The sequence below is a fragment of the Aotus nancymaae genome, unplaced genomic scaffold, assembly GCF_030222135.1.
Source record: "Aotus nancymaae isolate 86718 unplaced genomic scaffold, 86718_ANA_hifiasm-v0.15.2.pri h1tg000036l, whole genome shotgun sequence".
Classification (NCBI taxonomy): domain Eukaryota; kingdom Metazoa; phylum Chordata; class Mammalia; order Primates; family Aotidae; genus Aotus; species Aotus nancymaae.
Window position 1 is genome coordinate 59,863,857 of NW_026988450.1, and position 72,089 is coordinate 59,935,945.

A 72,089-nucleotide genomic window follows, 5' to 3' on the forward strand; every position below is an offset into this window, starting at 1 on the left:
TTATATAGTTATTAAATATTAAAAGGTGTTTTGAATTTTGTATTTCTATCTTAAAGTTAGAATTAATGACGTTTTGTCTCTAATTCAAAAACAGGACTACTAAACAATTATTGAAAATAGTATATTATTTGTTTTCAGATTTACATTACCCATTTCTTGGTTGTTAAAAGCTGTTATCTGAACTGAAAATGCTCTGAGTCTTTGGCATTAGGTGCAATTTATTTGATTTCAGCTAGTCTTCAAATTACAGTCCTAAGTATCTTAGCTCTATTTAATTATACTTCAAGTACAAAAGGAGACTATTCAGCTGTCTAAGTTACAAAAAAGATTTCATGAAATTTCTACCTAATAAAGTAGCCATCACAAAGGCACAACATAAAAGGAACATTTTAAAGCAAAAGGACACCAGTCAAGTATATTGACATATTAACATATTGTATATTTGCTTTTTAAATTGAGTGTCAACTGTTGCTCCATGTAATCCTACCTAATTATGATTTTCAAGGTTTCATCAAATGTTACAATCATAAACCACTTCAGTCACTTACATTTAACTTTTTTCCAAATGATTTAACATGGAGTCATTTATTATGATTATCATGTTACCAATAACCTTACTAACAATTTCAGTTGAATGCATAGTTTGTACCTTAATCCTTGTGTATACTCTTGAAGTAGTCTTTATTATTACTGTTTTACACATAACATTGAAACACAGTGATATACCTAATGTGACAGACCGAGAATTGACCACTAATCTATCTCCATACCTGTGCCCAATTGTCATGAGAAGAAATTAATTTACTAATAATTTTCTGGAAAATGCTTTGTTTATTATTTTATGACTTTTATGACTTTATTTCCTTCAAATTAAATTAAATGGCATTTTTTTGGCAAGCTACCTTATAAGTTAAAGTCATTCCGTTTCTTCACTTTTTCTTAAAAATTGAAAAAGAAGGCAACATTGTAGATCTTTCACTACCTGATTTCAATACTTAATATAGACACAGTCTGCCTTAGTTCATTGGTGTTGCTATAAAGAAATACTTGAAGCTGTGTAATATTAAAAAAATGTTTATTTGGCTCATGGTTCTGCAAGTTAAACAAGAATCATGACACTAGCAACTATTTCTGATGAGGACTTCAGGAAGTTTTCACTCATGGTGGAAGGAGAAAGAGAGCAGAGATTATATGGCAAGAGAGGAAGAAAGAGGGAAGGAAGTGCCAGTCTCTTTTTAACAATCAGTTCTCACAGGAACTGACAGAATGAGAACTCACTTGTTAAGAGGAGGAAGAGAAAGGCACAAAGCCATTCATGAAGGATCCACCTCTAAACCCAAATACCTCCCACTAAGCCACACCTGTAACATTAGCAATGAATTTTCACATGAGATGTGGAGGAGGCATATATCCAAACTATATCATTGCCTAAAAAGAAAACCAAAACAAAACCCCCAAATCTCAGGAGTTTGAGGCCATCCTGGGAAAAATAGTGAGACCGTGTCTAAAATATAAATGTGTAAAAAGAAAAAAAAAAGACACATACATTAATTTGTATATAAAAATTATAATAATCAGAAACAGACATACACATATAAGTCAACTGTTTTATAAAAATACAAAAGGCAATTCAATGGAGAAATGATAGAGTATTCAAAAATGATGCTGAAAGAGTTAGACATCTCTGTGTAAAACGGTAGTACTACATAGACTTTACCATTTACAAGAAGTTAACTCAAAATGGAACATAGATCTAAGATAAACAGTAAAACTGTGTACTTCTAGGACCTAACACAGAAGAATGTCTATGTAGCTTGGATGTGGTAATAAATTTTGAATTACAACATTGAAAGCATAATTCACGAAAAGAAAGATAAGTTAGACTCCATTAAAATTCTACTTGTGCTCAATGAGAAACACTGTAAAGAGAATGAAAAAAGTCATATATTGGTAGTAAATATTTGCAAAATACATATTTGATGAAGAACTTCTATCCAAAATACATAAAATACTTTTGAAAATCATAAATAAAACAATAAACTAACTTAAAAATGGACTATCATCTGACCAAATACCTCACCAAAAAGCTTTACATATGGCAAATAAACATACAAAAGGACAACATCTCTTGTCATGAAGAAAATACATAATAAAACAAGAATGAAGTATCATTACACAATTATTTCAATGACTAAAATCTTGCAAACTAGCAATACCAAATGCTGACAAGAATAAGAGCAACAGGGAATTCTCCTGTATGGTACAGCCCCTTTGGAAAATAATTTGTCAGTTTCTTACACAGCTGAATATCATCTTACCATAAGATCCAGCAACTGTGCTCTTAAGTATTTAGCCAACTTTTAAAACCATACGTGCATACAAAATCTTGCACGTGACTATTTATCGTGGTTTTATTTAAAATCTAACCCAAACAGAAAGTAAGCAGTGTCTCCAAAAAACCTGTCAATAAGTGAATGTGTATACAAACACTGGTTCATCCATACAATAGGATACAATCCAAGAATAGAAAGGAATGTGCTGTCAACCCATATAAAGACAGAGATGAATCCTAAATGCATATAGGAAGGTAACAGAAACTCTGAAAAGGCTACATACTATAACATGCCATTTATAGGACATTCTAGAAAAGAAAAACTACAGAGACAGTAAGAAGTCAGTGGTTACTAGGGTTTGGAAAGAGAGAGTTTAAATAAACTAAGCAAAAGGAATACTACAGGGTTGTGAAACTACCCCTTGTGATGTTATAATTGTGGAAAATGACACTATACATTTATTAATACCAATTGAAATTTCTGACACAACAGTAAATAACAACATGAATCGTAAAACCTAACATATGAAGATTTTTTTAAATAAAATTAGGAGGTGGGAACTTCTCGGGATGAAATGTAAAATATGATAAAATAATTTAACTGTTTTACAAACAAATTCACTGAAGTGTGATATGGGGAGATGTTAACCTGAGCAACTTTGATGAGTGGCATATGAAAAAATACAGTGAAAGGAACTATTCATAAGCACTATATTCTATAAAGTTGTTTCTTATAGGGAAATGAGTTAACAATTCTGGAGCCAATATACAAGAATACAAAAAGTGAACAATTGAGTAAATGGATGGCAGATGGCAGAAACCGGGTTTCTTACAGTTTCAATGTTAGACTACAGATAAGCATTGGGAGAAGACTGGGATGACCTACGTGGTAATGAATTAGCTCAATAATGATACAGTGGTTACATGCAGGAAAACGTATAGTTCTGTATCTAATAGAGGTTGATATACACATACATACAAATCTTTGCATTGCCAGCTTAGGCCTAGGAACAATGATACCCAGATACAACACACATACCTAGTGTTTAGAATTTGGTTTTAAATGCCATCCTCTTCTAATAGCAACTAGGACCCCACGAAGAAAAGGGTGATCTTAGGAATGCGGCAAGAAATACTCAAGGAGGAGCCTGAAATATCTAGTATCTGAAAGCATAGAAGTGCTCAAATGAAAACAAAATGATGGACATACATCCAAGTGACACAGGAGCCAAGTAAAAAAGCTCCTAAATGACAAAACCTTGAAAAATTTGAACAACAGAAAAATTTTGTCATTAAAGATAAATTAAAATATATTTATAGATTACATTTCCAATGTATATATAAATGCTGAGAAGATATTCAGTGAAAAAAAAGAGAAAGTAATAATCAAATAAGTATTTTTTTCATAGTATACTCTCTTAAAAATTCAAGCACACATTTCTTACGTATTTTCAAATATTTCATACTATGTAAAATTTATTTATTTTTATAACCCAAGTTTCCTCAAATATATTTGACCACAGAATTTTTTTTACATAAAATCTATCGGTTCTCTTGTAAACACTGTTTATTTAAACAGGAGACAGTCAGATTTGAAAACACCGTGATAGACGATAAATGTCTGAAACAACGTACTTTAAGTTATTTAAAAAGCTGGATTACAAGAAAAATATATGTTAAGTTTATGAAAAGAGTCCAATGACCACAAAAAAATATTGAGAACTCGGATAAGAAAAAAATACTTAAATGTTTACAGCCAAAACCAACCAATAAAACAACAATCAATAAAAAATAAGTAAACTAAATTCCAAGTGCCTGCAAAGGAACCAAACTCATACTGCATCCAGAATTATTATGCGTATCATTAAATTTAGAAGACAAGAGAGCAATCCATATTTACAGTTTTAGGGAAAAAAAAGCCAGCTTTTATATTAGATAAAGGGAGTACATGTTTAGGATTGTTACATGGGTATATTGGCCCCAAGTGGTGAGCATTGTAACGAATAAGTAGTTTTTCAAACCAAGTTTCTCTTCCTCCCTTTCTTCTCTAGTAGTCTGCAGTGACTATCATTCCCATGTTTATGTTCATGTGTGCTCAATGTTTAGTTTTGGCTTATAAATGAGAACATGAGGTATTTTATTTCGCCTTCTTGTGTTAATTCATTGGGATGATGGCATCTAGCTTCATCCATGTTGCTGCAAAGGAAATGATTTTATGCTTTATATGGCTGTGTAGCATTCCATGGTGTATATGTACCACTTTTCCCTTATTTAATCCACCATTGATGGGCACTTAATTAGATTCCGTGCCTTTACTATTGTGAACAGCATGGCGATGAACATGTGAGTGCATGTGTCTTTTTTGGTGTAATGATCTATATTTCTTTGGCTATATACCCAGTAATGGGAATGCTAAATCTAATGGTAGCCCTTTTAGTTTATCTGAGAAATTTCCAAACTACTTTCCACAGTGGCTGAACTAATTCACATTACCACAAGCAGTGTATCAGCATCCCCTTTTCTCTGCAGCCTCGCCAGCTTTTTAATAACAGCTATTCTGACTGGTGCAAGATGATATTTCGTTATGCTTTGATTTGTGTTTCTCCAGTGATTAGTGATGTATAGCATTTCTTAATGTTTGTTGGCTACTTAGCAATCTACAGATTCAGTGCTATTTCAATCAAGCTGCTAATGTCATTTTTCCCAGATTTAGAAAATAAACAATTCTAAAATTCATATGGAAGCAACAAGGAGCACAAATACCCAAAACAAACCTAAGCCAAAAGAACAAAGCTGTAGTCATCATACAATCCAACTTCAAACTATGCTATGAGGCTACAATAATAAAACAGCATGGTACTGGTACTAAAACAGATACATAGACCAAGGGAATAGAATAGAAAACTCAGCAATAAAGTCGCACACCTACAACCATCTGATCTTCAACAAGGTTGACAAAAACAAGCAATGGGGAAAGGAATCCCTGTTCAATAAATGGTGCTGAGATAGCTGGCTAGGCATACACAGAAGGTTGAAACTAGCCTCTGACTTTTCACCATATACAAAAATTAATTCAAGATGGCTTAAATGTAAGCCCTCAAACAGTAAAAACCCTAGAAGAAAACCTGGGAAGAATATTTTGGAATTTGGCCAAAATTGTTTAAATCTAGCAATACAGGGTTCTGTGAGACTCAGCAAGTGCCTTTCATTTCCAGGACTAAGCATATGTTTCAATTCTTATTTCTCAGGCATCAGAAGGCACATAGCACTTCTTTCTACATCTCTCTAGTCAAAAATATCTTTTCCCAAATTTATGTTTTTATACTTTTTCAAATACAATGTATTAGAACTTGTAGAAAAAAATAGTTTAAGGAAAATATACTCATTAAAGAGCTGTTAAGTGTGTATGTATAGAATTACAAATGATGACAAGAAATGTAGCTTTCCTATTGTCATATAACCCACACCACACACGTTTTAGTGCCAGGCAGTTTTCAGTGTATTTAATTTTTGTTTTTTTGTGTGCAAAAATAATGTTTCCTATAATAAATTGAGTAATTGTAGAAAAGAAACATAATGGGCAAACTTCAAAATATCATAAATAATCCATTGAAATTGTTTTTATCCTATGTGTTTATAGCCAACAAGTTTCATCATAATACATTTAAAACAAGAAGAATTGCTCAGTGAATTAATCATAGTATCAACCATATTATCTCAATTTTAGTCTCATTGACTTTTTATAGTATTTGAACACATTGACTGTGGATCTACATTTTGTCAGACACTGTGTAGAACAAATACTTAAATAAAAAGTATATGAAACTGTCTCTTTCTTCAGAGGCTCTCAGAGGTAATAAACATAACAGATAAAAATTAAAATACAATATGTGAAGTAACATGTTACAAATATGTTCAGATTTTACTAGGGCAAGGGAAATCACTACCATGAAATCTCCCAATAAAATGCATTCAGATATAATAGAATCTTTCTTGGCTCCTGTTTTTAGTAGGAGGCTCATTCAGACAATGCTTCTGATGACATTATGGCAGAGTTTTACCAGGCAATTTGTTATTTTATCAAATCAAGGAGTCATATCAGTAGATGTTACACTTTGGCCTATGTCTTATATGATGAATGGGGCTTCAACAAGTGGAAGCAGATGAAAGGGCACTTAAATATGAGGAAAATAAAAGAGGCAGGAAAAATAATTGTGTGTTCATTGGCTAGCATGTGGTTTTCTCTGTGTAAAGCATAGCTTTGGTTACAGAAAGAACAGGACATAAGGCTGTATATAGATAGAGCCAGATTGTGAATGGCCTTATTTGCTGTAATGAGTTTGCTTGCCACTGTGAAGCTACTGAAGAATTTTTACAAAAATAGACACATATTGAGGAAAGAGGCAGTATAGAAAATGGAATGATTGCAAGTAGGGAAATATGCTCTTCTCCTGCTATTTTAGCAGTCCATGTAAGATAATGAACAACTAAAATAACAGTGAAAATGAACCAGAGGTCAGGATGTTGAGAGACACTGGAAATATAATGAAATATAATGAAAAGACTGGATCTGGATTAAATGTTGACTGCTGAGGAGGTAAAAGTACATTAAAATATGGTAGAAAATACAGGAGAACAAATACTTTCATGGTACATGATAATCAAATGGCATTTGAGAGAAGTTAACATGAGTTGGAAGATATGCACTAAGTTTTTAGGAATATGATTTAGAACTGCTGATCTACATATTTGAGTATCCAGAGTAAAGTGAGCAGTTGAAACCAAGTCATAAGAGTATCAGACATCATCCAGGAAAAGAGTACTTTTTTGAAAAGCAGACAAAACTTTAGGAAATATCATTTTTGTCATAATTTGTTTCTTCTAAGAATAATTTCCTATATGTAATTTAACGTCTTTGCTCTTAATAATCTTAGCTACTGCATAATTACTGTATCTTCACCATTTTAATTGCAATACAGAAGTTTGCAGTTTCCAATGCATCTGTTTGCTGAAAGAGTCATCAGTGAGATATGAATTTCTTTGTTACCACTTAAAAGGAGAAGGAGAATTAGACTATTTGACAATTACTGCCCCTTTCAAATTTAAAACAAGCACTTATCAAAATATTGACTTTGGTTATATTCATCTTCACATTTGATAATGTCATAAAACCTCACAGATAATATTGACTTTCCTTTTAAATAATGTAATTTACATCTATTTTTTAAGTGTAAATTTTAAGAAAAAAACATAATGGTTAAGCATTCATTCTCCAGTAAGTTAGGGAAAATCTAACAATTTTATTATAGATACAAGATCTTATTTTCCTGATACAATAAGTCTCACAGTAGATGTTGCTTATGTTGGTTTCATGGTTCAATTACCTTTACATTCATGTCTGTGATTCTTCTGTTATTTCTTACAAGGTTGCTGGATGGCTATTATGGCTATAGTCATCTGTTCACTTTAAAGAAAGGAACAAGGAAGAACTGAGAAAGGCTGCTTCAGTCACCTTTGTCTCCTTTTATAAGAATATTAACTTGAAAATTTAATTTTAATTAGCCAACTTCTGTTCACTTCTCATTGACTGGTTTCCATGCAAATCAAGGAAACTGAAAAAGTGGGCTTTTGGTTTTTTAGTTTGCATGGCAGGCAAAAACTAGAAAAAGGATTGGGAAAGGTTTTGTGTAAAAATTAAGTGTCTTCAATAGCAATACAAAACATGCAAATTTTCTACTAAATTGAAACTCTAAATTCAAATTTTGTTCCAAGTAAGTTTTACAAATTTGACTTCTACAAAGTATATGTCGGGGGCTGGTGAGAACAGCACGTCTGCCGGGGTCTTTTGACCTGCAAGAGGGTCCCAATACCTGGAAGAGAGAGTGCGCGGAAGAAAAGAAAAGACAGAACAGGCTGGAGTCTGGAGGGCTGGCCAGGCAATTCCCAATTAGCAATGCCTAAAACCAGCAACTTTATTGTACAAAGAGTTAGTATATATATCTTTTTCTACCTCTTTTACAGGAACATTCTTTGCCTCACCTCATTTACATAAGCATTCTTAGTCCCATCTCAATTATCAGAACAGATGCCATTATCTTAATAAAGGGAAGAGAGAGCCATCCGGCTACAAGCTTAGGCAGCAGCGGAAAACACACAATGGGTACAATCAAGTCATGCAGGTGGGTCTCATTATTAGGGTGAGGAAACCTATAGTTAAAATGTTCATGATCTATGCAAGTCATCAGAGAGGCGATAGACTCATTAACTTTGCAAATAGCAGTCACAGGAACAAGCACGGGACCCATCAATAGAGGGTAAACAAAGTCATAAAACTAGCCCAGAGCAGGTACTTCAAGAAACAATGCCTAGTAAAACCACACAGCCTTCACCCAGCCTTTAGGTCAGTGGACCAGAAATAGACTTCTGCAAACTCAAACTTCTATTAAATCTCTCTTTCACTGATCTCGACTGCCTCCAGGGGGTGGGAAACGTGTCCGGGCTCAAGCTCCATTATGGCGGGGACGCTGAGTGGTCTCGATGTTGGAGCGATCCCCACAAGTATATACATAACATAAATTATATAATTATTAATTACTATAATATATTAATTACTGTTACTTTTATAGTATTCCTTCTTTAGCTTTTTAGAGATATAAATATTTTACTTGCTTTTAAACTGTCATTTTCATCCTCTATGCTAATATATATCTTTTGATGCATATTTAATCTTAAACAGTCAATAACATAGACTTCATTTGAAATATTGTATAGTACAGTGAAAAGTATGCTGGGAAATAAATCAGATAATTCATATGTGAATTCTTGACTTTTTACTTACTAGATGTATAACCCTTAGCAAGTTAATAAAGCTTTTTGTAATCATTTATATAAACAGGATAGGATATCAATGTCTCTGCCTAATTCAAACTTGCTATAAAATTAGAGAAAATGCATGTGAAACTAACATGGAAGGAAATAAAAAATGTTTGATACTAATATTTGGGGAGAAGATAATGTCTTTAATATTTTAAAGTTATTAGTGAAAATGCACTAATTTTTAGAGGACAGACTATTCTTCTATAGTAGAGTTACGTGACTTTAAGATAAAGCATCTTCCCATATTACTGGTTAGCACACTCCTACTGGCAATAACAATCTCAGGCACCTAAATAGACTCAGAATGAATGTTAAAATTCTTAGTAAGAATAGTAGAAATAAAATGTACAACATAGTCCAAAAACAGCACTGCTAGAGTAATCCTGTAATTTTTATGCTAGTAATATATTATGTTACATCTTGGGTTCTAAGAAAATTTAGGCTGGAGGGAGTTATATTAAAATCTGATGTAGCTTATTATACATTTTGCCTAGGATTGTCACAATTTTTAGTTTCTCTTATCAGAATCAAAGTAGACTATTAAATAAATAAATATATTTTAATCTTGTAAATTTTAATGCAACTTTTGTTAAACTTTTTGACATCATAAAAGGGTAGGATGTGCTTTTAAAGCATAACATACTTTTGAAAGAGGATTTGCATTCTTACTGGGTTATAAATTCATTAGACCCTGTAAACTAAAGTACCCTAGTACTACAAGGTTCATTTATGAAAAGCTCATAATAATAATAACATGTAATCTATGAAAGCTCAGATGGAACAATCTAAGACTCTTTTCAACTACTGTGTCAGGAAATTTCTTCTCAAACCATTGAATTTTAGTTTAAAATGTATCTTTTTGTCTTATTAATACCTTTGAGCAATTAAGATAATTATATATATAGGAGTCTTCATAATAAAGAAAATACAGACAATGTTGCTAAGTAATAAATTATCTATCATTTAGCCAGTAAGTAAGGGTTCCGTTTAAAAAATAGTATTGTTCTCTTTTGTAGCAAATATCACCTTTTAAATCCCTCAGAAGGCAGCAAGCTGGAAATCCACATATCATCTCTCAATATGTCTAAAAATAGCAACTTTTCCTTCAACAGGAAAATGTATCAATACTTCTATGTAACAGCACATGGTAGGCAATTGGCTTACATTAGGGCCATGTCACATAAAAAATAAATACTGTACCTTTAAGTACCAGAACCACATTCAGGAGAAGAGAAGCTCACGAAGAGAGGCATCTGCTACTGCTATTTAAGTGCGTTTCTCTGAAGAGGTGAGATAACCCTTGGCCTTTTTGCCTTGCGTTTTAGTGGTAGGATAAAACTCTAATCCCAATTAATCCTTTTAGGAAGAGATTTATATAACAAAGAAAGGCAAATGCTTGAAAATTACCTAAGAGTTGTAGTGGTGTAAATGTGTCAACATTACCAGGAGACAAATTTTGAAAACGGAAGTCTATGTATTCTGGCCTATCTTTGTATAAAATGCATCACGTTTTATACAGACTTTCACATTACTTTTTACAGCTTGTACTAGTACCACAAAGACTCTCCAATGTTTATTATGTAATAACTAATATGTATCTATGTATAACTTGATGAAATGTACTTATTAAAATTGGATATGCTATAGATATTCAGGTAATTAACACATATCATAAGCTCTTGGAATCATATCATAATACTTTTTCCCTCCAAAAGGAGAAATTATATAAAGTACTCGATTTCCATTTGTACTACAGACAGTTACTTAAAATTTACTTCAGGAACTTTGATTTTAGATGTTCAATGAGAATAGTGAACTTGTTTCCCTGGTGTCTGAGGCTATAGCTCAAAGTAATATTAATAAATGTAAAATGTATTTGAAGTCTGACTTTATTTTAACATTAATGTAATTACCTTAAATAATATATCTGGATAATTAAATATTAACATATTTTCCTATATTTTCAGGAAAATTTATACTCCTGGAAAAGGGGGCAGGTAGTTTTCTATTCTATGGGCACACATTTTCATTTTCAAAATGCATAAATTCAAATGGACATTGAATAACGAAAGGCCAATCTTTTCTATGAAAGGCCCATAGTGGATAATGGAAAAAAGATGGAAAGTTCATGTGAGATCCTGTTGAAAATTGTACTTTTCCAATGATTCAAAGTACACTGAAAAGAGGAAAGCAAGAATACTTTTTCTTTTGTGACAGTGTCTCACTCTTTCTCCCAGGTTGGAGTGCAGTGATGCAATCACAGCTGACTGCAGCCTTGACCTTCCAACCTCAAGTGATCTTTTCTCCCACCTCTGACTCTCAAGCAGTTAAGATTAAAGGTGCGCACCCACCATATCCAGCTAATTTTAGTAGAGACAGGTTTTCTCCATGTTGCCCAGGATGACCGCAAACTCTTAAACTCTTGGGCTCAAGCAATCCATCTGCCTTGGCCTCCCAAAGTTCTGGAATTACAGGCATGAGCCACCATGTTCAGCCCAGACTATCCATTTTTAGAAAGTTATATATTTTGAAACTGGACATTATACCTATGTTAATAAAGTGATGTGACTCAAATGATTGGGTTCATGTTAGAGATGAAGGTATGGTGAAGTGTAGAAACCCAGTAAGGAGTTTACTATAATGTTAGCTATTATAATAGTTATTTGTAATTAGGAGACAGTTATTGCGTTAGACATTAGTTAATACCATTGTTTTAAAGTAACTTTTCTGAGATTGCAAAATTTAGAGAGCAAGGATTATAATTTATAGCACTTTTCTCAAGATTTTTGTGATCTTGTATAGTAGAAAAATACAAAAAAAGTACTTTTTCTGGATTATTATTTTTAGTAAGAAAATGAACAGTAGTTGAGAAAAGAAAAATAGCACTAGCTGTCTTTCTTGGAGACAAACGGATATACAGTACAATACTTTATTTGTCTTAATCTTAGAAGGGATGTTGCATTATGAAACATATCTTTGAACTCCTGAAATCTTCACAAATGGGGAAAACCACTTTTTACAGATTTTATCACTCCATGTGAACGTAGGTCTTACAATAACATCCATTGTAATAGGATGTTAACTTGTAGTTAACTCATTCTGATTAGTATTATATCATTCATATATCACCTGTGTGATGCTCTGTGGAGTATCAATATGCTAAAGGTTCCCACAGAATATAATATGAAACAGATAAGAAGTTATTGTACCCTTGGGCTAGAGAGTAACTGTGCACTGCTGTCCTACTATATTTTCTACAGATAAGTGATTTTTAATTTTTTTTCTTGTCATGGAGATATATACTTTGCCACCCTGTTTGCTATAATGTTTGTACTATTCTTTATTCCCGCCAGCAATGTATGAGAGCTCTAGTTTCCACACTTCTCTAATACTTGATTTTTGCCATTAGTTTTAATAACCATTGTAGTGAGTGTGTAGATGTGTCTAATTATGTGTGTGTGTGTTTGTGTATATGTATGTTTGGTGTACCTAATGACCAATAATGGTGAGTGTCTTTTAATGGGTTTATGTCACATTTATTTCTGAGATGTCTAGTCTGTTCCTTTGTTTTATATGTCTATCCTAATGCCAATATCATGGCGTCTTGATTATTTAGCTTCACTGGAATTTTTGAAACCTGAAAGTGTAAGTTCTTATTTTTCAATATTTTTTCTTTTCAAGTTAGTCTAAATCCTTTGCTTTTCTTTATATATATTTTTTAATCAGGTAGTCAATTTCTATAAAAATGCTATTGGGATGTTTATAGGAATTTCATTCAATCTCTATGTCAATTTAAAGAGAACTGCCATCTTAAAATTAAGACTTCCAACCTATGAACATTGTATTTTTCTCCATGTGTTTGCCTCTTGTTTAATACATCTAGGCAATGTGTTATAATTTGCAGTGCTGCAGGTCTCCATTTAAAAAAATGTTTAAAAGTGTTTTATAATTATTGATGTTTTATATTGAATTACTTTATTAATTTATGGGTTGTTTCTTGTGAAGACATAGAAATTCAATGGATTGTGCACACTGGTAGTGTATTCTGTAACTCTACCAACCTTATGTTATGACAAAACTTGGGATTGTACCATCCCCCATCCCAAACTGGCAAGGTGCCAAGAGACAAAGCGATGACTCAGACAAGTCCAGTTTGGTGAGTTGATTAATACTTACATAAGGGAGACTTCTGGCAAGCAGCAGGGCAGCTTTAAAGAATCCTGCTACTTTTCATCTTTAAGTTGCTTTCAAGCTAATATTCTGGCTTTACCCTTATTAACGGACTTTTAAGACCAGTTGACACATACAGATATTGACATTATAAAATAATTAAACTTTCAGGAAATGACTAATGAGAAATATATCCTTCTGAAAAGGTTGTCTATAACTTCTTCTTTTAACTTTTTATTTCATATTTATGCCCCAGCAAATTATTCTTGTGATTTCCAAAAACAGTAAGAGACTAGACTGCATATTTTATTGTTATTCTTTTGATTAGACTGTCCTTTCTACTTATATGGCTTTTTCCTTCATCTTCATTTCATTCAGCTAATGCCAACTCATTTTTAATGCTTGTGTCCTGTATAATCCACCTCAGAAAAACTGTACTGACACCTATAACCATTATGCCAATCACCAACCATATTATGTCTAACTCACTGTTCTGTTAGTATTGGATACATAACCTATCATGGAAGTAATGATGTCAATTTATAATACATTTATATTTGTTCCTTCCATTTGAGAGCAAGAAATGTTTACTAATCATAAAATTAATTTTTGTTGACTAAACAACAGGTGAATTAATGAAAAAGTGTTGGCAATATTATGGAATCTGATATAAAATAGTTCAAAAGTAAGTTTTGTTTAGAAAAAGATAGTGTAAAGGATGCTAAGAAATTTGTAGAGTTGATGAACTATATTGTTGTTTGGATTTGGGAACATCAATGAAATACAACATGAGTAACTGAGGGGTGCACAAATAGACAATTGTTTTGAGAATCCCAGTTGTGAATCAAAGTTCTCTCAACCATTATAAAGGCACAGGTCAGTTGACAGTTAAGAGGCTTAATCAAAAGATGAAAGGACAATATTATAGATGAAAATACTCCAGGAAAATGTTACTCACTGTATCATTTCTTGATATAATAAAAAGAGAATAATATTAAATAATTTGAAAAAGTTATTTAATTAATTTCAATAAAGAGCATGGCCAGTTTGTTCCACTTAATGTAGAAGATAATGTATACAGAGCGAAGATGATAAAATCTGGTGGATTTATAATAAAATAATAAAAAGACATAGGTCAGTAAAACAAAATGTGCTCTACTGAAAGTGTAGATACCCTACAAAAAAAGTTAGCCCTGACCACCTCTGAGTTCCTTTTGGACATTTACTAGAGTGGTTGTACATTACTAGACAAAATAATGTATTTTCCATTTGTTTATTTACACAGGTAGTTACCATTGGTTTACAAAAATTTATCTGAGATAAATAATAAAGCATATTTAGAAAATGATGGTTTTGTATAGATATATTCAATGTACTTTTTTATAGGTTCTCTTCTGCTTGGCTTTTTAAACTTTCTATTGGTTTACCATTTCATTTTCTTTTCATTTTTACTTTTTTTTTTTTTTTTGCTTCATTTGCTCATAAAAAGGTAAATACCATTGCATTTTAGAGTAGCATATTTTCAGGCCACCAGTGATTTGTTGCTATCTTTCCAGAAAGTCCTATGAAGTAGTAAAGAAGGGTGATAAGAAGTTGTGCTTCAAAAACACTTTGAAATCATTCTATTTTATTTTAAATGTATGGTAATAAAATTTTGTTTCACATTATGTAAGTGGTGAATATGGTTACTTGATGAAAGTATATGCTTTTCTATTGACTGTAATTTTTTTGTTGAGAATGTAAATTGCTCTTTTATATAAGAACAACATAATTTTTCCCTCTATACAATAGCACATTTTTCTCTTACTTAGTACTAAATTCAATCTGTCTTGCAAAATACTCAATTGTTTAAATATCTTATTCACCTTTATAAACCCTCTAGACACTAGCACAGTCTTGCACATATTTAGAAAGCTGAAAAATGCTTATTTGAATGAAGCGAAAGGCCAAAAAACAGTGAAAACTCTGTCAGTGATAATCATTGCCTATGCAATACAGAATTTTTTTTTCATAGAGAATTGACAGTTTTAGCTTTAGATTTTAAGTGTATTTAAACCATTTTCTCAGAAAAATCTTTGCTCTATTCTGAACTTGTAATTTATTTCTAAGTATGTTTTGCTTGCATTCCACTAAACCCCTGGCTTATATACACCTTTTTGCTTGCTTTCTTTTCTTTCTTTCTTTTTTTTTTTTTTTTGTAAAGCAGCCCTCTGTTGAAAAAAGGGAATGGCCTATGTCTTGACTCCATCTAAACCGTGGCATTTCACACACAATGTCACTCTTCTTACAGAGCTTCTGATCTAATTAGATTTCACTTGAAACTTGTTCATGCATAAATTCAACTATTAATCTTATTTGGCATTAGTATGAAGGATACACTATTAAAAGGTAATATTCACAGTGAAATTCATATTAAGATCAAATCTTTTTTCACTTTCATTATTTCAAGCATATGTTTAGGTGATATTTTACTTAAAACTTACCAATGAAATAATTAGTTTTAATTAGATCTAACAGTCAAAACAAGCATATGTGATCATTTTTAATATTTTATATATATTTTCTTTTAAATTTCTTTTTTATTTTAAGTTCAAGGGTACATGTGGAGGAAGTGCAGGTTTGTTACATAGGTAAACATTTGCCATGGTGGTTTGCTTTACCTATCAACCCATCACCTACACATTAAGCCAGCATTCATTAGGTATTTTTCCTGATGCTCTCCCCTAGCCCACCCTACCTCAACAGGCACCAGTGTGTGTTGTTCCCTTCCCTCTGTCCATATGTTCTCATTGTTCAGCTCCCACTTATACGTGAGAACATAAAATGTTTGATTTTCTGTTTCTGTGTTAGTTTACTGAGGATAAGGGTTTGCAGCTTCATCTATGTCCCAAACCACTATCATGGCTGCATAGTATTCCAGTAACACTACTACATTAAAAATATTATTGCTGCATAGTATACCAATAACACTGTTATATTAAAACTATCATGGCTGCATGGTATTCTGTAATATTTCTAATATAACAATGTTACTGGAGATTAAAATGATGAAAAACAAAGCCATTTGCCTAAAAATGTTTAAATGTAGGACAAAACTCACAGCTTTATGTTTGATCTTATTAAATGTTAAGATTTAACTTATTTTACTTTGAGTTAAATTGCATTTTGTAATGTTAGCTGTAATTAACATTTGTAATATTAGTTCAATATTTTATAACTGAGTATCTACATGGTTCAATGTTTAGTTTTTCATAAACACAGTTTTCATATCTAAAGATAATAACTTTGATGAATAAAAATCTTTAAATCTGAACTATTAATGCACATATTAAGTAACATATTAACAAATTAATATAAAGTGTGCTATATATTCTTTAATGTAAAGTAACTTGAAGGCTTTGATATATTAAGTCATATGATTCATGCCACATATAATGATTTTAAGCTTAGATTCTTTAGAAATAATAGCTATTAAAATGTTTTACAAAAACCACTAAGCTAAGAAAAACTGTGTTCTAAAATCTATTTTTTAAAACACATTCAACACTTATAAATATTAATGTATATAATATTTATATAAAACAAATATCTTGTTTTAAATGAAATTTCATACCTATTAAATGTATTGTCAAAAATTAATTTTTTTTTCAAAAATGTTTTATTTTGGCCATGCGATGTGTAATCCCAGCACTTTAGGAAGTCGAGGCAGGTGGATCACAAGGTCAAGAGATTGAGGCCATCTTGGCCAACATGGTGAAACCCCGTCTCTACTAAAAATACAAAAATTAGCTGGGTGTGGTGGTGTGCTCTCATAGTCCCAGTTTCTCAGGAGGCTGAGGTAGGAGAATTGCTTGAACCCAGGAGGTGAAGTTTGTAGTGAGCTGAGATCGCACCACTGAACTCCATCCTAGTGATAGAGTGAGACTCTGTCTCAAAAACAAAACAAAACAAAACAAAAGAAGCAAAACAAAACAAAAGAAGCAAAACAAAACAAAAAATATTTTACCTTTATATGTTAGACTTTGCAGAGGAACTTATACATTCTTACAATAAGCCTTAAAATAGAAGTTATTACATTTTCTTTAGTGATCGTATCTAGTTTAGAAAATTTGATGTTCACTTTTTCTTTACATAAAAACATTATTTTTTGAAAACATGACACATTGAATATAGTTTAAAATATACAAATTGTATAATATATCATTAACTAATTCCAAGTATTGAAAGGAGGGATTAATCAACATGTTGGGAGGCAGTTCCCCATGGATTTATTGTGCACCTGCATGAAGGCCTTCTGAATTTGAATATTTGAATATTAAATGTGGCTTGGAAGCTGGAGATAGTGTATACAGAGATACCTCAAAATAATAAAGACAGTTCTTTCTGCTTCACCTTCAGTGTAATAATGTAACCAGGTAAAAAAGAGGTCTGATCTTTATTCAAGCTCCTGGAAGGTAACTTGTAAACTCTCCAAGTGTCCTTAGTGACAGGAGTATCTTTGTTATTTATAGTGGGCTCCTGGGAAGACACCCGATAGTTTGTGCTAAACTGATGGTTCTGGTGGTACCAAGTAGTCACATCCAGTAGTCTTGGGTGGAATATGGCCACAGTAGAATAAACAACCATGTAATTAGGAATATGAGGCTTTGGGTCACAAGATATTGCCTCACCTCTGGAGAGAGAGGCCTGGAGATTTCATTAATCACACTGACAATGAATCAACCAATCATGTTTATATGGAGAAGCCTTAATAAAAATACGTGACACTAAAGCTTTGGTGAGATTTGCAGGTTGGCAATATCTCTATTCCATTGTCATATGTAATGTCAGAAGGTTAACATGTTCTGAGGATGTGGATAATTCCCATTCAGAACCCTCCAAAACTCTTCCCTCTGTTTTTTTCCCTTGACTGATTTTAAGGCATAATTTCTCTGTAATAAACATAAATCTATGCATAATAAGTTTCTGTGAGTTCTGTATATCTATTTTAGCAAATTAGCAAACCTGAGGGTGTTTTTGGAAACCTATGAACTTATGGTTGATAACAGAATTCTTGGGCAGGTAAGAATTGTGTTGTGCAATTAAAAATTTTAAAGAGTGTAGATTTTTTGTTAAATGTTTTCATCACATAAAAGTAAAACAAACTACAAAAGTAAAACAAACTACAAAATAGGCACATTCAAAACTTACAGATATGTTTACTACCTTAATTGTGGTGATGGTTCAACAAGTGAATACTGATTTGTTCATACTCAAATTGCATACATCAAATCTATGCAGCTTTCTGTATATCAATTATAACTCAACAAAGCTGTTAATTAAAACAAAAAGATACTCTTTAGTTTGAGTAAGCAAAATACCAAAATACATGAAAATAAATGGTCTCTTTCTTGACCTGGGAGCTAATGCCAAAGATTTGCTAATTGTGTGAGGATCTATAGAGTGGGGTCCTTGTAGAGTGAGATTTTTCTATATAGGTATATTTCAATAGATTATATGTGTGTATACAAAAAAGTTGCTAATTTTTTGTGATGATATAAATAAAGATAGGCAGATTTAGATAATTTTATTTTGTCATAATTGAGTAGGAACAATTAACTATGAAGAACAATACTCTGTTTGCTATTGTTTCCAGGATCCTGAAAGATCTTCTAGAGCCTTACTCAGAGAATATATGCCTATGGTTCATCCTGGACTTCAGTGAGAGTCTTGGTTTCACTATGTTCTTGTATGATATTACAATATCCCAATTTTATAAGGTAATTTGTTCTGAAATACACACACATGAAAGTAAATGAAAACATTTTAATAAATTATTCATGTGAATGTCTTTTTGCCAAAAACGACAAGTTTACAAATACTGATAACATCTACAAATACTGATAGCAGCTATCAATATTCATTTGCCCCAATTATACAAAACTTATGAGTGAAACAAGAGGAAAGCTGAGCTCATAAAATATCTTCTTTCTAGTTTAAAAATATCGTTTGCAGAAAAATATAAATCATGTTGTTTAAAATGGCTAGAACCTTTCAAACTTCTCTTTAGTAGACACTCTCACCATAGATTTCCTTAGAATTTTAACTTGGTGCTTCACTGAAAATCACAATCTCTTTTTGGGTTTTGATAAGAAATTAATGGAATGTAATGGGAAAATGAATTTTGAAGTAAGGGGGATTACTTTGGGACTACAATTGTTTATAATAGAACTTTAAAATTCATTTTCTTAAAATGATAGCAAATATGTTTAGAATTCACTAAACAACAAGGTGTCTGATTCAAATTTTGCTTGCCCAATAAATCTTTAGATTTAACAGTATGATTTACTCATAATTTCATTTTTGTAGTTCATGTTTTTATTGTGTTATAAAAAGAGTAAATACATGAAGATGAAGTATATATTTCCTAGATGGCTTTGGTTTAACTTATTCATTTAGAAATGAAAATTTCATAGGTATATGAGCTAAAGATTAAACTTAAATTGGGCATAAAAGCAGCCTCTTTCCTGAGGTTTAATATCAATGAAATTTTATCACAGACATTTACAGGAATTTTAAAATATAATTCATCTTATTTGTGAGCTGGTACTTGGATGCCATTTTCTTGGATTACTTTCTGATGGGGCAGGAAAAAAAAAAGACTTGATTTTCAATCATGTGGGGAAAATTTATATTATGACAATTTAGATCAAAATATTATCCTTTTTTCCCTAGCTTTTCAAAGGTACCTTACAGCTTATATATGCTTGGTTTACTATCTATAGTTATAGATTCACTTGTCATAAAATTTTTAAAGATTGATGATAGTACAAAAATTTAAATAATTTTACTTTTCTCTTTTTGCCTTTCATTTGATTTTAACAACATTTTAGAAAGATAGGAATAAAAAAAGATATCTTAAGCAAGTTAGGGTTGAAATAGAATGAAAATGTTGAAGGAAAAAGCACAGGGGGCCAGATTTTCTTTATAAATAATACATAGGCAGGGGCTTATTTAGCACTTTGTGGGGCTTGTGTGAACTTGTTCTATCCACTGAGAAAACTATTTCTTGAGTACAACAAAATAGTAAGGTAAGACTAAAGGATAAAAAGAAACTTCTAAAAATGATTTTCTTACTTTTGGAAAGCAGTTTGTCCAATGGGAATTTCCTAACATATGTAATAATCTTTTTACGTTTTAGAATCGTCCTTCATAAAGTTAAAGCATTCAAGACAAAAAGTGGCCAATAAATTAAGTTTTTATTGAAATGAACAAACCAAAAAATCTCCAAAAGTGATTAAATGAATTAATTTTAGATAAAATTATGGCTTACAGAGGCTAAGGCTATGCTAAAAAAACTGAACAGACCCTAGAAACATGCCACAGTTAATTCTGGACTATCATTATGAAAGTACATGCAAGTTTCTAGCTCTGATTCTAATGGAGCAATAATTTTTCACATGGGTTGGTAGTAAAAAGTATGTAACTCAAGGCAGAAATCTAGTTATCTAACCAAGAGCGACGAAAATATATAAGCATGGCTTCCATTTTCATGCAGAGAGCAACTTCATCTTTTTACAAAGTTTCAGATAATAACTATGTAAAATTATATGGATAGACATGAAGGTGTCCTGCCCATTTTCACTTTCAATGAATGACTGACTTGTCAGCTCCAGAGAGTTAAGTGATGTTTTTCCTGGGTAGTCCACAGCCTGGCACTGAGTAACGTGGTTATATGAAGCCCTGATCATTTCAACTTGACAACACAGAATATTTGAATGGGCAATATTCACTTCAGAGCCTTCTACCGGAATGGTCAGCGTTTCCATGTCATGCACTGCTGTCTGCCTTATTTCATCGCAGTCCTGTTCCTTTCTCCTTTCAATTGGTATAAATTCTAAAAAACAAACAAAAAAACAACAAAAAAAAACACTTTATCCCAACTATATCTCAGTGTCTCATTACAGAGAAGCCAATCCATATCAAATTGCCTAGGTTAACTGTCAAAATTTAAACAAACTCATATTCCATTGTTCACTACTGTCAAAAACAGGAGATTTATCTAGAAAGTGTGAAGTATTCACAAATACTATTTATTAAGACATTATGAAATGTTAAAAGATAAAAATAATATTTCTATATATTAACAATAACAATCCAAAAATTAAAATTAAGAAGCTCATTTCATTTACAATAGTATTGAAAAGAATAACATTCTTTGGATTTTTTTTTTTCAGAGATAAGAGTCTTGCTTTGTTAGCTAGGCTACAGTTCAGTAATGTGATCATAGCTCACTGCAGCCTCATACATCTGGGCTCAAGGGATCCTCCTACCTTAGTCTGCTGAGTAGCTTGGACTTCGTGTATGTGCCACCATACTCAGGTAATTTGTTTTTATTTTTCTAGAGACAGGAGTCTCACTAGTTGCCAGCTAGTCTCCAACCCCTAGTTTCAAGCCATCCTCTCACCTCAGCCTTCCAAGTAGGTAGGATCATAGACACAAGCCACCGTGCCCTGGCCTGAAATAAATTTAATGAAAGAAGTATAAATCTTGTACACTGAATGTTACACAATAATGCTGGAAAAAAATAAGATCTAATTAAATGAAATGACATTCCCTCTTAATTTGAATACTCAACAATATAAAAATAGCAATTCTATGCAAATGGCAATATAGAGTCAAGGTAATCCCTATAAAAATACCATCGTATGTTTTTAGGTAAATTGGCAAGTCCTTGCTAAAAATTTACAATAAATGCAAAGAACGCAGAGTAGAAAAAATCTTGAAAAAAGAATATAAAGTTTTTAGACTCATTCTTCCTGATCTCAAAATTTACTATGGTTCTAAGTAATCAAGGAAGTATAATACTAGCATGTAAATTAATGGAACTGAATTAATAATTTAGAAATAAACCCTTACATTTATAGATAATTGATTTTTGACAAAGGTAGCATAAGAATTTATCACCATAATGGAGAAAGTATAGCTTTCACAACAAATAGCAATTATAAAATTGCATGTTCACATATGAAAGGTGAATTAAGACCTGTGCCACATGCCATACAAACAATCATCTTCAAATAAATTATAAACATATGTAAATACAAAAACTATAAGACTCCCAAAGATAATGTAATAGAAAATATTCATAAACATGCTTTGGCAAACATTTCCTATAACAACCATCAACAGCACAATCCATGAAAAGAAAAGATAAATTAGACTTCATCAAAATTAAAAATACCTATACTACAACAGTCACCATTAAAATAATGGCAAAGATAATCCACAAATTGGAAAAAATATATTCATGAATCTTATATCTGTGAAAACTCCTGTCTTCAGAATTTATAAAGAACCTGTACAGCTCATTAATAAAAGGACAATTCAGTTTAGCAATGGATAACATATTTGAATAGACATTTCATCCAAGAATATAATTGTGAATAAGCATATCAAAATATGTGCAACATCATTGCTCCTAAGGGTGATATCAATTAAAACTATAGTTTTATCTACTTGATTAGAATGGCTACAATCACATTAGCAAGTATATTTAGTGTTGACAAGACTGTAAAGAAATGGGTGCACTTATGCGTAGTTTATGATAATGTAAAGTGCTGCAGCTCCTGTGGCAAACTTACTGAAGTTTTGTGAGAATTTAAACATTAATAAGTTCCAGTAATTTCTTTTCTAGTTATCTAATGAAGAGCAACAAAAATATATAAAGACCTGCACACAAATTCCTATGTTATTATTCATAATAGCCAAAACTACACAAATAACCATCATTAGTTATAAAATGTAGTATGCCTAGACAATGGAATTCTATATAACAATAAAAAGTGATAAAGTATTCATACACACATCAACATAAATAAACTCAAAAAATTATGCTAAGTGAAAAAAATTGAGATTAGTATTCAATTGATGTTTTAAAATGTTAGGAGATTAAGCTAGATGTTGGACTATACAAAGCTTTGGAATGCAGGAACAAATTACTAGCCGCATGTTCTAATGGGGATCCTGGGACTAGGTGTTTATTAGGTTAATTCAACCTGTCTGTGCTAAAGAGATGCTTAGGATTTTGGGGAGAGGTTAGGAGGAAGGGATGGGATTCAATCTGCACCTGGAAATCTTGGCTATAATATATAATTATGAAAATAAACAATTTATATAGTTTCTTAAAAACTCAGTTTTATCAGGAGAAAAAAAGTGAATAAGACCATTCGATTTACTTTATCATTTGTATGTAGGATAAAATATGAAAACATGTAAGGATACCTTTAGGAAATTTTGAAAAGTATATAATGACAGCTACTCATTTTTATATCATGTCTTTGCCAATTACACAAAATTCGTATGTTCTATCTCAAATTTATGATGAGTAGAATTTAAATATAAACATGAATAAATAAAATCATAATCGGTTAGATATATATTTTAACTTTAGATTTATATGTGCTGAATTGTATTTATATATTGTATTATGCTTTTTAGATTTAATTGTGACTTTATTTAATGTGTATTATTTCAGTAAACATTTAATGAGCACCTACTGAGCATTATGATGGGTACTTGTAATAAGATAGTCAATGTAAAACAGAAATAAATCCTATATACATTAACTTTCTGTACATGAAGATTGAAACTAATGTGATTACAGCATAATATGAGTACTGCTAGAATACAATTTTAATGAGAACACATGAAAACAATTGAGAAATGCTCTTGATCCAGCTTTGGTAAACAATGGGATGACAAGGGTGAGTTCTGTCAAATATGAAGCATGAGGGAGATTCTAAAACAAAGGACCCAAAAGTATGAAATAAATACAGATACAGTGTATAGAAAGTTTTATGATTTATATTGAAAATATTATGATTGTAGTGTAAAATAAAATATTCAGGGATAGTCAATTGGAAAGAAAACTGCAATAAAATCATAAATACTCTTTTAATTCCATGATAAATATTTAGACTATATGTGCATGTTAGAAATATCACTAACTTTAGCAACCATCCAGTAGACTAATACTGACCATAAATTATTAAACTAAGATTCAGATACGTTGAGACATTCAAATATACATTTTTACCCAAACTGTAACTTATATTTCTTTTTCCTATTTCTAGATTTTGTAGAACATTCAATTATTTCTGATTAACTTTTTTATTCTATAAATGTACATGTGCATGGTCTTCATTATTTGGTAAGGTTTGTTTCTTTGTCCCTGCTCAAATCTCACCTCAAATTATAATCCTCATAATCCCCATGTGTCAAGAGTGGGACCAAGTGGAGGTGATTGGATCACAGAGGCAATTTCCTCCATGCTGTTCTCAAGACAGTGATTGAATTCTCGGATGATCTGATGGTTTTATAAGTGTCTAGCATTTCCCCTACTTGCACTCACTCTGTTCTGCTGCCCTGGAAAGAAGGTACCTGCTTTTTCTTTGCCTTCTGCTATGATTGTATGTTTTTATCAGGCTCCTCAGCAATGTGGAACTGTGAGTCAATCAAACCTCTCTTCTTTATAAATTATCCAGTCTCAGGTATTTCTTCATAGCAGTGTGAGAACGAACTGATACATTATTATTATTTACTTAGGTTTAGATTTAAGTTAGTCAATGATGTATGTCCATATGAAAGCTTAATATAAAACCTTAGGTTTTCTATAAAGTATTCCAACATTTAAATCACCATTTTTTTTTACTGAAACATTATTTTATATCTATGTAATTTAGGAAAGTAATTGCAAACCTAATAGAAAATTAAAATATTTGTGTGGAAATATATAATTATTTGTTTCTGGATTAATAATAGTGAATACAAAATTACTTTTTATGACCTAAGAATAACACTAAGAATTTATCACCATGTAAATTCTTTTGACATTTTCTACAGATGATTTGACTTGCACAATATTAGCTCATCAATGAGTGACAGTCAGTGAGTCATAAAACACTTTAACTCAAACACAGTCAATGGAGTGCTCATAAAGTTTCTCTTTTTAATCAAATAATATGTGTATTCACGTTTTTCAAATTTAAGTCAATACTAACTTAGTGACATAGAAAAAATATGTTGGCTTTATTCCGAAATGCATTTTGTGACTCTGAATTTCAGTATGTAGTTAATGTGTGCCTATTGTCCTTTGATTTTTACAGTTGATTCCAATTCTAAAAATACATTCTTCTCATGTTTCTGCATTTCCTGCAGCTCGAAGGTATAACATAACAGGTGAGCATGTTGATTTAAGTAGTAAATATTCCCTTTACTATATACCTTTCTCTGGCAATTATACAAGCAGAAAATAATTGCTGTTTTGATACACACAATACCAGTTCTTTACAGCTGTCTACATGTAACAACAGTTTGACTTGTAAAATCTGTCTTGAACATTTACTGGCACTGCATTATTTGTTTGGCATGTCTTTTTCTAAATGATTCATGTGATGATTTATAAAAGTCAATTTGTAGTAAATCAATATTTTAATTTAAAACATAAAATCACAATGTTTTATCAGCTAATTCTGTTTTCTTAGGAGCTGTTAATATGAACCAAAAGTGATACTAAGGACAAAATTTTATTTAAACTAATGTAGATACTCTACATCCCACTTATATTTCCCAAATGTATATTTGAACATATCTCAAAATAGTAAAGGCTGTTTATGACAAACCTACAGCCAATATCATACTGAATGGGAAAAAATTGGAAGCAATCCCTTTGAATTCTGGCACTAGACAAGGATGCTCTCTCTCACCATTCCTAGTCAATATAGTATGTGAAATTCTAGCCAAAGCAATCAGGCAAGAAAAAGAAATAAAGGGTATTCAATTAGGAAAGGAGGAAGTCAAATCATTGTCATGTTTTTTAGTCTCATTTATATTTCTATAAAATGTAAAAATTAGTGATATATATTTTACTTCCTTATAAGTGAGTTTTTTTGAATACTATTTTTAATATCTCTAAAATGTATAACAATTTCACAGAATTTTTCTCATGCTATTTATAGGTATGTGATTTGATAAAAATACAGATCTTAGATTTTCCTAATTACACAGCTTGCCTGTATTTTACAACTATTTCATATAAGTGCATGTGTGTGTGTGTGTGTGTGTGTGTGTATCACCTCTCTGATCTTCTTATTCCTGGCTTGTTCTCACCTTTCAGATTTCTATATATGTGGCATAAATATAAGTTTTACAAAGATACTTTCTTTTTTCTTAGAGAGACCCTAAGAGATTTGTCTTTTGATTGTCTTCATCAAAGAACCTAAATTATTTGTTTCATGAAATTAATGATGATTTTTATTTATTTAAATAATGTATTTCTTCAAATGCTTTAAATAATTCTTTTTTTCCTCATTATAGTGTGTGCTCAAGGACAGCAAGGACACCATCTGTCATGTTCTCTGTTGCACTCTATCAATGAGCACAGTATGTGGTACATCTGTACATTGGTACAATAAATATTGGGTGATTTAATAATTAATGAGAAGAAAAGTACCCGAAATATATTGAGATTAAGGCTCTGAGAATGGGGAAATTTTGCCCTTCTGCTTCTATATCCGCAATCAACTTGTCTAAAGTTTTAGATGTCTTTAGAAGAGATCCTCCTCTAATATATGGAAAACATGTGTGTGTGTGTGTGTGTGTGTGTGTGTGTGTGTGTGTTTGTATGTGTGTATAAGGAAAAAAGAAATAGAATAGTATATTTAAATAATTATTAGGTAGTATAAATTGCCTTTCTAAAGACTCCTGCTTCACCAAAGATTACTTGTGAGGTCCTGGAAGGAATGTGAGCCCTGTGGAGGGAAGGTGAGCCTCCAGAACTGTAAAAGAATAAATAAACAAACTAAGTTTTTGCATTTGACCCTATAAATAAAGACAAAAACAATACTTTCAGGGATGCAATGCTTTCATTGATTCAAATGTAACGCTGTTTAAGGCCTGATATATCTTTGGTGCCCAAAAATTTTGTTAAATCTTTTCTAAATGAAGATGTGTTATATGAAAATATTATTGGAAGAAGCCTTTCTCCTGATGAATTTATCTGATTTGTACTTCTTCTTTTTTTTTTTTTTTTTTTTTTTGTAAAATTCTCCCTCCATTTGTAGGCAGGCTTTATTTTCTTCTCTTTTATTTTTTGCAATAATTCTGCAACTTTTTGTACTCAAATATAAATTCATGCCTCAGCTCCTTTATTTGTGTACATCCTTTGTATCATATGCTATATTTTGTATTATGTGGTGAAATAGAAAAAGAGAATTATTTACCTTTAACAAAGTTTAAGACTGTAGTAAGGAATTTAACATTGCTTTGTGTGTGAGAAAGAATTAGAGACACCTGAAACTGACATATCTAAAATTGCATATTTTAGAGTGCTTGAAAAAATTTAATTAGTAATTCTGATCCTGTCTTTGTTAAAAATATTGGTATTTGGTTTAAAAGATATTTTATAATGTTATTTATTCTGAATACTAGTTTTATGTGTCTCTATTTCCTTAAATATAGTGATGCAATTGCCTCACTCATGTCACATTAGTCTAAGGAAGAAAGGAAATTGGGGACGGAGGGAGAAAGGGAGAAAAGAGAAAGAAAAATTTCAGATAAAATAAATATATAAATAGTTGTTGTAGTGGGTTCAATCATGGCCTCTAAAAGATACAGTCACGTCATCCTATAATCTGTAAATATGACCTTATTTGGAAAAAGTCTTTGAAGACATAATTAATTGAGGATCATGAGATGAGGATTAGCTGCATGAGACCTAAATCCAATGACAAGTGTTGTTATATCAGACATGCAGAAAAGACACACACAAGGAGAGGAGGAGGAGGCTACATGAAAATTCAGACAGAGTCTGGGACACTAGAAACCTTGAGAATTTAGACGTGTGGAACCACTCTTCCCTAGGGCCTGTGGAGGGAATGGGAGACTCTAGAAATGTAAAACAATACATTCCTTTTAATTTTAAGCCACCAAGTTTGTGGTAATCTGTTAAAGCAGCTAGAGGAAACTAATACAGTAGTATAGATGCATTAAGTACTATCTGACATACAATATAAAGAAATCAATTTTGCTGAAGAGTTGAGATATACATAGTAGTTATGAAAACCAGAGGCCTCCAAGATCAATCTTCAAGGATCATTTTAAGCAATGATGTTGACTCAGCTCACAATGTGGCAAAAAAATCTAAGGTTTGGGAACTGGTCAGATTTTGGAAATATTTTGGAAATAGAGGTGTAAGTAGTAGATGACAGAGTATTGTAACACATAAGGTTGTCTTAGTCCATTTATCTTGATAAACAAAATACCGGAGACCAGGTTATTTATGAATAATGTAAATTTATTTCTCACAGTTATGGAATTTGGAAAGTCCATGATCAAGGTGCCCACATTTAGTCTGGTAAGGACCTTCTTGCTGTATCCTCACACGGCAGAAGGCAGAAAGGCAAGCTAGCCAAATAATGTGCAAAGCCCCTCTCACAAGAGCCTTAATTCCATTCACAAAAGGAATCCTCACAGGCCAATCACCTTTTAAAGGCCCTATGTCTTAATACTGTCAAAATGACAACACCTGAATTTTAAAGGAAACATATTCAAGCCATAGCAGAGGTGAAAATATTTACCAAGAATGATTCCAATTATTTGGGTTTGCACACTACCAAAAGAATTGCAATTGATGAGAAATAGAAACTTGCATTAGAAGTTCAGTTTTGGACACACTAAGTTTAAAATTTCAGTTGACACCTAAGTAACGTTGAAATTGGTAGTTGGGTACGAATCTAATAATCACAGAGGAAGATTTGGTATCAATATTTTTTATGACTAAAATAAATTGATATTTATAGTTATAAAAATATTCACATTACCAAGATGGTATAATGTGTTAATATATTGCATAAGGTAGGAAACATTCATTGGTGCAAAAAGGTAAGATATGAACAAATTGTGTCCATATAAATAATGTTGACCCAATAATACTAGAACAACTCATTTTTCAAACTTCTATTAGTATTTACATTGATTTTGTCTTGTAAAATTTAATTTAAAAATATATAATATAAAAAGCTAGTATTTCTTAATGTAGGCTAAAAAATTTATCTGTTTAAAAACAATTATTGCAAATAGAAATTAATATTATTGAAATTCTCATAATATATTATAGATTTTATAATTTTACTGCAGGCACATGTTCACAATTTTAATAATAGTTACATAATAAAACAAAATAGACTCATGTACTGTGATGCAGGCTCTTTACAAAATTATAAATTCTGCCATATCATATTGTGGAAATCAATAATTATAGTACATGATTCCTAATGTGTTTATTTTATCATTTTTGCCAAATGAATAAAAATTAAAACTGAATATTCATTACAGTTTTTTTTCAATATAATGAAATTAGCTTTATATTATGGCAATGTGTTATTTTGTTGCATCTGTAACTTTTTTTTTTTCTCTTTTCTTTTTTCTGAGACGGAGTTTCGCTCTTGTTTCCCAGGCTAGAGTGCAATGGCGCAATCTCGACTCACTGCAACCTCCGCCTCCTGGGTTCAGGCAATTCTCCTTCATCAGCCTCCTGAGTAGCTGGGATTACAGGCACGCGCCACCATGCCCAGCTAATTTTTTGTATTTTTAGTAGAGACGGGGTTTCACCATGTTGACCAGGATGGTCTTGATCTCTTGACCTCGTGATCCACCCACCTCGGCCTCCCAGAGTGCTGGGATTACAGGCGTGAGCCACCGCGCCCGGCCTGCATGTGTAAATTTTTAAGAAATGTTTTAAGTTCATATATACATTAAGTCCATACTTTGCTATGTTTTCTAGTTTTAATTATAGGTCTGTTTTAGTCATATTATTTAAACTGCATCAAAATTAATATTAAAACAAATTATAATATTAATATAAAATATTATAATTATTATACTTAACAAAATATTTGAGAATATAAGGTTCTCACTACCAGAGCAACTTTTCAGAGTCAGGATGGATTCCTACCCAAAATTTGGTTTAGATATTGAGACTGATGCTACACACACACACACACACACACACACACACGCGTGCGCACACACCTTAAGAGGAGGTAAAAAATTTAATAACATTTTGAAGTTTTGTGAATAAAATAATGCAGATTTCCCAAGCTATTACAAAATGCACCTCAGGAGAGAGACCAGGAAAAGAAGATTGGATGACTAGCTTATGGTTTTTATGGAGCTGTGTGAAGTTAGGTTCTTATGTGGTTTGACCTCAGTGGCAAAGGAGTGAGCACCCAGGCTTTTGTATTAGCTTGCCTTGAGGTGGGTCAGAACTGAAAGAAGAAGAGGTGAAACTTAAAGGATGACAGGCAAATATGCATAAAAACATAAAGTCAGAACCATTATTACACTTACTCTAAAGAAGAATGATTTCTAAAATTGATTTTAGAATGAGAATGTTTGTAGTTTTGCCAAAAGATAAATAAAATTCTAAGACCAAAACTGTGGACTAATCTTCAGCATTTCTTTAATAACTGTAATTAATGGTACGTGGTTTCCTTAGGGCAATTAATTATAAAATTGATAATTTTAAAGAGAGAGATAACATGTATATTTCCAAGTAATAAAACACTATTCTACATCTATGTCTGTCTACTTCTGCCTACAAATACATTTATCTACATAGAAATTGAGATCTAGGATACAGATATAGATAATTCCCCTCCTTTTACTTCATCTTTATAAAATCTTATTTTTACCCTATTTTTTTTGTTATCTTGCTTGTTTTCAAGCATAAATTCTGTGTGGCTTACTCACATACACACATACATACAGTGCTTTTAATATTAATGCAATTCACTGGTAATTTGTAGGTTAATGTTGCTACTCACTGAATTCTGCAAGTCTCAGGAACCTATGTAAAATATAGCATAATTTTAAAAAATCAAAGACATATTTAAACTCATGATAGATAAGAATTTAGCTCTTGGTTTTCATGTAGCAGAAGTGTTTTTCATCTGTCACCAGATCCTATGAAATTCATTAGACAATGGCAGTATGTGTGTATATCTATATTTGATATCTTTGGTTGGAAATTTCACACTGGAGAAAGTTTGACAATGATAGAACATGTCTACCAAAACCAATTTGTTTACTGGTAATTGGGTACACTCCCCTTACATTATTGAAGTTGTGTGCTTGAATAAAAGCCTTTTTTCCCCTACATTTAAGCCTTTCTTTGATAGTTTCTTGCTGAGAAAACGACAGTAATGTCATCAATTTAGTGTTATGACTAAAGCACTGGGAAGGCATTTAAATGCAGGTTGATAGAAGCATCTTGTTAAAAATACTTTATTATATTTCATTATAGAATTATAAATCCTGTGTCCATTTAAATTGATTATGTGACGATGTGCTGGGTACAATATTATTTTAAAAGGCAATATTTAAAACTTTATCAGTTAATGTATTAATCACCCTTATTCTGACATGTTATATTTAAAAGCTGATCATAAAGATGTGATGCTAAAAGTGTGTATAAATTAAGCCAAAGCATATTACTAACATATATTTTATGTATTTTACATTGCTTTTAAACCTAGTGAGTTTTTTGGAGTATCTTTCGTTTGTTTTCTCACTATGTAAAGGTCCAGGTTTGTGTCTAATAAGTAAATTGCCTGCTTTATTTTCAAAACTTCTGATTTTATGTATAGTTAGATATTTATAGGAGGCAGAGGTAGGTGGATCACCTGAGGTAAGGAGTTTGAGAGCATCCTGCTCAACGAGGACAAAAAAAAACCATCTTTACCCAAAATACAAAAAATATCTGAGCCTGGTGGTGGGCGCCTGTAGTCTCAGCTACATGGGAGGATAAGGCAGGAGAATTGCTTGAACCCAGGAGGTCAAGTTTGCAGTAAGCTGAGATCTTGCCACTGTACTCCAGCCTGGGCTACAGAGCGAGACTCCATCTCAGAAAAAGGAAAAAAAAAAGAGGTATTTAGAATGGTAATATCACCAGTGCTCTCTCCTCTTTAGTTTTGAGTATTTGAAAATTTTCAGAATTTCAGACGTCTAGTACATCCTTTTATCTTTGACAATTAAGCCCAGGGAAACTCAGTAATTGTTTGCTTTATAGTACAGAGCTCCTAACATGAGCCTTTTGACGCTAACACAAGGATATTCTTTTCTCCTATGCAACTTTGAAATGGGAAGAGATTGAAGTAGATACTTACTTGCTTAGTGTGATTTAAAGGCTTCTAAAAGTTTCCATTTGCCAATAATACCGTCCCCCCTCTAGCCTGGGGAGTATACTTGAAAATAGAAAACTCTCACAATGGACAAAAATACTAAAGAGTAACTCATTATTATATATTGTCATGTGTATATATCTAAGAGTATTAATTAGTGAAGTAAGTAATCAGAGTATGTTGATGTTAATAGTTTACTAGGTCTTCAAACATATTTTAAATAAATTAACACCTAAATAATTGTCAATTAATTTCCTAGCTGTTCTTTTCTCATAACACGAAACCATTCAGAAAGCTGTACTTTTATATTAATAGTAATCAACATTTTGCCTTTATATAGATGCTATTTCATTTATTTCTACAATATACTCAAAAATAAGAAAATACTTGATCTTCTTAATAGAGCTCCACAATTTTGTGGACTGCTTCAAAAGAATTTTGAAAATAAAAATATTTAGCTATATAAAATGTGCAGTGGTTAATAGATTATCAGAATACATGTAAATATATAGACGGTCATGAAACAAATTATATTAGTATATGAAAAACAAAAGATTTACTAGTACCTGCAATGTAGGAAAAAGAAAATCAAACTTCCCTTTGAAAATAGCCTTATTTAAACTGCAGTTCTCTGTTTGGACATATATTACAAAGTACTTTAAATAATTATGTTGGTTTAGGGCATTGCCTACAAGACAAGTAAAATTTTCTCATTATTGAAATGAATAAAGTGAAGATCAAGAAAAACTACTTTTGCATTACGGATAGAAGAAGCAGAACTGGCCCTTTGATTTCAGTCGCCATGTAATTTATTGATAGAGTATTGTGATGTGAAGATCTAAAGTCTGAAATGGTTGAAAGAGAAACAGTCTTAAAATGGAGAAGTAAACACTGGTAAGGTCATGCAGGGTCTTTGATGTACACATGTTTTGAAACACTGCATTCTTCATAAATCACAAAATGAATGCCTGGCATGACAAATAAATATACTTGATAGGTAGATTAGAGGAAGTAGAAGTCAATAGATGGTTTTAGCAGTGGAGTAACATAATCAAATTTGCTAAGTAAAAAGCTAACTTTGGAAAATGAATAAGACAAGACTATTCAATGTTTAGTTTGGGAGGGTATTATTCTAATTTAAATCAGACCCGATAAATGTCCATTTAGAAGTGTAGATAAGGAATTTCACTGATGCAATTCATATTTATTTTCATGGTATTACTTTATATCCTTTAGCAATTTTCAACAGCATTTTTCAGTTTTTATCTTTCTTCTCTAATTTAGTAAAGCTCAGGTTCCTTCTGCGTCTGTGCTGCATTCACATGCTCTCAGTATGCAGTCTAGCTCCCAAAACTCTATACTTAATTAAAGGCCTCAACAGGCAACAAGCTTGGTTGGTTACCTTAGTCATACAAATGAGTATTGAAGAGTTAGCTGCATCCAGAAATATTACAATATAAGTTAGTAACATTGTAACATCATGTGACATCTAGAAAGCTCACAAAAGATTAATCGAGTCTTTTAAATTGCAGGTAGGGTACTATAAATGACCTCAAGAAATACATGATAATCCCAATACATGATCTGGGATCAAAGGCCTGGAAGAAAGAGTGGCTCCCCTTGCTACTTCAATTGGAGAACTTCATGGATGACTTTTGCAGAACATTTTTCATAAGTGTTTTTTTTTGGGGGGGGTTCAGAAAATTTTTCAAATAGTTATATTTAAAAGAGATAGAAATGTGTTTAGCTATTTTGAAATACATTACAATATAGAAGAAATCTTCTGATGAAGCTTTCCAGTGAAATCTAAAATTGTAAAATAAATACAGTAATATTTTATAATTTTAGTTATTTTAGACTTTTAGTTTGTTATCTATAATGTATCTTGTAATCTAACATACAAGAGCTCATATCAGGAGAAAATACACGAAAATAATGTTTTATTCCTTTGACATGTCCTACTTGGCTAAAAGAAAGTAAATGGTATCTTTAGTAAGATGAATAATTGGATTGTCCTAAGCCTGAAAAAGGTAGTAATTTAGTATTAATTATACAGCTATTTCCCCCTGGTATCATTCTTTCTAGTCCTTCTTTCTTGTTTTTAAAAACATGGTTTAAAAAGTTTTCTATTTCAAAATGTCACTCCTATAAGTAAATCAAGTACATTTAAGCAAGTCAAAAAGAAAATGCAAATCAAAATGACAACAAAACATCATAATCACTAGGATGTGTATAATGAAAAAGTGAGACAAGCTGTGGAGACAATGTGGATTAATTGGAACCCTCATGCGCTGATGGTAGGAATGTAAAATTTTGCAGCCATTTGGGAAAAGAATTTGTCAGTTACTCGACAAATTAAACACAGAATCTCTTCCTAGGTATATATTCAAGGGAAAGAAAAGCACATAGGTGCCAAAACAACTTTTACATGGATGTTGATATGAACATTTATAGTAGCCAAAGATAGAAGCCACCCAACTATCCGTAAACTGATAAATGGATTAGCCAAACTTCATATATTCATAAATGGGATATTATTCCAAAAGAAAAAGAATGGAGTATTAATACAAGATATATCATGGATGAACCCTGAAAACATTATGCTAAATAAAAGAAGCCAGTCATAAAAGATTGTATAATGTTTGATTCGAATTTATATAAAATGTCCAGAAGAAGTAAATCTATATATGTATAGAGAAAGTAGATTAACAATTGCCTGTGATTTCAGGCAATAGATTATTCAATTGATTACTATAGGCAATGATTGTCTTTGACTATACAAGTAGTTGCATGTGGTAAGGAAAGGTTAATGATAAGGAGTGACTGCTAATGAGTATGTAAATTTCTTTTGGAGTGTTGAAAATGCTCTAGAATTGGAATGTGGTGATGATATTACAACTATGTGAAAATATTTTTAAAAACGTTGACATCTTTAAAGAGATGAATACTATGCTACATGAATTATTTATCAATAAATAGATTTTAAAAATTTCTAATGGGAAAATACAGTATTCGTTCAAATATTTATAGCCACATACAAAATACATTACTTCGATTTTCTTTTAAAAGTTTTCTATTTAAAATTATTTCCTTAATAATTTAGCATATTTCCTACTTTTATTTTGTTTACTTTTATTTTGTTTACCCTTTAAAAACTCTATGTTTTTCTTGCTTACATTGTTTTGGCTAAAGATGGTTTTATTATTTAATATTTCATTTTTAGATTTCAAATTTTGGACCAGAATTTTTTTTTAACTTTTTTTTACACTTATTTGTTTTCTATTTGTTTTTTTTTTTTTGCTTGTTCCCTCTGGTTCTTTTACACTGTTTCTTCTTTCTTGCCTTCCTGTGAGTTATTTAACAGGTTTTTGTGTGTGTGTGTTTGTGCTTCTCATTATGTTTCTTTGTGTATTTTCTTTTTACTGATTGCTCTGGGTATGCTTTACATATATGATTATTTACAGTTTGTTGGTTTCAACATTTTACCACTTTTAGGAAAGTGTCACTTCCATTTAAGTTCAATTACTGACCCCACTTTTAAATATCATTGTTATGAGTATCATCTAGTGTTATAATTTAATTATTATCATCAAATACAATTTATAAAACTTATGAGAAGGGGCTACTAATTGTATGCAAGCATATTTCTTCTCTTTTGCTCTTTTTTTCTTCCAGATGCTTCAAAACTATTTCTATCATTATTTCATTTCTGTTTTGGAAACCTAGTTTTAGCTATATGCTAGTGACAAAGCAGTCTAATTTTCCTTTGTCTGCAAATGTTTTTATTCATTTACTTTTTATTTCTGAAGGATAGTTTTGATGGTTATAGAATTTACAGTTGAAAAGTTCTTTCAACACTTGAAAAATGTACTGTGTTCTTCTGGCCTCTATGGCTTCAGATGAGGAAATTACTCTTATTAGAATTGGTACTGCCTTACAGGTAATACATCACTTGTCTCTCACAGCATTCAAATTTTTTCTTTCTTTTTTTGTCTTCAAAATTGTATTAAAAATACAATTAAAAATCTCTTGGCATTATTTAGGGGTAAACTGTGCAGAGTATGTTCAGATTTTTAACTCTGTAGGTTTGTGTTTTTCATGAAATTAGAAAATGCTTAACCAGAGCAGACATGATAGCTCACACCTGTAATCCCAGCAATTTGAGAGGCTGAAGCGGGTGAATTGCTTGAGCTCAAGAGTTCAAGACCAGCCTGGCCAACATGGCAAAACCCTGTTTTTTCTAAAAATACAGAAACAGCTGGGAATGGTGGCATGTGCCAGTAGGTCCAACTACTTGGGAGGCTGAGGCAGGGGAATCACTTGAAACCCAGAGGCAAAGGTTGCAGTGAGCTGAGATCACTCTACTGCACTCTGGCCTGGGCAATAAAGTGAGACTCCATCTCAAAAAAAAAAAAAAAAAAAAAGAAAAGTAAAGGAAATGTTTAACCGTTACAGTATTTTTGTTAATACTCATTTAGCCGTTATTTTTCACATGTTCCTAAGGGCCTTTTATTTTTCAGTCTGTTTTTCCATTGGTCAGATGGAAAGACGATGTAGATCTGTCCTCTAGTTCCCTGTTTCTATTCTCTGTCAACTATACTCTAGTACTGAGTTCATCTAGAAAACTGTTCTATTTGGTATTTCATTTTTAGTTCTATAATTTTTATTTAGTTATTTTTATAACTTCAAACTGTTTACTCAGAATTTCTGATTTTTTTGTTTCAAGAAAATCAGTTAGCAAAATTGATTATTGAAGCATTTTTATAATAACTGCTTTAAAATCCTTGTCAGAAAAATTCAACAACTGTTTAATTTCAGTGTTTATGTCAGTTAATTGTCCTTTCTTAATCCAATTGAGATTTTCTTGGTTCTTGGTATAATGAAGAATTTTCAATTTTATCCTAGGCATTTGTCTATTATATTAGGAGGTGCTTGGCTTGTAAGTCTTTTATCATATTAGGTATCCTATTTAGGTTATTCAGATTAGCATGTGTGTATGACCTATTTATTTGAACTCTTTTCAATGACAGTTTAAAATTCCTAACATTGCAGTGTTATTTTTGTCTACTTGGTTTAAATGGTTCTGACTGTGACTCTCATTAGTCAGTCCCATTTGGTCCTATTTGTCCTGCCTTAGGGATCAGAGTGGGTTATCTCACAGGGTTTCTCTCAAAGGGCAAGGGAATATCAGAGCTATAAGGATTAAGAGGCTTCCAAGGCTGAACAGGTGCTGGCTGTATCTGCTCTGGCTGTGTTGGGCAGAGACTACTTGCTGAGAGGGATACTTTTTGTGGCAGCCCCCCCTTAGCACTACTGCCTGGAGTCTATCGATTTCAAAATTGTATTTAATTGCCTAGTATGTCAGTTAATCGTATGAAGTAACAATTTTCATCACGTATTAATTAGCAATTATCCATGGGAATGTTTTATTCTGTCTAGATTTTTAATTGGGGTCTTTAATTCAGAAGTTTCGACACTGCTACATCAATTAATTTGTCTACAATTTAAAATATTTAACCTGGTCTCAAGAAAAAGCTTTTTCAAATTTGTTAATATTCCTAGGGCTAATTAATGGTCTTTCCATTTAATATAAGCTATTAAAGATGAAGTTTTTATTTTTTTTCTATGAACGTGACTTGTGATTGGGCACGCTGACAGCATTAGCTTCACTTGGAAAAACAAGATAGACATGATAGCCTGGTAGGACCACATATCCATTTATATCTTGTAGATAATGATGTCTTGTAGATAATGCAGTCTGGAAGTGAAGAGTAATTTTGTTTGGCTCAGGGAAACGTGGTCCTGAATACTGGCTGTCCAATCTTCTAATTATATAAACTTCATTAATTTATAGAATCTCTCTAGATCTCTTTATCACTGAATAACAAATAATAATATGTGCCTCTAGGTAGGCATAAGTCTTAAGTGATTAAATGTAGAAGACTTTCATCAATTCTCACTTAATACCATTGGATAATAAGTCTTAATTCTCTGTGACCTGTTTGTTCATGTTGTAACTTTCCTATTGGTCAAATCAGATGTGACTACATCACAGTTTGAGGGGAAAAAGGAACTGAGAGGTTGCTATTTTTTGCCTCCTAAGAATGCAAAGACATCAAGTGTCTAAGAATCTTCAACTATTTGTGACTAAAGAATTATAGGAAGGAAGTGACTAAAATTGTAGAAATAGGAGCTGAAAGAAATTTCTCTAAAAATCCCATTTTGACAGTATCAGATTCAGAGGGAACTGGCATTTCTTAGAGTAGTAATAGTATAGCAAAATATCGAATAAAAGCAATTATTTAGTCCCCTTAAATGTAATGTTTTATCCTAATAACTCGCCTGATTACATTTTTTCTTGTAAAATAAGATTCAGAACTTTAAAATCTACCTCTGCCTAAATATTATTCTCTTATAGAAAATAAATATTTTTGGAATATAAGTGATCTATTTTAGCAAAGTAGTTCTTTTATTTCACTGAGTGGAGGGAAATTAAAGTATGGTTTCAAAATTTTTTCTTACAGTTTCATGTCTTTGTGATTGATACCCTGGGATTTAGTCGAACCGAGTGTTACTCAGAACTCTGTATTATCCATTTTCCTCTAAACTCTACTTTTTTCATATTTAAGATTTTTGTATAAGACCAAATATGTGTAAATTTCTATTTCTAAGCATTTTTCTTCAGAAAATAGTTAATTTTTACAAGACAAATTCACGCTACTATTCCGGAGATAGACTTCAGAAATTCTACCTCCATATTTCTCTCTGGCTTTTAAATGAAATCTAATTTAGCAGACCTTTGGGTAAATCACTAAATGAGCTGGAAAGATACATTTCCTTCTAAAATACATCATTCATCCCTGCATTTATTTTCCTATTCCGTAAAAACTTATGCAGTAGGTAGTCTAGACGAGAGATGTTTCTATGTGCTGGGAATCCACCAATGAGTAAAATAAATGATTTATTTTTCTTCATGTTGCCTCCCTCCTATTGAAATAGACGACATTAAACAGTAAATATAAATAAAAATAAATCATATTTTTATAAATTATGTTTGTATTATACAAATAATTATAGCCACAAAAGTAACTGAAATGCTGGGAACTTGATAAGAATCAGTGAAAAGGTGACATTTGAACAAAGATTTAAAACAAGAAAGATTCTAATACAAGTGGATATCTGAAAAAAGAATATTCTAGGCAAACGGAATAACAAATCAAATCCCCCAATGTGGGTGTTATTTATATTTTCAGGAAATTTTAACAGTGCTGAGCAGTTGAAACACTGTGAGCTAATTGGTATATTAGTAAAGATGTCATAAGGTTAAAGAAATGTAATATATAATTCCTGAGTCTACAAAATAAATCATTATTAGGACTTCGACATTTGTTTTTACTCTTAGTGAAATGGAAGACACTGTGAGATTTTGAACAAAGAATAAAATGAAATGACACAATTCAATTATCTCTCACCAGGCCCCACTTCCAAGACTGGGAGTTACATCACAACATGAGATTTGGAGGGAATAATCATTCAAACTATATTACGTTGTTTAGGTTGAAAAAGGTAAAAATTAATTTAATTCAATGTCCAACAATTTCAAACTTGAGAAAAGTAATCATTTTTAAGGTGAACAATATCAGCTAAGGAGAACATTTAGAAGATTATCATCTTCACACAGGTGACTAGAAATAACAACAGCAATCACTAGATATTATTTGGTATTAAAATTGCTTGGAGAGTAATTCTCAAATTTCACATCACATCCACAGAAAAGGATTTTTTTACTATGGCACACTGTAATAAATTTTAGAGAATGTATGGTCATCTATATGGAGCATATCTATACGGAACCAAAAAAAGGAGTTAAATCAATTAATTTTCTTGATACTATACTACTGTGATGAATATAAAGTGTTAAGATAGTTATCAAAATAAAAGTTACTTGAAATAATCCAGATAAAGTATTTTCAAAATTACACTAAACACATTTACTGCCATTAATATCAATTTATATGCTACTTTGCTTGAATTGGGTTTTCACAAATATTTTTATAAACTTTTCATTAATGGTCTCCCAAATACCTTGAGAATCACCTCTTATAAAACAAATTTTGTTCATAATAGGTGATAACAGGTTTAGAACCATTTTTACAGACATTCTGTGTGCCATACAATTCCCATTTAAATAATCCCAAGTTTTTTTTCTTTCACTGCGTTGTGATATTGATATTTCTTCTAATAATTCTAGGAGCTATCACATAGCCCCCCACGCCACAACATACCCTAGTGTGTGATGTTCCCCTCCCTGTGCCCATGTGTTCTCATTGTTCAACACAACCTATGAGTGAGAATATGTGGTGTTTGGTTTTGAGTTCTTGTCTTAGTTTGCTGAGAATGATGGTTTCCAGATTCATCCATGTCCCAACAAAGAACACAAATTCATCCTTTTTATTGGCTGCATAGTACCCCATGGTGTATATGTGCCAAATTTTCTTTATCCAGTCTATCATTGATGAGCATTTGGGTTGGCTCCAGGTCTTTGCTATTGTAAACAGTGCCACAATGAACATATGTGTGCACGTGTCTTTATACTAGGACAATCTATAATCCTTTGGGTATATACCCAGTAACGGGATTGCTGGGTCCCATGGAATTTCTACTTCTAAATCCTTGAGGAATCGCCACACTGTCTTCCACAATGGTTGAACTAATTTACACTCCCACCAACAGTGTAAAAGCAATCCTATTTCTCCACATCCTCTCCAGCATCTGTTGTCTCCTGATTTTTTAATGATCGCCATTCTAATTGGCATGAGTTGGTATCTCAATGTGGTTTTGATTTACGTTTCTCTAATGACCAGTGATGATGAGCATTTTTTCATGTTTGTTAGCCTCATAAATGTCCCCTTTTGAATAGTGTCTGTTCATATCTTTCGCCCACTTTTGAATGTGTTTGTTTGTTTTTCTTGTCAATCTGCTTTACTTCTTTGTAGATTCTGGATATTAGCCCTTTGTCAGATGGGTAGATTGCAAAAATGTTTTCCCATTCTGTTGGTTGCCAGTTCACTCTGATGATTGTTTCTTTTGCTGTGCAGAAACACTTAAGTTTAATTAGATCCCATTTGTCTATTTTGGCTTTTGTTGCCATTGCTTTTGATGTTTAGCCATGAAGTCCTTGCATATGCCTATGTCCTTAATGGTTTTGCCTAGGAATTCTTCTAGAGTTTTTATGGTGTTAGGTCTTATGTTTAAATCTTTACTCCATCTGGAGTTAATTTTAGTGTAAGATGTAAGGAAGGGTCCAATTTCAGCTTTCTGCACATGGCCAGCCAGTTTTCTCAACACCATTTATCAAACAGGGAATCCTTTCTCCATTGCTTGTTTCTGTCAGGTTTGTCAAAGATCAGATGGTTGTAGATGTGTGGCATTACTTATCAGGCCACTGTTGTGTTTCATTGTTCTGTATTTCTGTTTTGGCACCCATACCATGCTGTAAATTTTATAGTAATTTTTTTTTCCCCAAACCTCAGGCATTGAAACTTAATGTCAATGTGATGGTACTAAGAGATGGCACATTTAAGAGGTGATTAGATCATGAGGCCTCCTCCTCTTGTGAATAGGATTGAGGTCTTTATAAAAGGGGCATCACACAACATTTGCTAGCTTGCCATTCTGCCTTTTGCCATTTGAAGACACAGTGTTTTTCTTCCCTCTGGATAATTCAATATTCAAGGTGCCATGTTGGGAGCAGAAATGGAATCCTTGCCCAACAACTGAATCTGTCAGCACCTTGATCTTGGACTTCTCATCTGTCAGAATTGCAAGAAATATTTTACTTTTTTTTTTAATTACTCAGTACATGGTATTTTGTTATAGTGGCACAAATGGACTTAGACAGAAATAACATAATGAAGGTATGAAAACATGGTCTGTAAGAAAACACACACAGACAACTTTTGGTAATGTCAAAGGAGATGAATAGCTATATGATCAGGTTGCAAAAACAAATTAAAAAACTGGTGAAAGAAAAAGTTAAAGACATTGGAAAGTATCCATAACATCAGAAGTTTTAGAATAATATAATTATGAAAAAATACAACTGAATGGGATATTTATTGACAGTTTCTGTTTACTACCCTGAAATCACAACTCAATTTCCAAGACCAAGATAAACCAGTGGCAGGAAAAGTTATAGCCTTACTTACTAAAGGCAATAAAATCAGGATTCAGGGCTTGGAAAGAAGCATGAAAAGGTATGTGCAAGAACCACAGAAATTGTGGGAACCCAATCAGAGCACAATCTCCCCAAAATATGAGACCGAAAGCTAAATTATGCATGCCAAAGAGAGATCTCTGTCTACTTAGTTAAAAAAAAATTCTTAGTTAAAAAAAAAAGTAAGTAGTTTACTCATGAAAGCTAGAGCTTCAGGGAGATGTTTTGATTGTTGGTTGCATCGTTCAATTGACTACATTCTCAGCTAGTTGACTACATTCTCAGCTGAGGTAGCAAAAACGTGATGCTTAGTGGCATGAAATTGTCAAAGCAGAGATGGTAAGGGAATGAGATTCTCTGAAATAAACTAACAACCTCAGAAACAAGGCAAAGAAGATTTGCTCTCTGTCTCTGCCTATATCTTTAGCTTATCACCAATTATTTGAAGTCAAAGGGAAAGACCAAGCTAAAAACTTCCACTGTTAGAAGTCATAATACTAGAGTAGAAATATCATCTGCTACGAACCACAGGGAGACACAGTTTCAGATTGAAGCTATGAAAATTATTAATCTACTGAAATTAAAAATTAATAAGTCACATAAAAATGTGACAGAATATAAGATTGCTACAACTATTGTACAAAACATCCAGTTTTTAACTAAATATTTCTAAACACACAATGACTCAGGAAAATAAGACCCAAAGTCAGAGTAATCTGTCAATAGAATTGAATCACAGTGGGTTAAATGTTGGTTAAGCGAATGATAAATTCAATCAGCAAGCGTGAAAATTTTCAAGTATTAAAATACTTGCAAAAAATTGAAGGATAATATGCTATTGGTGAAGAAGCTCAACAGAAATTTAAAAAAGAAAATTCTAGAAATTAATAGTTTATTAACTAAAATAAAAATCAGGTGAAAAGTTTTAGCAATTCATTAGAAATATCAAAAAAAAAAAACTAGTGAAAATGAGATGTATAGAAAATTTAAAAGCTGAAGAATAGAAAGAAAAAGTAATATATAAAGTGTGTTATTAATGTTAATAATTCCTTCTCTTCTGTTATCTGGAATGTTTTGCATAGAAATTTTTGCTATTTCTTCTTTAAATACTTGTAAGATTTTACCAGTGAAGCTATCTGAGCATGATGATTTGAGGTTTTACTTGTGGAGGCACATCTGTGTGCACATCTATCTATGTTAAGATATTTTAATTAACATTTTCAGTGTCAATATTTATAAAGCTATTCATTTTTTATTGAGTAACTTTCATAGTTTGTGTCTTTCAAGGCGTTCATTTATTTTACCTCAGCAAGTTTCTTGACATAAAGACATATATAATATTCCTTTATAATCCTCTTGACATCTAGAGAATCTAGAGTGGTGTTCTGGGTTTCATTCTTAATATTGATAATTTCTTTCTCTCTGTCTGACTCTCCTATCTATCTCTTATTAACATTGCTAAACTTTTATCGATTTCATTTTTATGTTCAAAACATCAGTATTTGTTTTAATTGATTTTTATTTATCTTTTTTTGCTTTTAACTTTATTGGCTTCTTCTGTTATCTTTATCACTTTCTTCCTTGCTTGTTTTGGGTTTACTTTACTGTATTTTTTTTTTTGTATAAGAAATTTTAGGATTTTTATTTAAGATTTAAGATTATTCTTCTTTTCCAATATAAGCATTTAATCATATAAATTTTTCTCTATGTATGAATATATCTAATTCAATAAATCTTGAATTTTTTGGTTTTCTAAGCCAAATAAACTGAGGTATAATTAAAACATAAAATACTGTATATTTTATGTGTACATTTTGATAAATTTGGACACATGCATACACCATGATAATATCAGTATAATAAAGATATCAAAGTACATCACCACCTACAAAACTTTCTGTGTGTGTGTGTGTGTGTGTGTGTATGGGTGTGTGTGTGTGTGTGTGTGCACATGTGTTTTGTGGCAAGCATTATTAAAATAATACCTATCCTCAACATATTTTAAAGTGCAAAATACTGTATTAAGTATAGGTACTATGCTGTACAGCAGATTTGTAGAACATATATTTCTTGCATAATTAAACATTATACTCACTGAGTAACAATTTTCCGTTTTCCTTTTCCTCAGCTCCTGGCCACCATCATTCTATTCCCTGCCCTGTGAGTTGGACTATTTTAGACATCTTACATAAGCAGAATTACGTGGTATTTGATTTTTGTAACTGGTTTATTTCACTTGGCATAATGTCCTGCCATTTCATTCATGTTGTAACAAAAACCAAGATTTCATTCTTTTTAATAGCTGAATAATATTTCATTGTATGTATATACTATATATACCATATTCATTATTATTGTTATTTCAACATAGGGTCTTGCTCTGAGGCTGGAGTAAAGTGACACAATTATAGTTACTGCAGCCTTGACTTCCCAGGCTGAAGCAATTCTCCTGCCTCAGCCTCCCAAGTAGCTGGGACTATAGACATGCACCACTATATCCAGCTATATTTTTAATTTTTTAATATATATTTTTAATTTTTTTGTAGAGATGGAGTCTCATTGTGTTGCCCAGGATGATTTCAAATTCCTTGGCTCAAGTAATTCTCCCACTTCTAACTCCTGAAGTGCTAGGATTACAGGCCTGAACCACCATTCCCAGCAGTATATACAATATTTTTTAATCCATTCATCTGTTGATAACATTTGGATTGTTTTTATATCTTGACTACTGTGAATATTGCTGCAATTCATATAGAAGTCCAGGTATCCCTTCAAGATCTTGATTTCAATTTTTTTTTGGAATACATACCTAGAAGTAATATATGGTACACACACAAGGAGGTATTGGTACATATTCTAAAATGTATATAATGTGTAATATCTGTTACATATTTAATCTATATATAACATATATTTTATATATAATATGTATACCTAGATATGTATAGATACATATAGACACACTCATACATACATATTGAAATTGGAATCACTATACATTGTTAGTGAGGATAAAGTACGGTGTAGACACTATGGAAAATGGTATGTAGTTTTCCAAAAACACTAAAAATAGAATGACATATGATCTACATGTATATTTTTAAATTATTAAAAAATTAAAGATATTTATTTAAGTTAAATGGAGTATTTTAATACATAGTACATTTTAGAGGAACCATAGGTAAATTTCTGAGGTAAATAAAATATTTTATACTTTGATTAGGGTGACATTGTTAAAGATTATTAAATTCTGTACATTAGATATGTGCATTTTACTGTATATAAGTGTTATATTGACTGTAAAATCGTTAATATATGGAGTTGGTAGAAATAATTCCAAGAAAGGAAGAAGGCCATCAGTAGCATAAAGAGAGAAAAGTGTCTGGAACCCTTAGAAAGACCAGCATTTAAGTGACCACACAAAGTGTAACAGCCCACAAAGAAGATATTGCAAAATTATTACTCACAAAGGTTTAAGAAAAAGGAGTATGTTGAGTCATGGAATTCAGGGAGTAGAGCTGCGAGAATAAATGAGTGACATTTTGAAATTTGGCAGTGATGTACATTTAAAAACAAAAGCCATACTTACTGATTCCATATAGCCCCCCATTAAAGTTGCTGCTGCTCTTAATGAGATTGTCCCAGAGACCCAACAGAGACATATACAAAAAATGAAAGTGAGGCAGTAGAGAGTGTATTCAGGGTATGTTCTTTAGGGGTAAAGTGGTGAGTGATGATACTTGGTAAAGTATCAAAGGGTAAAAGAGTGATGATACCTGAATGTGTGCATTAGTTAATTATATAGAGAGAATGAGAAAAACAGTGTAAAGAAACTAGGTAAATGACTGAGGAACAAAGTCCAGAAAGAGGAGGTGGAAATGTTCTTCAAGGTATAGGTAAATGACTTCCATCATGTAAAACTGAAGGTCATTTGCTTAAAATTAGAATAAATATTCTCAATGAAGCAGAAAGTAGGTTTTAGAAATGCAACGAAGGTGACAAAAGTGAATGGAAGAGATGACTAACTGTGTTTGACGGGCTATATTATTGGCCAGAAAAACTTGAAACAAAGTAGCTTTGTCATGATAAAATTTTGTTTTCTCAAAGAAAATGAAAATTATATTAATAGTATCACTTACAAACTGCCTAGTATGTGTCATACACTGTTCAAAGTTCATGACATAGATAAATTGAATTCACACAAAAATTCTATAATGTGGATAGTATTAGACAAATTCTGTAGGTGGCAAAACTAAACAAAGTAACTAGCCTAAGGTATCATTGTTGATAAGTGCTGAGGTTAGCATTTAAATCTAGGCATTTTGAAATCAGATTTCCTATATAACTAGGAAATTATACTGCTACTCTTTAGATCAAATAATAATTATAATATTATTTTAAATGTTGTTGATTGAACTGGAAAGAAGCCATACTTTTGAAGATATAAGATTTGAAGTTTAGACTGCTGCTAATAATATGCTGATAATTTTGTTGCTTATTTGACTTCATAACTAAGGCTATTTTCTGGTAACCCACAAAGGTTATTTGTTGAATAATGGCTGAGAAGAAATTGAGATTTATTTAGATTTCTATATCTTAAGAATGCAGTCTAGAAATGCTAAAATTGTATTCTCCTCTGGATATGGTGTAAAAATTTGTATTAAATATGATTAAAATATACCAATAATTTTGAAAAATTGGTTTTCACTGAGTTGGTTAATAGACAGCTAAAATGCAAAAATATTGTATATCTTTTATGAATTAATTTTTGTCAGGCTAATTCTAAATTTTGGAAAAGCAGTAGATGAGTTTTCTTTGAAGTTGATCTCCATATTTCTAAATATCTAAAATAAAAACATATTGGTTGTTTTGAGTATATTTTATATCTATTTCTTACATTTATTTAGTAGTTTTCTTTCTGTTTTATACCACCAAAATGATATCCCTAGAGGCATGTATTTGTGAAACTCTGCAGGACCTATTGAACAAATCTGCCTTATAATAGATTGCTTCCCACAGAGCATGAATTTGAGGAAGCAAAAAGTAATAAAAATGTATTTTAAAGTTGTTCCAAAAGTGAACATCTATGTATGAAAAGCTTATCTCTACCCATCCAGCCTAATTTGTTACAAAATATAAAGTACTTTAATAAATGACATGATAAATTGCCAAAGTAACAGCTTGCTATTTTATTAAAAGAACAATAATAGGCCATCACAGTTAGCTTTCTTTGCTCAACATAAGGAGAATGCAGAGGATGTGTTTGTTAAAACTATTTTTACCTCTCTGGATTCCTTCTCTATGTCTAAATGTGCACAGCTCTCTCTTGTGCTGCATAATATACTGATTGACACAAGCAAGAGAGCTCTCCACTTGTTCTCTATAGCCTTCTATTTTACATTTAAACTTCTTGTGCATACCAGTTTTTTTTTCATTGTGATGTTCAGTTTTTATCCCCTGAACTCCAAATGCAGAGAATTTGAGTTGATTATAAGTTACAGAAGCCCAGAAACACTGTTTTCCTCTGTATGACTTGGAATCTAGAAATTCCAGGTTATCAAAGAGAAAGGAGAGGCTATGGTTTGAGTGTTTGTCCTCTTCAAAAACTCACCTTGAAATATAATTTCCAACAGTATTTAAGGGTTAGGGCCTTTAAGAGGGGATTGGGTCACAAGCATTCTATCTACTTGGATGAATTAATCCACTCATTGATTTGTGGATTAATAAGTTAATGTCCGAATAAGCTATCATGAGATGTGACAGTATTTAAGGGTTAGGGCTTTTAAGAGGTGATTAGGTCACAAGCATTCTGTCTACATGGATGGATTAATCCACTCGTGGATTTGTGGATTAATAAGTTAATGTCTGAATAAGCTATCATGAGAGCGGGATGTGGCAACCTTTATAAGAAAAGGGATAGATATCTGAGCTTGCACACTCATCCTCCTCACCATGTGATGCTTTGCACTGCTTTGGGACTCTGCAGAGTCCTTACCAGAAAAAAGTCCCTCAGCAGGTATGGCTATTTGGCCTTGGACTTCTCAACCTCCATGACTGTAAGAAATAAACTCATTTAAATAAAATTACTCAATTTCACCTAACAGCATAAAAACCCTAGAAGAAAAGCTAGGCAAAACCATTAAGGACATAGACATAGGCAAGGACTTTATGACTAAAACACCAAAAGCAATGGCAACGAAAGCCAAAATAGAAGAATGGGATCTAATTAAACTTAAAAGTTTCTGCACAGCTAAAGAAACAATCATTAAAGTGAACCGGCAACCAACAGAATGGGAATACATTTTTGCAATCTACCCATCTTACAAATGGCTAATATCCAGAATCTACAAAGAACTAAAGCAGATTTACAAGAAAAAAACAAACAAACCCATTCAAAAGTGGGCAAAGGATATGAACAGACACTTTTCAAAAGAAGACATATATGAGGCCAACAAACATATGGAAAAATGCTCATCATCACTGGTCATTAGAGAAATGCAAATCAAAACCACATTGAGATACCATCTCACGCCAGTTAGAATGGTGATTATTAAAAACTCTGGAGACAACAGATGCCAGAGAAGATGTGGAGCAGTAGGAACACTTTTACACTGCTGGTGGGAGTGTAAATTAGTTCAAACATTGTGCAAGACAAGTGTGGCGATTCCTCAAGGATCTCGAAACAGAAATTCCATGTGACCTAGCAATCCTATTGCTGTGTATATGCCCAAAGGATTATAAATTGTTCTAGTATAAAGTCACATGCACACGTATGTTCATCGCAGCACTGTTTACAATTGGAAAGAGGAACCAACCCAAATGCCCATCAATGATAGACTGCATAAAGAAAATGTGGCACTTATACACCATGAAATACTATGCAGCCATTAAAAAGGATGAGTTCATGTCCTTTGTTGGGATATGGATGAATCTGGAAGCCACCATTCTCAGCATACTGACACAAGAACAGAAAATCAAACACTGCATGTTCTCTCTCATAGGCAGGTGTTGAACAATGAGAACACATGGGAACAGGGAGGGGAACATCACATGCTGGGGTCTGTTGGGGAGTGGGGTCTCGGGGAGGAACAGCAGTGGGTGGGGAGGTTGGGGAAGCATAACATTGGGAGAAATGCCTGATGTAGGTGACAGGGGGATGGAGGCAGAAAACCACCATGGCGTGTATGTATCTATGCAACAATCCTGCATGATCTGCACATGTACCCCATAACTTAAAGTACAATAAAAAATTTACTCAATTTCAGATATATTCTTTAAGCAGCAGAAAACAGACAAAGACACATTTTCCTAGCTGGTTGTTCTTTTTGGTACCTGCACCATGAATATATGAAAGTCTCATGAGCTCCACATTCTTCTACATATTTATGCTGCTAATTTTTGTAAATTTCAGCCATTATAGTCTTTTAAGTATGTTCTGTTAAATTTCAGCCATCTTCCCTAAAATTGATACAGCTGAGCACTTTTTCAAGGCCATATTGAACAATTGTATTTTTTTTTTTTTTTGGTGGACTCTGGGTCTTATATCTTTCCTCACTGTCACTATTTTTGTTGATTTCTCTTTGTAATTTATTTCATGCAAATAAAATATACTCTGATTTTCAATATTTTGTCAGATATATGAATTGAAAATATTTTCTCTACCTCTGTGAATTATCTATTAGTTTTCTTAACAGTGTCTTAATGACAAAAATTGTTTATTTAAATTATATCTAATTTTCTGATATTTTAAAATTTTATTTTCACTGTTTTTTCTTTGCTATTTATAATATTATTATACGTCATGGTTACAAATAATTTCTCCTTATTAAAGGAAAATATATACCTATAAATACATGTCACTTTAATATTTGTGCATATTGTGAGGTAGTGATTAGTATTCTTTTTTCCATTGTGTCTACAGATTTTTCAGCCCTAATTTTTTTTGAATTACAATTTAATCATTGCTTCACCCAACTTAAGCAAAATCAATTAACTGAATTATATGTAGGTATATTTCTTGGTTATCTATTATTGATTATCTTTTTGTATATCCACATGCCAATACTTTACTACTTTATTTTGATCATTGTGGTTTTATACTAAGTCTTGTAACCAGGAACTTCCAGAAATCCATTCTTATTCTTCGTTTTCTATTTGTTTTGACTATTCTAAGTCCTTTTTAATTAAAGGTAAATTATAGAATCTGTTAATGTTTTTTTAATAGCTAGCATAGAAAGCCATGTTGGTATCTTGTTGAATCTATAGGTCATTTTGTAGAGAATTGACAACAATATTGCATTTTACAAACAGTGAGTATGGTCTATCTCTCCACTTGTTTACATCTTCCTCAGCCAGCTCAACAATATTTACAGTTTCTTAGTTCCACAGAAGTCCCATCTGAGTTTCTCTGCTACTCACTACCAAGGCATCCACTTTCCTGACTTCTAACACTGTAGACAGTTTCCGAAATTTATAAAAGAGGAGTCTTACAACATGTACTCTCTTGTACCTGGAACCTTTACTTTAACAATATGATTACAAAAATTATCCATTCTTATTGTTTTAATATACTTCATGATATAAATATGCCATGATTTATGTATTTATTCTACAGTTTTTGTACAACTGTGCAAAATTTATGGATAGCGCAATAGAGACACATTTAAGAGTTTAAAAAGTAGCATGGTAAAGAGTTTCCTGAAATTATACCTGACCTGAAATTTATGGTGTTTAAGTTGGAGATAATTAGCTGAGCTATATAATAATTAGGTAAGTGCAGGGTGATAATCAAGGTGAAAAAGAGGGTAGCTTAAACAAAAGCATGCTATATTAAAATGGCACTAAAGTATAAAATATCTTTATACCTTAAGATATTGCAGAGGTCAGGGAAGTGGTCAGAGAGCCATGATGTAGCTAATTGCTTGATGTCTTTAAATCTCATGTCATAAGATATGGATTTTTTCGTATAGACAATGAAAAATTTATTAAATAGTCATTGAAATAAATGTATGGATGCAATCCATGCATTAGAAGGACATTCAATGAGAAAATATCTGTATTTCTCTTTTCTCCTATCCTCTGAACTCCTGTGAATGCTTCGGATAGACACCAATTTAAAGACATACAGGGAAACACACACACACACACACACACACACACACACACACACACACGCACCCCTGTGTGATTTTGTCCACAGACCTAGTATCTTGGGCTACAAGGCAGGTCAGAGATAGTGCTGAGAGGAAAGAGGTTGGGGGACAAATGAATAATAGCATATATGATCATCAACTCAAGCCCACCCCCTGTGAGGAGTTGGGGAACCTGAGGAAGCTTTGCTCATCAATGTTCATCTGCCTGATGCATCGTTAATAAACTGTATACTTATAGTTTACTGTAAGAAACCGAAACTCATCTAGGACTTTGCCAAGTCTCAATGTAGTCTTCTGTAGCCCTCAATGTGGGGCTTAGGCACCTTGTTTAAGAGGAGGAAAGATAAAAATGAACATAATATTTCCATGATTTAGTGCAGGTAATCATTAGTGTATGACATAGCATTGCTCAGAGATTGAGGACCTAATTGAAATTATTCTAGTAGTGAGACCACTACTAGAATGTTCTTTGGATGATCCAGGGAAGCTACCTTTTTGATCAACAGAATTATCTTGCTTTGGAGACATTCGGGAAAGAACTAAGAAGAACAAGAAATAGATCAAAAAGCTATGCCAGGAAACCCACACAGGTTCTGGGACAAACACAGGCAATTTGTAATACACGGGTAAACTTTAAAGAAACTCATTTTTCGGCTTTCAGGGAAACAGCAAGTGCCATTCATTAAGTAAACCCTCACTCTCCCAAGAAAGAAGACTTGATGGATAAATGGAAATTAAAATTTGCTTGTGAAAGTAATTTAGTGGTTATGAAAATACTGCTTGTGTTTTCCCATCTGGAATGGAAGCTGCTGCTTCTTTCTGTCTTCTGACATGGGGTTCAGTGGCCTCTGCCACTCTACCTTTCCTCTGTTCCTCTACTAGCCAAATTCATTTACTACTGTAGCCTATGGTGTTGCCATTACTGTCACTATTACCATGGGTGATTAGTCTTTAACTGTCAGTGCCAAGTATACCTGGACTGCTCTACCATGCAGGCCAAGTGTCCCCTCAACTATGAGAGAACAATGAGTTGGCAACCAACTCACCTGGCAGCAGCTAACAAAGCTCCCATGCTCTCTCATCAACATGTCAGCACCAGAGAACTTAAAAAATCAGTTCCACTCAACGCTGTAGCCGCAGCTCAGCCTGTCCTGCCTACTGCTATCCTGATATATTTGCTGTCCTGCTCAAAAGGAGTAATCTTCCTGTGGCAGCTGTGTGTGCCTAGTGACTCATGATTAAAGGTCCTAATAGAAATGGCAGAGAAGAAAAAGTCAAAACAGAGTAATGGTATTCTGAGAGAAGACAGCAAGTGTAATAACAATAAAAACTCCTGTCTGTTTACGATGCCTTCAGTCATAATCAGTCAGAATTCTAGGAAGCAACTGGAGCAAGCCTTGTTAGGTTGCAAGGAGAGGACTTCAAACTGGTTTGGGGAGAATTGAGGGGAGCTACTTTGCAGAAAAACATCATCATATGTCCTCACTTTTTCCCTTCAAGTCATATATGGAAAACAATACATTTTGTACAACACACTCACATTATTGTGGGAATATTATAGTTAACCCCAAATTGCTTATCTGGAGAGACTCTGGCCAACCTAGACCCTATCTGTAAATCTTGGGGGACAAAAAATTCAATCATAATATCAGGCTGTGAGCTCATGATAATGCACTATAGGCTCTGAAGATACATCATCAAAATATCAACCTGAGGAAATCTAGAATTCATGCAAGAAATGTAGACCCTAGGTATGCTATTTTTTAGAACTGCTAAAATAAAATACCACAGCAAGGTGGCTTTAACAACAGAAATTTATTTTCTCATAGGTATAGAGGCTAGGAGTGCTAGGAGTGCAAGATCTAAGTACAGGCCGGGCTATTTCTTAGGAAGCGTCTCTCCTTGGCTTGTCTTTTTGTGAGTCTTTGTCCTAACCTCCTGTCCTTATAAGAACAGCTGTCCCATTGCATTGGGACCTACCGTATGACCTTATTTCACCTCAGTTACTTTCCTAAAGCCCTATCACAAACTTCAGTCACATTCTGAGATACTTGGGGTTAGGAACTCAACATACAAATTTTGTGAGGATTCAAGCCCATAACACTAGCTCTAGTAAGAGACAACGTTGAATTAATGATGTGATATCACAAGCAATAGGACACCCAACAAAGCCCAAGTCTGTCGAAGGTCACAATACCTTTGGTTCTCTATTTATAAGTGAGTCACTAGATATAGCAGATATACCATCAAGGCTCTGCTTTCCTGAAGGACAAAATACCTAGAAAAATATCCTCTGATGTGAAGGTCAACATGTCTTCTCCATGGTTTATTTCCACTTTCCTTTCATGGGGTCAAAAGCTATGTAGAGAAATAGAAAAAATCTTTTCAACATGTTAAAATGAAAGTGAAAGTCTTGAATATCTTATAGGACAGTTACTCACTCCTTTTGTGACATTTGCAACTGTATTCTCTCATACATCCAGGAAAAAAGCAAATTAAATATAACCAATTTGTTGTCTTAGGTAAAGTTCTATGTTTTGTGGGTGAAATCTATATGCTACCACTAGCCGAGGAAGAAGTAGCTACTCTAGTGGTGACTGCAACATATACCAGTGAGGTTAGCCCCTGTCACATTCTTAATCAAGTGCATTTCTCTGGGGCAACTGAATGACATAATACTGTCAGCTACTCTATACTGAATCTTTGCCATGCTTTGTTGTTGTTGTTGTGGGGTGTGTGTGTGTGTCTGTGTGTGTGTATTTGTTGTATTTAGTCTTGTAAATGGAGAAAGAGCATCCATTACAGTACTAATCAATCACACTGTTGTCAGAAGTAGAAATTTCAGAAATGTTGCCGGTAGCCAAGAGAGTCATTTTATAGTTAAATATTCCTAGAATTGTGATTTTAAAAAGAGAAGAGAAAAATAATAAATCACCTCAAATTTATGTCTCCCTTACCACTCTAGCCTCAGGAAGCTGGTGTAAGCAAGAAGTAAAGAAAATACGGGTATTTTTTAAATTATAAACTTACAAACAAAGAGCCTAATAAAAATTCCAGAGCCCTGGATTCTAGTAAAGTACTTTTTATATCAATGGAAGCCAATGTAAACATCACAGCAGTAATTCAGTCACAAAATAAATAGCTTCAATTTATAGTAACGTTACTTTTACTTACAAATTATCCATAAACTGTTTTTCTTCTTAGTTGATTTGGATAGCCCATATTTGTGTCTAGATTGACAAGTCAAGAGATTATAACTATATAGGGTATTACCACCCCAAATATACTTAAAATATTAATTTATTTTTAAATAACTAGAGGAATAACATATTTGGGTATGAAATCCCCTGCATTACCTAAGTTGGGTTAAGGATGATACAATATGGCAGCCCAGAGCTTGGTAGCAGTTGTGTCATGGATTCTGGACATGCAGAAGGGTCAGCAAAGTTAAGTACCTGTATGTACTTTGGGTATTGCAGCAGGCATGTACTATGATGGTCCTCAATGATATCCATCACCTCTTATTCACACCCTTGTGTAATAGTCTCTCCACCTGAGTATAAATTAGCCTAGTGAGTTGCTTCTAACCAATAGGATAGAGCGAAGGTGATGGAGGATGGAAAGGCTATTCTCATGATTAGGCTGCATAAGTTTGTAACTTCTGTTTTGACTCTTCCCTTTGATGGGTTCAATAAGGGAAACTGCATGGTGGAGACGCTCAAATGGCAAAAAACTATAGGTAATTACAGTCAAAAGTCAGCAAGAAAAAGAGGTCTGTGGTCACATCTCCTGTTATTACTTTGCCATGGAAGTAAGTCTCTCCTCAATTGAGCCTTCAGATGAAATACAGTCCTGGCTGACACATTGAACACAATCTTGGGAAAGAACCTGGAGCAGAAGATTCATCTACAACATGCCCTGATGTATGAATCTCAAAAACTATGTGATAATAAGCATGGGTTCCTTTGCCACCCAGTTTGTAGTAATTTATTATGTAATGACAAATAATGCAGGGACCAAACACAAACTGGTAGGGTTTGGGGACAGAAGAGAGGCAGGGACTTGGGATTTCCGTAAAGGATGTAGAGAGCTAGAAAGGACATCACACCCACTCTTTTAATAAAAAGTGCAAGGCAGGCTTCAAGTTTATGACTTACATTGAATGCATCAGAGAACTCTATTTAAGGAGGAGTGAATGCCTGTAAGGATATATGAATGCCAGACAGCTTTAGCTAGGCTAGAGGCAACAAGACACATGAGGGAAATGTGTAGCCAGTATTGCTGTCTAATAGGAGGAGGCCAAGTGTGCACTGGGGAGTGTGAATCCCCTAGGGATTTTAACAAATGGCGACATCTGTATCCTCTACAGACTTTTTCCTTATGAACCCGACTGAGCACTCATCAAATAGACTGGAGAAATGTTAAGAGTGTGTCCCTTGTGATGAAGACCTGGAAGAAGAGAAGTTGCTGCATGAGGGACAAGAATTTCTACCCAGAATTTTGTTCCTTTAGTTCCTAATGAAAATTTTTAGAAGTTCAATTTATTGAGGAAAGGGTGCAAGCACTGTCTGGGAACTAGGATAAGTCCTTTTTATCTTGAGAAAAGGACCAAAATCTGAAATAGCCCTCTACCTTGTTAAGGAACAGGTATATATGCTGGGCTAAGCACTAGAGCTAGTGGAAGGTAGTTTAGAAGCATTAGAAAAGACCACCTTGCCTAGACCCACCGAGGCTACATTTAAACAACAAAGAATGTCTACCTGATCCCAACCACTACCATTCCCACTAGGCTAACAAAAATCTAGTAACAATGATAGTGAAATGCTGGTGAGAGGTAGAGAAGGAAAGATCTTGAAAGACGGCCATCTCTGAGATGCTAAACATAGGTCAGACCTAGAGCTAAGGGTAGAGCAGACATGGATTAAAAATAAATATTTCATCAAAGCAGCCCCTCACATTTCCAATACAAATTACTTCTATAAGAATTTGACACCTGGGTGTACTAAGAACAAACATAAAAATGACAAGACTTGAAACCTGGTCCGTTTCCTAATCATAATAGCTCAAATTCTTTCATCAAGTGACAAGTGAAAAAGAGGAGGTGCAATCATTTGCAGGTATAAAAGTTGTTATTTTATTTACTTTAGTTAAGTTTAATTTATGGCATACAAAGAAATATATGAAGCATACACAAGTCTAAAGAAAGCAATACACACCAAAGATCCAAAGTCAGATTCAGGTATAACACCAATGCAGGGTCTCACCCTGTATGATAAATATGTTGAAGTCTTTCAAAGAAGATGGAGAATGTGCAGGATCATATGGGTAATGTCAGCAGAGATATGAAAATTATAACAAATAAAAATTATAGAAGTGAAAATACAGTAACAGATGAGAAATGTGTTGGATGGGCTTGTAATAGTTTTATGTGTTGAGTTGGCTAGGCTATAGTATCCAGCTATTTGTTAAACACCAATCTAGGTGTTGTTCTTTAGCTATTTTGTAGATGTAGTTACAGCCAACAATCATTTCACTTTAAGTAAAATAAATTATCCATAATAATTTGGATGGGTGTCATCTAATCAGTTAAAAGCCGTGAGAACAAAATAGGTTTCACTGTGGAAGAATACATTCTGACTCAAGACTGTAGCCTCAGGTCTTGCATGATAGTATATAGCTTAATGGCTTGCCCCACAGACAGACTTTGCTTTAAAACCTTCCAGCCATTCTCTACTCTCTCCCCCTTTCCCTGTTTAACTCCTGCTGATTGTACTTCTCACACTAATGCTGGGCTCATTAGTATACTCAACACATGTGAACAAAGAATAAGTGACTCTAGGTTAATAGAAGTTACCCAAACTGAAACAGGTACAGAGATAATAGGGGCGTGGGGCAACACGGGTCATCCAAGACCTATGGGAGAATGTCAGGAGAGGTACAGAGCATTAGTAAAGGCTGTGTTCTGGAGACCTAGCAACATGATGCCTACATGATTGTAAAAACAAAGAATAGGGTAGAAGATTAGTGACAGACAACAAGCCGAAGAATCAAAGCATTCAGAGAGCATCAAGGGATATAAACATGGAATAATATCATATTTAAATAAACAATATCAAAAAACAAATATAAGTCTTGAAGGTAGCCAGAGGAATATAAGACAGTATGTACAAAAATAAAAATAAAAACAAATGTGGGAATGATACCAGATATCAGAAACCGTGTTGTTTAGAAGACAGTATATTTAGAAGACAATAAAGTGCTGAAAAAAAAAAAAAAAGAAAAGAAAACAAAAACTGTCAACTCTGAATTCGATACCCAGTTAAAATATCTTCAAAAGTTAAAAGGAGGGACAGTGGGGGGTGTGGAGTTGGGGAGAGATAGCATGGGGAGAAATGCCAGATATAGGTGATGGGGAGGAAGGTAGCAAATCACACTGCCATGTGTGTACCTATGCAACAATCTTGCATGTTCTTCACATGTACCCCAAAACCTAAAATGCAATTAAAAAAAAGTTAGAAGGAAATACAGACTTCCACATTTAAAAACGAATGAAGACATTCATTGCCACAACACCTGGATCAACACTAAGAAATGGAGCATGCTAGTAATGAATTAAATAAAGGCAGTATAGAATGTTCTTTTTACTCCTTAAAGCTATATTTAAACAACTTTGAAAGATAATCATCTATGGAGAAAAATCACAAATAATTTTGTGTTTATAAAAATATAAAGATAAGGTGCATGACACAAATTGGACAAAATATATATATAAAGAATTGAAAATACAGTCGTCCAAGAACCTTAAACTACATGGAAAGCAGAATAAAATCATTTCCAGGCAGTCTGAATAAATTACAGATTAGCTGAAGCCAATAAGAGGATTAGAGTATGGCAAAATTTTTAATTCTGTCTTTTCAGCTTAAAATGAATTAAACAAGATCTCCTTGCACTCTCTTCTTGCACTATCTTCTTACAATATCTCCTTAGATTGTCATTTGCCCTTAAACTAACAATTAACCTCTAAACAATTCTGCAATTATACTATCTACTTATAACTAGTGGAACTAAGGCACAAGCAAAAATATACTTTGTATTGGTTTCTTATAGGGCTTAGTCTAAAGATAATAGAATGCAGCTAACATCCAAGGCTCTGGAATATGATGACAAGCACTGTTTGGATGGTCAGTTGAGTGGAGCAGCTACATCAGCTTTACCAGGACTGTGTTTTCATGATTATATTTTTCTTTTCTTAATCTTATTATCATAGGGTCCCAGTATAGATCTTATATCTTTGTTGCAATGCCAGCATTTCATCAGGGACAAAGAAGAGGAGAAAGGTGTTTGACTTTATTAGAAAATTTTGAAAAGCCTCCCAGGATGAGTATATCAGAAATCCTATCAGTCAGAATCTTGCTACTTGATCATCTCCTACTGAAAGCCTAGAAGAAAGAACTTAAAAATAGATTGGAGTAGGGCCTAACACACTATACTTCTACAAGTTATGCAAATTTGTGTCTAGTTTATAACTAACAAAGAATAAATTTTACAACATTTATTACTATATATCATAGAATTTGTTTTATCATCATTGGTCTCCATCTGCTCCTTTTTCATTTGATTACCTATTTTTGTTTGCATGTCAAAATGAAGAATAGATTTTAATACATTTTTTCTTACTATGCAGATATAATTTTTACTATATAATTATTAAAACAATTTATCCTAAATTAAAATCATTTGATAATACATCTATTTTCTTGGATTTCTTTATTTTTCACATTTATGGCTGACACGTAAATTCAGTGTAACTAATAATATAGAAAAACTTTGTTGTGAGATATAAATGATGTTCTTTTTCCTTTTAAATTATATTACTATGTCATAAGTATTTATATTTAACTAAGATACAGTCCATGGATTGAAATCAGTAAAAAGCTCTGCTAACCAGGGCTGCTACTTACCTTTTAGCTTCTAAAAATGCGTCAGCATCCGTGGCATGAACGTCTGATTTTTCCTGTTGTAATCCACTGTCATAGAGAAAAGTAGAGTTGAAGAAACATACTATTATTTTATTCTTTCTAAGTCAAATATTAGAGATTTGCTATTTGTAACCCTCACATCTACTTATTTCAAAGCTTATTTGTTTAATTTTCCTTTTATCATACACAATAATATGTTTTCTTAAAATGAATTGACTTTCTATATTTAGAATGTGCTTCCTGTAACTAGCGGTTGAAAGAAAGCATCTGTCATATTATGTCAGCTTTTGCTCTCTGATCCCTTAGGGGGATGTTCTGAATCATTAGCTCATAATTAGTTCTTTGTTTTTTATTAAACATCAGCCATATGACTGAGTCAGGCAGGAATAGGGTTTTGCTCTTGGTTTCCCAAATAAATAGATTTGTGGAAGTAAAGTTTAGCAAAATATATACTAGGTTAATAATAATTAGTTTTATAAGAAAATCATCACTTGGAGATATTCATATATTAGTTTCTTTAGGAAAGAGGGAGAGTTTGAGTTGAATAACATTAAAATGTTATTGATCAAGTAATTGCTATAATTCAGATTTCAATAAGTATAATACATAAGTTGATTTTAATTAGTCATTCAATTTTTTTCTTTATTAATTTATTCAATCAATTATTCAATCAGTCCATTAGCAAATTTGCTAGTGTATGTCAGTATACTGGTGTATATGACTGTACGTGTGTGCATGTGTGCGTGCATTTATACCAGTTTAGATTTCATCTGCAATTGTTGAATGTATTCAACAATATTGCACACACATGTGCAATACATTCAAAAATAGCAGATGAAATCTAAACTTGTATAAATGATACTGTACAAATAAAGATTGTACTATCTACTAGTAAAACCTCAAGAAAACACATTTTTATTTGACTCAGTTTAAACACAGACACAAACATTTAGCAAGCTTTGAGCTTAATGAGTAAGTGAAATGCAGACATTTACAGGGAGTATTTATTTTCAAATCCTTTATAGAGAAATGTTCAAATAACCAGAAATCTACTGAAGAAAATTTAGGTTTAAATTATTCTGAACAAATCTACAAAATATCTATTTATCTTGGGATGGAATGCTTTTATTGATATATATATGATGAAGAAAAATATTATACAAGTGTGAAATTATAAAACTCAAGTCTATTCAGATTTAATAACTAAATTATTAAGCATATCTGTATCTATATCTACCTATCTACACACACACACACACACACACACACACACTTGCATACACACATATATAAAGATAAACAGAAAAAGAGCAAGAAAAAATTAGGAAATCTGATCTTCAACAACCACCACCAAAAAAAAAAAAAAAAAATGAAACAAACCTACAAAATATCAGATGGGAAACTGAAACTCAAAATAGAAACTAATAAAATAGAAAACAATAGAGATTTTAAGTCTCTTATTTGGAAAAAAGAACAAACAGATTCATTTGATTTATTTTAAAGTAAATAAAAAACACAGTGTTCAAGTATATGCTATTAAGAATTAAATGTTACTCTATTCCAAGAAGATATGACTGTTTATTCAAATATAAAATAATTAATTTAAAACTCAAAAACTATATTTTTTCCACAGAAAATAAAATGGAAAAAATCCAATTGAACATTTGGCATAAAATAAAGTGATAAAAAGAAATGATTAAAAAATTGAAATAATTTTTTTTTTTTTTTTGAGATGGAGTCTCGCTCTATTACCCAGGCTGGAGTTCAGCGGCTCGATCTCCATCTCCTGGGCTCAAGTGATTCTCCTGCCTCTGCTTCCCAAGTAGCTGGGATTACAGGTGTCTGCCACCACGCCTGGCTAGTTTTTTAGAGAGACAGGGTTTCATCATGTTGTCCAGGCTGATGCAATAAATTGGTTTTATGACTTTGAATTGTTTATGGTAGTTTTTAATAATGTAACAAAGATGTTGGTATTTATTCAAACTCATCAAATCATACTTTCAAAACATCATGTTTGCTTACAAAATATGCTTTAATATGAGACCAAGGTTATTCTACATAGTGTGACAGAATATCCACTAAAAGATTCTCCCTTCTCTAATTCTCACTAAAATAACAAAGATTTTAAATAAATTTTATATGTTGACATTTTCAAAATTAAATAGGTAAACTTTTATTAAATCTTTATATACTTTTACATAGTATGGGAAAATGCCTATGTTCTACCTTCTGCGTCAGTAACTCACTTTTCACTTGTATTCATTCTATCTAGGATTTATTATAATAAATATAGTTTCCATTATCATTTAAGATCTTTTCAGCTTTGAAAAAAAGAAGCTGGCTCAATGATACCTCCAAATATTAATTTCCTTTTTTTGTCACATTTTTTGTTTGATTTTTGATCATCTGTTTCTGTTTCTGTTCTGTTTTGTTTTAGTCTTGTTTTGCATGATTTTCAGCTTGCTTTCCCTTCTGGTTTTAGAATGGCAGCCAGCAGAGTTTGGAGATAAATGCTGGTGTTTTAAGCCCTGAAAAAATGAAAGGGAGAAACAAATGAGCAAGACAAAAAAAAAAGGAAAGAAAGCATAAAAGTCTCCCAATATGTCTGAAACATGAGTTGTAAAGCCTTCCACTGAATCAGAGAGCAAAGATTTAAGCAGCTTTACTAGAAAAATAGAATAAAATAATTTGCATAAACAAGTCGCAGAATATTCCTAGAGAAAGGAATGAGGTTGTCTTTCCCGTAGTCACAGGAGAATTAACTGTGTTTCAGATATGATTTTTTATTAGTTAGTAAATTAGCAAGAATGGGTGATGGTTAGACAACCAACCATCTCCAATTCTCAGTCAGAGCTTTTTAAAGAAATAACTATATCCTTTCTGTTTCAGGAATAAGATGTCACCTATTTCTCTGATTATATTAATTGTATTCATTTTAATATTTTAGCATCTACTGTAAAGGTTTTTCTTTAAAATGTTGATGTTGCTATTTTTCTCTCCAAATTATATTGATTTGTTTAATAATGACCTCTGCGTAATCTCTTTGTAGTTCCATTTTCTCATCAATTGTCTTCTACTGTTGTTTCCACAGTTCACCACTGGAGTTTTCCTTCTGCCAGGTTTCTTGTGAGTTTGTGAAGCAAAGGAAAATGTCTTTATGAGGTGTACCTTAGTCTGTTAGCTTTTGACAGTATTTACTCCTCATTCCTACTGAAATTGGGCTTCCAAGGAAGAGTTATTTCTTAATAATACAACACTCCATATTCAGTGTGCTCTTCTAGGGGTATCACCTCCGTCTCTGCTGTTTTTTCCAATTTTCTATATGAATGGAGGTCAGAGATAGACTTAGGCAGGAGTTAACCAGTTGACAGTACTCATGGTAATACTCTGACAAACACTGACATTACTCCCAGCCCATCTTCTTGTGCTTATAGTAGAATATATGTAGTGTTCCCACAATTCACCTCAGAAGTCTCCTTTGCATGTTCTAGAATACAGTTTTCCTTTACAGTAAGTTATCATCTACTTTATCTTTCAGTAATTGCTCTGTTTTTAGAATACCAGGTGTTTCCTTTTTATGGCTACTCCTACACCCTCAAGATTTGAAAGAGAACTGAGTTTTTATTTGCCCCCAAGGGAATCAAATAGAAATCTATCAATCCCCTAAAAAATGGCTGTACTTGCTCATTGACATCAATGTTCTGAGAAAGAATAGCCTAAGACCTATGCACAAAGGGTTTTCAGATTGCAGAAACCTTTCTATAACATCAGAACACCAAAAAAATTGTAATACTGTTTTTACAATAGCTCCTCAAAACAACAACAAATTTTAATCTGCCAAACAAAAGCAAGAACCAAAAACATTTCTAACTAGAGAAGAGATATGACTGAACTTGGAATAACATTTATTAAAAGGTATATAGTGATAGAAATCAGAATTTTAAAGGAAATGAGAAAAGTAGTCAAAATTAAGCATATAATCAAAACAGTTCATTATTATAGGAGGAAGGGGATTTTGAATTAGAAGAAAGACTCAATAATGCTAAATGCTGTATAGAGTGATGAAAAATAAACTCCAAAAGACCATTTATTACGGTCCTTTAGATCATACTTTGGTCTTTGAAAATCACTGGTGTTCATTTAAAGCATTTTGTTTATTGGATGGTCAGAGATTCGGTTTGAAAAGTCTCTTAGGCCATTTTTGCATTGCTATAAAGAAATTCCTGAGGCTGGGAGTGGTAACTCAGACCCATAATCCCAGCACTTTGGAAGTCCAAGGTGGGCAGATCACTTGAGGCCAGGAGTTCAAGACCACCCTGGCCAACATGGCAAAATCCTGTCTCTACTAAAAATACAAAATGAGCCTGCCTGCCGGATGTGGGGGCACACCCTTGTAGTCCCAGCTACTAGGGAAGCTGAGGCATGAGAACTGCTTGAACCCAGGATGCAAAGGTTGCAGTGAGCTGAGATTGTGCCACTGCACTGCAGCCTGGGCTGGGCAACAGAGGAGTAAGACTGTCTCAAAGCAAAAACAAGAAAAAAACAAAAAAACGGAGACTAAGTAATTTATAAAGAAAAGAGGTTTGATTGGCCCATGGTTCTGTAGGCCATACAAATTGAAAACAAGCATATTACATGGGAAGACCAGAAGCAAGAGGGAGGGACCGGAGTGGTGGGAGGTGTCACACACTTTTAGACAGGTCTCAGAAAAACTTATGATCAAGAAGACAGCACCAAACAAGCCATGAGGGATCTGCCCCCACGATTCAAACACTTCCCACCAGGCGCAGCTTCTAGCATTGGAGATTACAATTCAACATGAGGTTTGGGCAGGGACAAATATCGAAAGTACATCACAAAGGGATTAAAGATAAAGTAACTACAAAGTAAGAAACAGTAATTACCAGATACATATATGGGGAATCCAGTGATCAAAAGAAAAATCTTGATGATAGCTTGATGAGATTGTATAAATATCTGTTTAGAACAAGACAGAAAGTTCACAAAATTGTGATTGTCAAGAAAAAAATAGTAGAGGAGAAAAATGTCTCAAATTATACATTAAAATAGAGTAAAGTTGGATATTTAATTCCTTAGGGAAGACTTAGATGTTACCCCCACAGAACATGTGTATAATATACCTAATTATATCCTTTATTATCCATACCAGGAGATTTTAAGAATGAAAATTGGACAATCAATTTTTATACTGAGACAGGCATGACCCCAGATTGTTTAGTAACTGAAACTGTATGGTCCTATACTAATACATCACATCACAGTTCACAGTATATCTCAGATTTAATCTGGCAATGAGCAGCAAGACAGTAACTAAAGCTTTGTTTTCTTCTTTAGTACTGCTTTTCTATGTCCCTTTGTAATGCTGTTGCCTTGAGGCCTAGCAATGATGTGCTATAAGAAAAATGATATGATGTACTTTCAACACTGGCCTAGAAAAGTCTTCTGCACGCTGTCCTTCAGTTTCCCATTTGGTGACTTGAATTTCTTTGAGGACCCAATATTAAAACAGTGAATCCACTAGGTTGAATTAGCATGGGTTATAAATGAATGATGAGAAGTACAATGCCTACTTAGAGCCGTAGGTTAATTAGAATCTTCTACTTGTTTGAGAGACATTGTTCATCCGGAAGTTTGTTAAGCAGCTACTATTATCCAATACAAAGTTATTCTCAATACAACCCTTCAAACAGTCACTACGCATAGATTAAAGTGAACATGAGGGCAAAATTCTATGAACCATTTTGATAATAATGTATGAGATGGAAAACACAGATTAGTCTTTAAAAGGAAAGGCATACTTTATCTATAAGATAAGCAAAGGGCAAAAGATTGCAGAGAAAAAAAAAATAACAGAGCCAAGAATGTAATTTAGGCCACATGATTTTATTTTGTTTATCCTGCTGAAACAGACTGAGATTAAAGTTACTACTCAATCACATTTTAAAGGACACATTCCACAGGTATATATAGTTTATTTTTAAAAATGTATTTGTGTATACCTTAAGCATCACTGAAAATACTAATATTTCAACATCTCATTCTGTCTTCTAATATTGTTGACAATTTGAGTGCAATATGGTAGAAAATTTTCAGCCCAAGGCTTACATTGAAGCTTGTGTCAGTTTGAAGTTAAATGAAATAATATAAAGCACTGCACACTCATAGGGAAAAGAGTGATACATAAAAGTATGCTAGGAATATATTTACAAATTAAGTATTATATTTAATCTTTAATAATATAAAAACACATGGCAATCCAATCTGAGAAGATACATACTGTATGATTCCAACTATTTGACATTCTGTGAAAGGCAAAACTATGGATGCAGTAAAAAGATCATTGGTTGCCAGGAATTGAGGGGAAGAAGGAATGAATAGGCAGAAAATTCATAGGAAAGTACAAAGCTCTGCATGATACTGCAATGTTGGATACATGTCATTTTACATTTGTCAAAGCCCAAAGACTAAAACACCACCAATAGTGAGCCCTGATGTAAGCTATGGAATTTGAGTGATATTGACCTTAACAAATTGTCACTGTGGTTAGAATTTTGCTAGTGGGGAAGACTGTTTTTGTGTTGAGGATAGGGTGCTGAGAAAGGGACCAGAGATATATGGAAATTCTGTCCATTCTTCTCAATTGTACTGTGAGCCAAAAACTGTTCTAAAAACTAAAGTCTATTACAGTATTTTAAAATGAATGGCAAACCAAAACATAAAGTGAAACATTTCCAAAGATTGTCACTTTGAATAGAATTTTAACAGCTGCTTACAATATTTGACAGTTTAAAAATACTAGGTTTCTCTCATGCATTATATCTTTTTAATACAATAATCTCAAAAATTACTGAGGAGGAAAACAGGAAAATGGTCAGCAATAAAAGATGTTATCTTTTTTTACTTTACTTTTGGATAATAGGAGCGGTTTGTATATTGTTGTTTAATGTGCACAAAGGTGCATGTGTTGTGTCCCTTATTCAAAATGCTTGGAAACAGAAGTGCTTTAATTTTTGAATTTCAAAAATTTTTTGCCATATTTGCCTGTACATAATATGATATCTTAGGGATGAGATGCAAGTCTAAACATAAAATTCATTTATACTTTATAAACACCTTAAATACATACCCTGAAGGTAATTTTATATAGCATTTTAAATAATTTTGTGCATGAAGAAGTTTGTGGTAAGTGCTTACATGTGGAATTTTCCTCTTGTGGTTGTCATGTTAGTGCTCAAAAAGTTTTGATTTAGAGACACTAAAACTTTACTGTTCATAGTTAACATAGTGGCAACTTTCACAAAACTTGCATTTTGTAGCACATTCACAAATCTCCCATTTTGCATTTGTAGCTACATTTTATCTGTCAAAACTAATGAAGCTCTGTATAAATTTGAAGGTTTTTTGTAAATTATTAGAAATGATGCATGACTCATGCATACATTCTTTAAGAAGCCTGTCACATTTAATCAAGTTCATCATATTTCGCAAGCCTATGACCTTGTTAATTTCATCTTTTTTTTTTTAATTTCTACATGCCTCATTTGAATAATCATCTATCAAACTAAATAGAAACAATTGCATCCATAAAATTTACAAACATTCATCAGGCTATGAAGAAAGTTCTGATTTTAAGTGAAGAGGCGCTTTTCTTTACCGGTTATATGAGATGGTCATATATATTTAGGGAAAGTTATAGATTATAATCTCAAACCTTTTGGAAGGTCAAAGGTTTTACTGAGGAAGGTTGAAGGCAGCCACCTCATTAGCATTAGCATAGGAAAGACATAGAGATAATCAAAGGCCTTACCCACATCCCTTTGTCTCCACTCCTGGCTCTCAGAATCTTCTTGGGGAGGGAAGGAGAGAACTAGACTGTAAATTCAATATTTTGACTCTCTGGAGACAGATCAAAAGACTGGTTTCTGTCTTACCTGAATCTGAGAGCTAACAGAAAAGGGCCCAAATTGAGAAATGCTGAGAGCCAAGGTCATGATTTATCAGTATTTACTCACTGGCCATTGCTTATCCTTCCAATTCAGTATAACATGATCAGGAAAATTATCAGGCCCCAGATTCTTTTCATGTAGATAAATATATGATTGAAATATAAGCCCAGTTTTCATACATATGGTAATAGGGGGATTATCTTAGTTACTCCACATGACTAGGGGGCCACTGAAAACCAAAAGTAGAATCAGACCGTGTACTGTTGCTCCAGAATACCCCTGGTACAACACACAAACATGGAGAGAATAAGAGATTACAAAGTTTTTAAAAAGAAAACCAACAAATCCCCATAGGATATTACATGCAGAAGTCTGGAGAAGACACCTTCAAAGAAAAAATTTGAGAGGTCTCTAGACTCTATAGCCAGGTGGATTGATGTCTTTCATTTTATAAATTCATTCCTTAAAGACTTAGAGAGGAAAGGTCTTTTTCAAATCCATAAATTCCACAAAAAAAGTCATAAAACATGAAGAGAGGCCGGGCGCGGTCGCTCACGCCTGTAATCCCAGCACTTGGGGAGGCCGAGGCGGGTGGATCACGAGGTCAAGAGATCGAGACCATCCTGGTCAACAAGGTGAAACCCCGTCTCTACTAAAAATACAAAAATTTAGCTGGGCATGGTGGCGTGTGCCTGTAATCCCAGCTACTCAGGAGGCTGAGGCAGGAGAATTGCCTGAACCCAGGAGGCGGAGGTTGTGGTGAGCCGAGATCGCGCCATTGCACTCCAGCCTGGGTAGCAAGAGCAAAACTCCATCTCAAAAAAAAAAAAAAAAAAAAAAAAAAAAAATGAAGAATCAGAAAATGTTTGTTTTTTTTTTTTTTATAGGAACACAATATACATCCAGATGTTGACCCTAAAACTATGGAGATATGTGAATTGCCTGACAAGAAATGCAAAATAATCATCATAAAGGTATCAGTGATCTCAGAACAACGATGGGTGAACAAAATGAGAATTTCAACAAAGAAATTAAAGGCACAATGAAATGGAAAGACACAATGAAATGATATTTTTATGTAGAAATATAAAATATATTCATAAATTTCATATGAAATTGAGGGATTGTGTTAAGGAAAAAACCTGTCTTCCCAGGTCCACAAGGGGCATGGTTTTAAAGGCAAGAACTTCTCAGCATCATGCCTCCATTCACCTCCCTATCGGGAAACCTAGAGCTCTTTGTGTAACTTTCCCTGTCTAGGGCTAGGTAGAAATTCCAGGTCAGCTTCCTTTATTCAGAAAGCCCATCAAAAACCCTGGAAGGAGGGGCTCTGTTGTGGGCCCAAGCAACCAATCTAAGATCAGTGTCAAAAATCAATCACTCCAGAGGAAATTTAAAAAAACTCCTTTCATTGGACAAGAACAAGAATGGGGCGCAAATAACTTCAAAGTTAAAACCCGACTGCCCCTTACCTGTGCGGTTTTCCCTCTCTGGGAAACCCCTACCCCAACAATGTGGGCACTGTCTTTCCCTCTCTACCTGTGCGGATACCCGGTTTGGATTCCCACGGCAGCGTGGGAGCTTTCTCTCTCTCTCTCTTTCTATCTCTCTGTCTAATAAATTGCTTTCTGCTAAACTCTTTGGGTCCCATATTTACTTGATCTGTAAGCTCACCACACCGCCAGGCGCCCTTCCCCTCCTTCTTGGGGCAAAGAGAGGACAAGAACCTGGGACACATCAAAGCAGGGAGGGAGCTAAGGTCTGCGACCCAGTTACAGAACCACAAAAGACCCCGAATAGCCGTAAAATTTAGAAAAAGTAAATGTAACTAGAGATCTTATACTTCCTGATTCCAAAACATGTAACATATCTACAGTAATTGAATTAATATTGTACTGACATAAAGGCAGAGTAATGAAACAGAACAGAGAGATTAGAAATAAGGACATACATATACATTTAATTTATTTTTAACAATGACAAAAGAGAACACAATAAAGGGCAGTTTCTTCAGACACTGTTGCGAAGACTGGATATACATATTCTAAAGAATAAAATTGGCTTTTTATCTGAACTGCACGCAAAAATCAACTCATTGAAAATTTTAACATAAGACCTAAAACCTAAAATTCCTATAAGAAAACATGAGAAGAAAGTATCATGACATTGGACATGGCAATCACCTCTTGAATATGTGTCGAAAGTATAGGCAACAAGAGCAAAAACAGAGAAGTAGGACTACATCACACTAAAAACTTATGCAGAGTAAAAGAATAATCAACAGAGAGAAAGACTATTATAGAATTGGATAAAATATTTATAAACTTAAAAGGATTTAATTTTCAAAATATATAAGAAACTCCTACATATGAATTTTTTAAAACCCTAATAACCTGATTTAAAAATGAACAAATGATTTAAATAGTCATTTATTCAAAGATGACATACAAATATCCAACAAAATATGAGAATAGGCTCACCATTACTAATCAGCAGAGATATGCAAGTCCAAACTACAATGAAATATCACGTCACATCTCATAGGACAGGAATTACCTAAAAAACAAACAATAAACAAGTGTTTGCAAGGATGTGGAGTAACTGAAATATATTTTCACTATTTGTGGGAATATAAAATGGTATCGCTGCTGTGGAATACAATATGGAAGTTCAAGAAAAGAATTAAAAGTATAACTACCGTATGATCCAGCAAGTCTATTTCTGGATATATATCCAAAACAATTGACATCAGGATCTCAAAGATATATTTATACATCCGCATTTTTTCTAACATTATTCACAATAGCAAAGTTGTGGAAGCAAAGTAAATGGTCATTGATTAATGAATCAATAAAGGGAATTTGGTATATTATTCAGTATTAAAAAGAAAGTAAACCATGTCATATGCAACCTTGAATTAAAACGTAATCATAATGTACTCAATAGATGAACCTTGAGTACATTATGCTAAGTGTAATAGGCAGTCACAGAATGACAAATAGTGCACTGTATCACTTGTATGAGCTATTCAAAGCAGTCAAACTCATAGTGACAGAGTGCAGAATAGTGGTTTCTATAGGATCAGGGGAGGGTAAAAAGGAAGATGCTGTACAGTGGTTTTATACAACAATATATACAAGCAATTATACAACATAAAAAATTTCCAGAGATCTGCTGTATAACTAGTGCTTATAGTTAACAATACTGTACTATGCACTTAAAACTTTGTTAAGAAGGTAGACCTTATGTTATGTTTTTTACCATAATTAACAATCACTGATATTTAACTTACTAATTGTAAATATTACATGAGATAGTGAAAGGTTTTTAAAACATGAGTGTTGCACACAATAAATTATTAAATAATAAAAGGTATATATTCAAAATTATTATCTCCCTAATTACTATAATTATTACTACAAAAATATTAGGTGCATAGTATATTAAGGATAAGTGATTTTATATCTACAGAAATAAAAACATATACAGAAATATATACATATGTATAATATATGTTTATATTATTACATATTTAATATATATTAATATATGTATAAATATATACATATGCATAAATGTATGTATGTGCAATTGAAAACAAGTTATTGCAATGGATTAAGAGGGTTACACTACCTGTAATTTTTCACATATAAACCTTTTTTAATTCAGGTACTCATATTGTAATATTGAGAACTTGAAACTACTACAAAGAAAATTTAAAAAATTAATTTCACCTATAAAGTTATAATAATAGTAATTCAACTGAAGGCACTGAATTATGCTGTCAAATATAACACAGTATAACATGATTTTAAAAATATTACAACATTTTAATGTAATTTCACTTAGCTATAGCTGTTCAAAATTATCTTTCTAGAAAATAATTTTTAAAAATTCAGATAGAACATTAAAATTAAGTATCTAATGAATGTATTAAAAAGTTGAAAATATTTTTATGCATAAAACTGAAGTTAATACATAGAACTCACAAAATTCAATGATAATTATGATAATTCAAAATAAAACATTATATATTGATATATTCTGCAACTATTTACAATCAGTAAACTTTTAATCTTTAAGTTAACAAGAGAAAATCTTTTGCTCTTTACCTCTAGAAAAGAAACAAAAAGCTGAGTTATTGACTAATCTTAAATTTTTTGAATGGAAACAACTT